Source organism: Camellia sinensis, chromosome 12 (genome assembly GCF_055761805.1).
Source record: "Camellia sinensis isolate YWXY chromosome 12, ASM5576180v1, whole genome shotgun sequence".
In the NCBI taxonomy this organism is placed as follows: domain Eukaryota; kingdom Viridiplantae; phylum Streptophyta; class Magnoliopsida; order Ericales; family Theaceae; genus Camellia; species Camellia sinensis.
The window spans coordinates 68456379-68528467 of NC_138972.1; the positions used below are offsets into that span (position 1 = coordinate 68456379).

General features: G+C 34.7%; 2 protein-coding genes across 3 annotated transcripts; one reads left to right on the forward strand and one right to left on the reverse strand.

Annotated features, from left to right (window-relative positions):
* Positions 1–1702: 1702 nt before the first annotated feature.
* On the reverse strand, positions 1703–4389 carry LOC114316576 (peroxisomal membrane protein 11C-like). Of its 2 annotated transcripts, XM_082898869.1 has the most exons (7): positions 4145–4389; positions 3762–3836; positions 3594–3668; positions 3255–3491; positions 2987–3124; positions 1929–2240; positions 1703–1831 (listed from the first exon to the last, which is right to left on the reverse strand). In XM_082898869.1, the coding sequence occupies exons 1-6, from the start codon at positions 4334–4336 to the stop codon at positions 2232–2234; spliced, it is 726 nt and encodes a 241-aa protein (XP_082754995.1). In that variant the 5' UTR covers positions 4337–4389; the 3' UTR covers positions 1703–1831; positions 1929–2231. The 2 variants fall into 2 exon arrangements, with proteins under 2 accessions (XP_082754995.1, XP_082754994.1); XM_082898868.1 differs by lacking the exons at positions 1703–1831; positions 1929–2240 and having other exon boundaries at positions 2936–3124.
* Positions 4390–29230: 24841 nt separating this feature from the next.
* On the forward strand, positions 29231–33800 carry LOC114309306 (uncharacterized). Its single transcript, XM_082898870.1, has 3 exons — positions 29231–30291; positions 30419–30892; positions 33094–33800. Exons 1-3 carry the CDS (start codon positions 29868–29870, stop codon positions 33375–33377), a joined length of 1182 nt encoding a protein of 393 aa, XP_082754996.1. The 5' UTR covers positions 29231–29867; the 3' UTR covers positions 33378–33800.
* The last annotated feature ends 38289 nt before the right edge of the window (positions 33801–72089 follow it).

Consider the following 72089-nt stretch of genomic DNA (forward strand, 5'->3'; position numbering starts at 1 on the left):
AGAGTTGTTCACATAATGTTATTATCCCCTATAAATCAATGATTGTCCAATTTTCTAAGTTCTGTATTAGACCCACATAATATACTATTTTTTAAAGTATCCATAGCATGAATATTGCTTGAAAATAAATAACAGGCATCGAATATTAGCTCACCAGCCAATCTGTTGATGCTTCATACATAAGCAGCCTCCCTAACTCAGCCATGGCATTTTCTGTAATGATTATAATCATACATTACATTAATGTATCAATAGAGAAAAAAAAAAAAATTGAAGTAATGGGAAAACAAATACAATATTTTTGAGCAACAAAAACCATAACGAACACATGAACATGAAATATTTTGGAAACTGAATCTAAAGAAGGACATAAGGTTGTACTTCTTCAAATGGTTTGTCTAAATCCTTTACTCAACTCAACTAGCTTTCGTCCCAATTACTTGAGATCGGTTACATGGATCTATTTACTCCAATTTGGTTCTTTTTAGGTCATATCATTACTTAAATTTAAGATATTCATGTCCTTTCTTATCACATCAACTCAAGTTCTTCTTAGCATTCCTCTATTTCTTACATGCATGTTAACTAGTCATGTGGATCAAATCACTTCTCCTTACATGCGCGTTATCTAGTCTATGATGCTTGTGACCAAAGTAGGATCAAATCAATCATCCTTACAGTTGTGTTAATTAGTCTATGATGCACGTGACCAAACCATCTCAAACAATTGTTCATCATCTTATCTTCAATTGGTGCCACTTTTCATCGAACTTCCAATTCAATGACATTTTCTGTTGCAAGACTATTGATGCAACTACATGTGGTCATTATTGTAACAAAGTATTAAAACCTTTTTTAAAGGTATAATTGAGAAGTAGGGATTAAAAAAAATATTACCAACAAGCACTTCATTTCCCCTCTGTTTCCGCCCAATTTTAGGGGCAAGATAAATGCTCAAAATGTGGGCCCTGTCTCCCCTCACAAGACAATCATTCTTGAATTTGACCGGCTTCTAGTAATTGATCAATAAGGGAATTTGAATTTTGCTACTTAGATGGATCGAAAAAATTTAATGTTAAATTTGATAATAGCTAAGCTGTAAAATCTATGAAGTCCAAATGTGGAACAAGTGTTAGTATAGTAAATGATGGTCATGAATCACCACAGCTGAACTCAATCTGCAAGTGGCAATTAAACAAAGACTTATAGATGCAACCAAGTTTAAAAAGCAACAAATTCAAAAGGCTTTGATTTCATGTTAGGCAAGAAGTCTGTGTTACCATTGATGGGGATAAAGGCAGCTGCACTAAAATATTGTATAGACTAACAATAGTGCCTATTGCTATCACTTTTGGAATCAAATTTTCAGTAAACATGGCCACTATTTTGGGTTTTGGGTTGGGAATTTCCAAAGTAAAACATTTTATTGTTCGCCACATCATTTTGGGTTTTGGGTTGGGGGGGGATGGGTATGGAGCATTTTTCTATTTTCAAACACATAATATCACCTGAATATGTTCTTGTGCATAGTAATTAATATTTCCAAAATAAAATAGTGCAAAATCACTTTTCTTGACACACATTTCCTATGCACTGAACATTCCCGTGTTCGTAACTGATATTTCAAAAGTAAAAGAATGCAAAAATCACATTGTTTGAACAGTATCATATTATATTTAAAGTTCCAGATTTATTTTTCTAATAAAGCTACCAAAAAATAATCCTTAAGAACCTGGAATATAAGACCATCTGCTGCATGTGAAAGTCTTGGAATAAATTCCTTTAAAAGCTTAGTAACTGTAGACAGCAAATAAAAATCCTTCCTCCTCACCTGACAAAGCAAAATAAATAATCAATAAAAGAAAAGAATGCAATGATTGAAAATAGAATTGAGGGCAGTTAATGATCTCTTGTTCCCCCTTTCATACCCTGAATGACTCCAAGTCGTATCTGTAGTATGGATTTCTGCTCTTGTACAAAAAGTCACGCTCACTGTTTCGAGGTTTGATCATGATAAGATTCCATCTGTAACTGCCTCTGTAACTGACTCTGCATTTCCACAGTTCCCTCAGTCCAAGCTTCATCAGTTCACTCAGTCCAAGCCTCATCAGTCACTGCAGTAGCTCAACTGCATCTCAATAGTTTACTCATCAGTCACAGCAGCTCCCTACTGCATCAGAATCAGCATTGATATGTTGTCTATCACAGTCCTGTATTGATAGCAGTCCTCATTATAATATCTGTAACAGTTGTAAAGTTTTTTAATTAGTTAGAAGTGTTTGTTAGTGAATTAGTTAGTTAGTGTGTGTTAGTTATAAATATCATCTCTACTGTAATGTAATCATTGAGTGCAGAAAGTAATGAAATAAATCTTCATCTTCCACAGATCACTTCATTTTCAAGTATAATCCACCGTTCACTGAATGGTCGCTGTAATGATATTCAAAGACCAAATTATTCACCACCAGACAATTTAGAACCAAATAAGAAAAGGAGGGGGAAAAAAGAAGAAAAAAGAAAACAGGAACATACAACCACACATTAACCTACTATGAGATTCTGCGGAGTTTAGAGAGAAGTTATCAGGGAAATAATACTAAAGGACCAACTGTTAAGTCTTTATAGCCTATAGACACCTGACATTGTTTAAAAACTTCAATGCGTACTTTTACATTTCAGAGAAGGCTAACTATTCTAAGATAAGCAGCAGTGAGGTGAAAACTGCTCTTACGAAAAGACTTATGGGAAAAAACAAACAAAACAAAAAAAAAAAAAGTCAAAAAGACTAACTGAACTACTCTTTGAGAAGGAATGATGGATCCACCTGTTGCAGACCACATGCCTATGTTCTAGCATGGAGTAGAACTCCACATCAACATGTAATCAACAGATACTTGCAATTTAATAATATATGGGAGTAAAACTACATTATACAAGTAGAATAGCCTTTTCAATTGGTATAGCCACCATATATGATATGTCTAACCTCCATAATAAACACTTGGTTAATTGCTATCAGATCATAAATAAGGTATCTTCTGTCCTGCTTTTGCGTCTTTGGCTCAATGTCAATTACCATCTCTCCATCAAGTAATGTATAGTGATGCGTCTTCTCAAATATACCCTGACAACAAACAACATACATGAAAAAGGCCATCTAACAATTTTTTTAATTTAATGAATTAATTGATTTATTTGGAAACCAAAAACATTCTTAGGATAGAGAATATGAATATGGCATATTGCATGATTACCTTATTTGTGCTTTTGCAAGGAAACCGCAACTCAACCTTTTGGAAACAAAAATTTCTATCAATCACGTAACACCCATCCCAAGTAATTAGCATCATATATCGTGTTCCATCAGCTTTCCATGTGGCATAGTAATATCGCTGCCTTAAAAGTTGTAAATTGTCCAAGGTAGTACAGGTTGAGGAACCCATCCAACAGTAAAGAGAGATCCTTCCAATTAGCTCTGCACGTTCTTTGTTCTAAATATAATCAACAAAGTACCCAAGCTCCATCTTGTGAGTATTCCTCTTTGAAATCAGTGAAGAAAATGAGACTGTATAAGGAGAAAGTTCATTCCATACCTTATAAATGCCTGTCCTACTGAGCCAGACAATTTGATCCAGAAACAAGAAAGTAGACAACAGTGCATTTTTGGACTGAGAAAAAAGCAAAGTGGTAAGAAAATGACAAAAAAGTAAATCATGTGTAAATTAATTAGAAAAACATTCAGTCAGCAAACCATTTTGTACCTTTCCCAGCAAAACAAGGGGAAGGGGTGTTCCAGGAGAAGTTGGACTAATGAGCGCGTGCAGATCATTGACAAACTGCATAAATAACAAACCTAAGATAAGCCCAAGAATAAAAGTGCCATACAGATATGAATTCAAATCAGAATTATTTTTTTCCCTACTGATTTTCCCAGAAAATTCTTCATCTAACCTTTTGAGGTCAGCTGTCATTTCACAGCATGAATAACAAAACAGTTACCCTTATACACCAAATAAATGGACATTAAGCAAGAATAAATATAGAAAAAAAAAATTCTCCACAATTTAAAGGTACTTAACTACGAGACCAGAGAAGATGAGTGAAAAAGACAATTTTATTACCAAAAGATGCAATTAAGCCTGACCTTGAAAAGACGGAACACTTTCCGTGCCAAGCTAGTTGATTTGCCAACATTTTGGGCTGTGCCAGGCTCTCCGTTACTCAAGTATTTTGAACCATATTGTATTGCCCTGCATATCTTGTCCCTGGCTTCGGCTTTGTTCAAATACAGAACCGCAAGGCCAAGCTCTGCTCTAGCTACGTCCAATGTACTCATTTTTTTCTTATCGTATCTGCAAAGTCAAGGTACATTCTTATTTAACTCCAGAAATCCAAAGAAGTAAACAACCAACAGACAAACCATGCAAATTTCACATTGAAACAACTAAGCAGGGAGATGCAAAAAAAAGAGACATCAATGGAATGGCCAAAAACCTAATAGCCTAAATTGAAGGATACATATGCTGAGGCAATGTGTACTTTTCAAGAGATTGATTAAGAAGGCAAATGAGAAAGAGATGATCATGATCCTATTATTACCTCTAATGAAAGATTCAGCAGTGTTAGTTAACTCTCATCAAAGACCTCGTGCAAAACGAGTGAGAAAGAAAAATCCACGAAACATCAGTCAACAAACCCTCAGCTATTATTCCATCTTCTATTGATCTATAACACACTCAAAAATCCCCAAATTTGTCAAATTAAAATCAACAGTGACTCAATGCTTAACACAAAAACACACACGCACATATATATATATATATATACACATTTCGAGAGTAGAGATTTGAAGCAAAATTGCAAACCAAAGAAATATGAGATTGTCGGAGTCGAAGAGTTCAAGATCTTGAGGACGTCTACTTCGATTCTTGCTCGGACCTCAACAGAATAAATTCAATTTCAAACATTGATATTCACAACACATACATAATATATAGAGGTACATATACATGTGTAGTAGAGGTGCTAATTTGAGAAGATCAAAGGAGAGAGAGCACGAGATTGAGAGAAAGAGAGAAAGCGAGATTGAGGGGGAGACAGAGAGGGAGAGAGAGAGAGAGAGAGAGAGAGAGAGAGAGAGAGAGAGATTCATACCAGTCGTATTACTGTGAGACCGATAGAGAGAGAGAGCGAGAGAAAGAGAACAATCGGTGTCTGTGGAGGGGCTAGGGCAAGTATAAAGAAAAGGGGAAAATAAATAGAAGAAAATAAAGGGGTAAATTGATTATTTGCGACGGCTAATCAGATGGTCGCAAATTATATAGTAGCAAAAGGTCAATTTTCTAGTAGTGTAACTAGTGTGCCAATTGATAATGCAACATAATTTAAGAGGTTTTTGGTATTTTTAATGTGACTAATGAGTGGGGTCGATAATAATATCATAACTAGTGTTAGTACACTAGTTAGTACACTAATTAATACATGTCATACCACCGTTTTAAATTTGAACTTATAGAGAGACATTAGCATATTAATTGTTATTTTAGTTTTCAAAAAGAAAATTTGTTGTTTTCAATAAAAAATGATAAATAATATTAACTTCTCTTAAGATTTAAAGAAAATATAATAAGTTCGGTGGTGCTACATGCACCAATTAGTATACTAACTAGTGTACCAACATTAATTATGACATTATTATTGACCACGCTCATTAATCACATTACAAATTTCAATAACCTCTTAAATTGTGCTAGATCATCAATTGATACACTAGTTAGTACACCAATTAGTACATAAGCTTCATAAGTTTAGAATAATTATATTGAACTTTCTTAAAATTTTAATTCATATAAAACTTAAGTCACATTTTATCAGAAATTCATTAGTCATGTAGATAAAAAAAAAAAAATACTATTATCATATTTTTTACATTGAAGTGGGTATTTTTGTATCTTTATATCCTTTACATTAGTTTTAATATCTTTAGTCTTACTAAAAAAAAAAGGTACAAAGGGTGCATGCCATGCTTATAGGGCACAACACAGTGCTGTGTGGCCCTATGAAGACTTATCCGGAGCTTATTTTGAAAATCTAAATCATTCATATTATAAGATTTGTCGAACATATTATCCATGAAAAAAAAAGTCAAGTTAATCGGTCATATATAACCCTATGATCAAGTTATAACTATTTTAAAAAATAAATGTATTCTTGTTTTGAAGTTATAAGATATTAAATTTAAATTTTTTCATAGGTGATTCACTCAACAAACTTTACAATATGAACGGTTTGAATTAACGACATTGGCCCAAGACAAGGCTCCATGTGCCTCAGAGTACCGTGCTATGCACGCACCCCTTGTCCACTAAAAGAAATGTTAGTGTAATTATATCAAAACTAAAGAATTTACTGGATTTTTTTAAACTTCAAAAGAGATTGGTGTAATTAATAAAAAAAAAAAATGAAACTTGTAAGTTTAGGGGTCAATACAATTTAAGATACATACTTTTATGGTTAAAAATTGAAATAAATATTTAGTTTATAAAGTCAGACTGAATTAAGATTTTAAATCTGTTTAAGTTTTAAAAATAAATTTGATTTGAAGAATTTTAGCCTAATCTATATATAAAATATTAATATCAATTTTTATATCATTTAATTGGCATAAGAAACTAGAAAAATAATATAAGATAAGAAAAATATATGTATGCATTTTCTTATTTAATAAAAGATTCAAATTTATTTTAGTATTATGTTTTGTTCATGACTTACATTCAAATAATTATTAAAAAATCTAATTTATATTAGTGGTCCAAGACAAAAGAAAACATCATACATACTCTGTTGAGATTAGAATTTATAAGTTTTTATATAACTGGGCTCTGAATAATTAGATTATATTTGATGTAAAGGGACTGCTTGGTGTAACTTATTTGAGCTATTTATAATTTTTTTTTTAATTTTAGGAATTTATTTTAAATTGTTTGGTACAATTCCGTTTACAACTTATTAGGTAAAAATAATTTTAAAAACCTAAAAAAATTGATAATTTTAAAGTTGAGAAAAATGTATTTTTCTTCTTTTTTTATTATCAACTTTTAACTTAACATAAATAAACCCAAAACTAATAAGCCGAATTGAAAATAATACATATGTTTCCTATTATGTATTTGATCCGATAGTGATTTTTCTTACATTTTTAGAAAGAATTTTTGAATAGGTGAGATTAATTTTATAAAAGTTGAGGTACAATTTGGATAAGAATATTTTTTAAATGATTTTTTGTATAGTGATGATAGAGAATTATTTTTAAATAATTGAAATTTAATTTTACAAAAGTTAAAGGTACTTATCATTTCCTTTTTTAAACTATTCTAATTCTATCACTCTAAAATAAATAATTAAGAAAAATCTTTTTTTGAACTGAATTAAAAAAATCTTGACACCATCTTTTTGCCAATAGCAACGAATATATTTCAGAATCTCAAAAGGTTGGATTTAGTAAAAGGAGAGGTAATTAATGGAATCATCATTTTAAAATGTCACATGTTGGAATCCCACAAATAATATTTTGAAAATCGGACCGGTGAGCGAACTAGAAAAAGGGTCGGTTGGACGGGTCACTGGTTCAACCGTCGAGTCAAAGCGATTGAACCGTGACGTCATAATTAATATTATATAATTAAAAAATATAATAAAAAATTATAAATAAATAAAAATATATATAAATACTCAAATAAAAATAACAATTGTTGTATAATATTTATTAATAATATTTAATAAAGTCATAATTGATAAAAAAAAAGTCACTTGTTTTAAAGAAATTAAATTTTTTAAACATTCCCTCCAAACAAATTGAATGAATGTTAGGTTTAATTTTGGAGGGAAATGAAATTTTCAACTCTCCCTCCAATCAATATGTTTCAAATAATTTGATTGAATCCCACATAGAATTTTGTAGGTTCTTTTTGAAAAATCTTATCCTATAAATAGGAATAGACTTTCATAATATTCTCTAACTTCCAATGAGACTCTTCCTTATGAGAGGAGACTTTTGAAGTAAGAATTTTTAGTCAAAATTTTTAAAAATATATATATATATATATATAAATATATATAAATATATAAGAAAGAAAGAAAGAAAATAAAAAAAAAGAAAAAATCACCGGTCTGACCGACCAAAACCCGGTCCGGGTCGCCAGTTATCTCGGTTAGATCGCCGGGTCTGACAGTTTTTCATTTCCAGGCCGGTTTTACTCTTAGTCCGGTTCTAGGGAGTTGACCGGACTGGAAGAATGCCTGGTTCCCGGTCCATCCGGTTCAACCGGCCGGCCCGGTCCGGGTTTCACAACATTGCTCAAAAATATCAAACGTTGTACACTTTAGGCATGGTTTGGCAAGTGGGTTTAAATAGGTTTGGGGCTATTTTAATCACAAAAGACAAAATAAGTTATTTTAGCCACAACAAACAAAACATCACATCCAACCCATAATCATTACACTCTTCTCTCACAAAAAAGTCAAAAAGCTAAAAAGTCCTTTCAAAACCTAACTTTTTAGCCCAGATTAAAATAGCCAAAAAAACCAACCTACTTTCCAAACGACACCTAAGATTATTGAAAATTTACCTAATCATTAATTTAAATTTTTTAAAATTATTTAAGATGTGCAAAACTTAATTCGAATACACAATTATTAAAATAATTAAAAGCATAAAGCAATACATTTTAACCAGTTAAATTTAAGAGCTATGTTAGAGAGATTCTAAATGATTTATTAAATTTTACACCAAACTTCTTACATGTGCGTCACACCCATGTGACTTTATGTGGATTCTACACTCAGGTAAGAGATTTGATAAAAAATTTAATAAATCATTTAAAGTCTATAGCATTTTCCTAAATTTAAATTTATTAAAGTCACATGCACTTGTTGAAAAAAAGTTTTTGATAGTGTTTGATAGAGTTTTAAAATTATAATTTGAGAATATAGTGCCATTTTGGGAACATAGCAAAAAGTCACGTTTTTGGACAAAATGTTCAAAAACGCAAGTGCCAAAAGCGCCAGAAAATTGGTTTGGCAAGTGCTAAAAACGCAGGTGTAAAATTACAAATTAGGGCCTATGAAAAAAAAATTAAAAAAAAACTTCTTATGTTGGGTGGGTATTTTGGTCATTTTAATTTAATTTGACACCATAAATAAATATTAAACTAAAAAGCAAAAAGTCAATTTTTTACCAACTTCTCAAATCACTTTTCAAAAAGCAAAAAAACTTGGTAAAAAACCAAAATTTAGTTTTTTACCAATATCCCAAAACACCCCAGAGTTGTATTTTGAGTTTGTGAGTTTTGAAATTATTATTTGAGTGAAAAATTTATTTGGTTGAGTTTTGAAAAAAGTTTTAAATTTAGTTTGATATGAGTGATGTGACATATGATATTTCATACAAAAACTTATAATTCATAACTAAATACATAACGCAAAATTCTATTCAAAACTCATAAAAAATTTTAAAAAAAATTTCACACTTTTCTTTTTGTAATATAAAAATAACAGGTGAAAAAAAAAACAAATACTGTTCCGGTCAATTGGTTGGACGATCAGTTACTTTGAAAAGAATTTTCAAAAATAAATGTAAAATTAATTTTTAAAAATGTTAAACAAATACAACACATAAAAATAAGGCTAAGTTTGGCGTTTTAAAAAAAAAGTTAAAAAGTCAAAAAGTTACTATCCTATTTAAGTCATATCATCTTATTTAAGTCACATCACCTTTCTATCACATCACTTCAAACTCATCCCATATTTAATAAAAAGTCAAAAAATATACCTAGAACATCAAAAAGTCCTTGAAACTATATTTTGGCCCTGTTTGATAGAACTTATTTTCAGCTTATAACTTAATTTAAGTTATTTTGATGTGTTTGATTCAGCTTAACAATACAATTTATAATTTTTTGTAAATCAAAAATTAACTTATTCTTTAAATAAGGGAAAAAAAACTTAATTTATAAATTATAAACGGTTACGTTATAAGTCATAATTACTTTTTCATATCTATACTAAACGGCGATTTGAAAATTCGATAGCCAAGAGTGTATTCCACCTTCCAAATTCCAATGCATTGGCTGTGAGGTGGGTCCTACAGATAGTTCAATGATTCAGACCAATTTGGTCACGTTGAGGTGTCGGTTTGAACTTAATTCGTTTCGGATAAACTATTTTAACTAAGAGCAATGGTAGAGGGTCTAAATTATGTGGCTTAAATGTGATTCAAATGGTCAAAACGACGTCGTTTTGAGTACAAAACAACATCAAAATGGCCAAAACGACGTCGTTTTGGCCATTTGAGCCACATTTGAGCGACAGAATTAGGGCCCCCAAACATTTTTCTTTAACTAAAGTAAATAGGTTAATTTAATTAATAAAATTATAATTATTTTACTTTATTTTTTAAATTATTAAATTAATTTAAAAGATTTAAAATTTATGCTAAAAATAATTTTTTTAACCAAGTTATAATAACTAAAAAATCAAATTATCCCAAATGAAAACTTAATTAATGAAACTTTTCAGCAGAATTTTTATATTATATTAAGAGATCAGTAGTTTAAATATTTTTAATCTACTATGAGGGCATGTTTGTTTAGACGGACTAGATTAACATTCCCATGACTAATAGTCCTAGGACTACAAATTTGTTGGATTATGTATCCTATCTTAACTAATAGTCAAGTTTAAAATAATTAGTCCGTACTTCAATTATTTAACCAAACAGCGGATTAATAATTTTATTGGACTATTAGTCCAATCCCAAGCTCATGTCCACCCAAACAAACATGGCCTGAGTGTTATTTAGGTCCCATCTGACGGAAGCTCATTTGGAAAATGGATATTTATCAATTAGTCATATTAATTAGACTTATTTATTTATAGGTTCTAATTGATAAATTATTACTGTAAATTTATTCATAAAAATAAGAGAGACTGATAAATTTAACATTTGATAAATTTAGTTAATAGGTAATAAGTCCAAAAAGTAAGACTTATTGGTAATTAATGACTATTTTAGTTAGGTTTTTCTTGGTATTTTATGAAAATATGTACAAAAAAATAAAGAGAGTGATGTAACAACTTATAGTAACTTTTTCACTTTTTAACTATATTAGCCAAATGTCAAACAAATAGTCAAAAAATATAAAAAATCACTATAAATTATTAAATTATTCTTTCTATTTTTTTTGGTACATATTTTATCAAAAAATTAAAAGAAAACTACAAAAAGTCAATTTTCCAATAATTTTTGAATTACATTGTCATATCGTGTATGAATAATGAAAGAATGTTTTGGGTTCAAACTGTCCAAATTCAAAACACAGAAGGTTTATTTTGGATTACACAATTAGTTATCCCAAATCAATGTATAACAAAAGATTTATTTTTGATTAACAATAAACAAATATCTAATTCCTTTTCATATCACAATCTTACACCGCAAAATGGTGATATAAAATTATTAGATCAAAAACACGAATTTCAAATTTTGTTTTGTTTTGTTTTATTTTGCTAATTTCAAATTTTGATTTGGTCATATTTAAATTTTTTAATTTGAGATATTTTTTTTATAATTTTAGATGACCATATCATCAACATATATTCATAAAATACATTCGGTGTTTGAAAAATGACTATTTTAATAAATTTATTGACTTTTTATGATAAAACATATAGAAAAGTAAAAAAAGTGACGTGATTGAGTAACACCCCACATGGGGCCTCATAGTCCATAAACTCTTCGTTTTGTATCATTTTAGTTTTCAAAATTTTCCTTACAATATTTACTGGTAAAATTGACGAGATTAAAAACTTAAGAAAACAATACATACTTTTTATATTGTTAATGATTTTGATATTGGTTTTTCTTGGAACTTCTTGATTAGCAATGTTTTGTAGATTAATTACTGAATAAAAAACATATCTTCTTGCTGCAAGCGTTTCATCGTCACAAATAATTTACATTGTCATATTGATTGCTATTTGTTTCACTTATATTTAATGGGTCATTCTTGTCTTTCAATTATTTAATAAAAGTGAATTAACAACATTGATTCAGGCGTTAAGTTTTCAGATATGTCACACGTGATAAATACAAAGTGATATCCTCTGTTATGTTTGCATTTAATTAATACAAGTAGGTGGATTGAGGATTATTATCTATATTTAAGATTTACATTAATGTAGCCATACTTTAAAGTTTTTTTTTTTTTTTTTCACAAAAAATAAAGTAATTGGTAGACCAATTAAGTATATAAAACAGGAAAAAATATCAAACAGAGAAATTAAAAGAACAAAAGTGGGCAGCTCTTTTTCAAGAGTCAAAAAAGAGAGGAAAAGATAATAATTGCAGATTTCTTTTAATTATTATAGGCCTACGTAACACGACATTATCATATAAATTACACGTAGCATGAAGAATATAAAATAAACATAAAGCCAAAAAAAAATAATAGTACTAAAATGAAAAAGACATGATGTAGAGTGAAGGTAGTTGAAAAGATGAAATAAATGTTTGATGAAATAAGATAATTTCATAATCTTATGCCATTTCTAACGGTGCATCTGATTAAGCATCAAATTCAAATTTGATGAAAAAAGTCACATTTTTTCTCTCCAATGGTTTCACCAAATTGATATTAAACTGAGAACGGAACAAAACTTTTATCAAATTGAGGACAAGCACAGATTTCACCATTTCACTGTGCTGTAATGTTGGGGGTGGACCAACCGATCAACCAGCCGAATGTCTGGTCGGTAGACCCACTGGTCGACCGGTGGTGCATGTTCAATCTGCTTCAATTTTTTGGTTGGCCTGCGATAGCCTGCGAACTGGTTGCCTTCCATCAACAATAATAACAGTGGCACATGGTGAAAATTAGTGCTTTTACAGGTCCAGAAGGCTAGAACCACCCATCTTTCTTCCATGGTTGGAATGTAGAGATGGGTTAGAGCAAGAACTGTTAAGTGTGTGAATCAAAGCTAAAAAGAACAGAGAAGAAAAGAAAAGGCTCAATGGTGAAGTGGGTTGGTGTCTTTTACAGCAAGGTGGGGAGAGATAAGCCTTACCGGTCAACCCACCGGATGTCCTTTCCTTTTGATGCACACCGTTGGAGCTATCCGTATCAGATTGAGAAAATCAACTATTTTTTACTCAAATTTGGTGAAAAAAGTAATGAATCATTGGAGATGCTCTTACCCAGCAAAATAATTTCTTTTTTCTATGAAGTATTGTTAAATATCGAAAAATTGAATCACTTAAAAAAATTATATTTGAATTTATAATAATAAGAACAATTCAAAATTTACTAGAAAACAACTACAAAAGAAAATTCTTTGTTAATCAAGCTAAAAATAAAGAAAATCAAAAAATTATCAAAAATGATAAAATTAGATACTAGAAACTTAATGAAATATGTCCCAGCAAATGACAATCAAAATAATTTTTTTTAGGCAAAGAATTGTCAAAATAAAACATCCTAAAATGGTAAAATTATAAAATCAATGGCGAAAACAATGGAATCTGCATTGGAAGCAACTTAGTCATGATTAAATAGTAAGTTTTGGCACTTAAATCATTTCTAATCGAAAATGAGGCTTTCAGAGTAAATTCGCCATCATCAAGCCAATCACTTACTCATCAACCTATAATTCAAATGAATCCAAGATGTGAAAGTCATTTTTTGTATCAGTATTTTACCCCCAAATATTTATATTGAAGAACGAACTAATTTGAATCACAAATTTGATGAAAATTTCGGTTACGAGAGAATCCTTAACCCAAAAAGCATTGATTTGGGTAACACATATGCTTTCATATTGGGTTCACTTTGACCTTAGCCAATATAGTTTGACTATAGTCTAAGGCCAAGTTTGGGAAGACTAAATAAGTGCACTTTTTGTCTTTTTGGACTAAAAAATTGAGGTTGAAAATATGGATGTTTGGGTTAACTTTTTGACTTTTTATTGAAAAATGTGTAATAAAAAATTGTAAAAATTGATTTGTAGGGAAAAATTTGAATTGGGAGTTGTGCAGCCGTAATTGTTGACTTTTGGTGAATAGTGTTAACTTTTTAACTTTTTGAGTAACTTTTTGGCTTTTTGACTTTTTGGGAACATCCCAAACTTGGCCTTAGTTAATTAATGCGATTTGAACGTAGCACTTCATATCTTCGTTAGTTGGTCCACAAAAATAACGCCATTCACGTTTGAACACCTATGGCCTTGTTTGATTGAGAACGAAGTTTTTATCGTAACATGTTGGTTCAAATGCATAATTCACTTCAATGTCTAAAGCATTGTAATTGAGGTTGGGTAAAGATATTGGAAAGCATTGCACAATCATATAGAGCACACATAATTATTGTTGGGGAGCACGCGGAAGATATCTGTATATATGAAAACTAACTGCGTGATTCGTGGTAGGCTATTGTAGAAACAAGTTACAAGTGTTCAAGGGGATTCGTGGCATGCTAATGCCAAAAATAAGTTACAATTGTTGAAGGAGATCAAACAAAGACAAAGATCAAACTATAGAATTACCGTGTAATTAAGTACATAAGATCTTGGTTTGAATCTTATACTAGTACTTGATATTTTAATTTTTTATCCAAAAAATAAATTTATTGAAGCTAGAACTTGATTTGTTTAATTCGTGGATAGTATTACATTGTGTTTTTATCTTCTAGTTGAAATGGTTTTCCAACTATAAATTATTTAGTAGTGTTTTTAATCAAAGAATTAGACTCACTTTTTAAGTTTAATAATGCGACAGTCTATTAGAATATATAAGACAATTTTTTCTCTCTCTCTCTCTCATCTAATCATCAGCCAATGATCTATTTTGCACATTACTGACTTGAAAATAGATCTAAAAGTGAACTTATATATCAGTTTCCTAATTATTTGTCTCTCTTGTGTGTGAATATTTCTCTATCTCATTGAATACTTCAATTGAATTTAAATGTAACATCTTCAATCACAAAATGGTACATCTAGCAATCCTTGAAATAAAATTGCTTTTAATTTTAAAATCCCTCACCACAAAGCAAAGAAAGAAGGTAAATTTTTTGATTTTGTTTGGTTAGCTAATAAAAATTATAGTAAACTAAGCATTACTCAACTTTATGTTTTTGGTCTAGTTAGCCATAAAAATGGAACAAATATAAGTGATTTTGTTTCTTCTTCCTTTCCATTTCCCTCGACAAATCTTGACATTTAAACATAATATTACAAAATTACAAACAAATATTAGTGTTTTTTTAGAAGTTAAAACAAATTGCAAATATATTGAGCCATGTATCATCATAGTGATAGCATTTTATTATTGAAATATTTTGATATGCAATTCCAAATATTTTGCTTATATATGATTGTTGTTGTTATTATAAAAATGTAAATATATATTGAGGGATCTTGTAACATAAAATGACAACTATATAAGAAGACTCCAAATTTTATGTGGTTCAATTAAATCAACATATGCTCATGAGATTATTTTTAATATTCATCACGTTAAATAATGATTTTACTCATCTTTCACTGTTGCAAAATTATAATAGTGAGCACACAATATTTCTAAACAAATAGTTACACATAAAATAAACTAAAGCTCAGAAATTTCAATTTTCTTTTATTTTTATTTTTATTTTAATTTTATTATTATTATTATTTTTTTAAAGATCCAAGTTTTCCGCAGCAGGAAAAAATGTGTCATCAATGCAACATATCATCTCATTTAGGCTTGTCTCCTTCAAAATATAAAGCTCAACAATACATCATGTGCTTTGAGTCAGTTTATTTGAAAAAAAAAATAAAAAAATAAAAAATGTTTTTGATCATTTTTCATGTATGTACTGCTAGAGGTTGAAAAATTGTGCAGGTATTTCTATTTGTAGGTTCTTTTGTTTTTTGACATTAATGTCCCAATTAATATTACTATAGTTTAGATTCAATGTTTGGGAAGACAAGTTAGATTCAATGATTGGGAAGATGAGTTAGATTCAATGTTAGGAATACATATAGATATTAAATGTTATATATATATATATATATATATATATATATCAATAACTAATTTTCCTATTAACTTTATATACTTTTGGCCAAATAATAGGAGAATCTATAATATCCTCACCCCCTTTTAAAATCCTTGCCTTCTATTAATTATGGTGTCTACTAATTTTATATCCCTTGAAAAAAAATGTTATGTACCTCAAAGGGGACGAGGGGATTATAATTATTAATGAATCGTGTTTCATTGATACTCTAGAAGAATGATATGATAATAATATTTTAAAAATTATCTTACTGAATACTTTATTTAAAATAATAAATTTCAATTCACTACGTCAAAATAGGGCATTAACGGCGATTTTTTTAACGGCGGCAACGAAAACCGTCGTTAAAGGTACTATTAACGGCGGTAACGAAAACCGTCGTTAAAGGTATCATTAACGGTGATTTTGTTACCGCCGTTAAAAAAACCGCCGTTAATGCCCACTTTTAGCGGCGGTAACAAAACCGCCGCTAATGCCCAATCATTACCGCCGTTAATGACGGCGGTCTTTGCCGGCGAAACTCCGACGAGCTCCGGCGAAACCATCTACAATAAAGTAAAAGTAATGTTTAAATATTTATTTAGGGAATATATTTCATGAAGAGTGGCTATGGTAGAGTGGTTAGTGTGGGTGGATGAAAGGTTGAGGGTGCAAGAAGAAAGAATTATTTTTTGAAAAATTTGAACCTATTTACGGCGGTAAAAAATCGTCGTTTTTGGTCCTATGTTACCGCCGTTTTTGGTCGACTTTTAACGACGGTAATTTACCTTTTTCCGACGGTTGTACTTTTTCCGACACGCACATAAATGGCGGTAACAAAACCGCCGTTAATACCACAATTAAAGGCTTTAACGGTGGTTTTACAGCCTTTAACGGCGGTAAAAAACCGCCGCTAAAGCCCAATTTTGGCGTAGTGATTCAATCATAACATTCTATATAGCAAAACTATGTGTGTGTACATATATGTATAACTTTGCTTTTTAAATAATTTTATAATAACTAAATTTGTATACCATTTATGCCTCGTTTGGGGAGTGGCTATTTTAGTCAAAAAATCAAAAAGTTACTGAAAGTTGTCACATCACCTCTCTACTTTTCTGCACATCTTTTCGTAAAAAGTTAAAAAGTTACTAAAATAGTCTGTTCCTAAACGAGGCCTTAATATGTAAAATAACAATTAATTAGAATTTAGGTCTTAGCTTCAGCTTCATGAGAGCTCGATCACATGTTTTGTTCCTTGCAAATTTTGATATTGTTCTTTAGCAACGGAAGAGAACGCCTGACACTTATATAATGATCTTCGATAAAATGATCGAGTACAACTGCATTCTCATTAGCTTCATACTACGTGGGTCATCTAAGCTTTTGGATGTTTAAGGGGTTGTTTGGGGATAATTTAAATAAGTGCATTTATTTGATAAGTGCAACACTTATTTGGATCACATCCTCTCTCTATTTTTCTGCACATCATTTCGTAAAAAATCAAAAATGTACTAAATAAGTAAACCCCCAACAACCCCTAGTGATATGGTTGTCATTGACCTCAATTTCTGTATGTGCAAATAGGCTAGTCAAAAAATTCTTTGATCCTATACGAAAAGTATACCTTGATGCATTGAGCCTTAACTTATAGATTATGAGGATCTTAAAGGTCTTCTTCCGATCGATTAGATGATCTTCTTTATCATTTTCCTTCAAGGCTATGTCACCTCCGCGGTCTTTCTTATCAAATCCTTAAACATTTCGGTAACTAGTCTTTGTTACGTAATTTATGCGTTAATAGGTCTAAGTGATCACTTTATAGTAATAAATCTCCCTTGTAGTTATGAAGGCAAACTTGTCGAGACTGTGCATTGCTACTTCGTGATTGATGCAGATTGAGATTTAAAAGTACTATATATTTTTAGTCCATGGCTTCTGTCTAGTCCGGGATCGGACTGGATCGTGCTGTTAGGCCCGTGGGGGCCCACCACGGGTCCCGTTTTGATAATCTGAACCGTTCAATGTGTAGAACTCATCGAGTACTATATGCCTGTAAAAAATTACGTTGATCGGATATCGATAGCTATGTGAACAAAATAATTTTTTATCAACCATTAATTTTTTCATTGTCCATTTTTTTATACAAAACTGATTTGATCACATAGCTATCGATATCCAATCAACGTGATTTTTTATAGGCATGTAGTACTCGACGATTTCTACACATTGCACGGTTCAGATTTTCAAAACGAAAACCGTGGTGGGCCCCCACGGGCCCAACAGCACGGTCCAGTCCGATCCCGGAGTGGACAGAAGCCGGACCCTATTTTTATTTTATATTTTAGAATTAACATTTAGTTAGGCATATTTAATTTAGTATAGAATGGTATTGTTTTATGATTAAAGCTTGAGAGCATTAAAAAAGGAGTACTAATTTGGTGACTCTCCATTTGAGAGGGCAAGTTATGTGCAAATTAGGCCGAGCTAAGACCATCTGTTGAATGGACCGAGCTAGGTACACTCTCTTGGTCATTAGGCCGTACTACGAACGGAAATGAGAATGGAGTAAGCTCAGTTGTGGACTGGACGGGTATTCGACCTAAGGCTTGAACCGAGGTGGTTATATTAATCCAAGCAGGACTGGGGTACGATGGTGGTGGGGTTCCGAATTGGTTATCTCGATCCAATACTATCTTGGTTCTATCCAGTGTGGGGCATGTTAGGGAAAATATGTGATTCCCCACAAGTAAATCAATCAATGGGAATAAAAACTAATGTGAAAAAATAAAATCAAAGCAACACAATAATTTTACGTGGTTCCCTCAATGTGAGAGACGTCCACGGGATCGAAATCCGATTCCACTATCAACCATAAAGTTTCCAAACGATTACAAACGAGACACGAATGGTCTCACAAAATCACCATTAGGTGAATTCCAAATAATCACAAATAAACAAGAGGAAAGGCCTCACCAAATAGATGAACAAAAGTCTTCAAACCAGAATTGTAGAAGACCCAAAATAATTAACCCAAATCATCTGAATCCAAAGAAGCCAACCGAACCAAAGCGGCAACAAGGTATTGAATTTGACCAAGTCAAATACTCTACTACAATCAACACCAATTGAAAAACCCACCAAAGTGAATTATACACAAGCATTCTCACTGAATAGAATCTGCTACCTCCTCCACTCCGATTTTTTCCTTCAGAAGAACAAAACAATACCAATCTTTATATATTGTTGAATCTTGGACTTGTTTTATCAAAATCCTAGTTGTAACCAAACTGAATTAGGTCTCCACAAATTAGATATAATGTATTAAAATATATTATACCTAAACCAAACCAAATTAAAATTCTTTTTCCAAAACTAATTGGGTCCTACACTCCAATAAGGAGGTATATCCCAACAGGGCAAGGCCATGCTAGCTCAGTTGAGTTGCTACCGAGCCGAGGTAAGGAGGTTTGAGTCATCTTACTTGGTTGGTAGTGAGTAGGGTGTCATCAGGATAGGTATTATCCTTGGGAGTATGATTCTTAGGAGGGCTTTGCATTGGAAAGTTAGAGTCCTATTAGGATTGTATCACCCGGAATCTACAAAAGCTCATGACAGGACTTATGTACAGGTATCACAATTTTTACTCTCGAATACACAGAGCTTTTGTCTATTATCTATTTGCCGACTTAGGCATCCACTACAAGAAAATGCAGAAATGGCGACTAAAAAAATTATTTTCGTCCCTGAAAGTGCCATTTTCGGCGATTAAATTGGAATTAGTAGCCAAAAGTGAAGACTTTTGGTGACTAAAACAATTTAGTAGCCAAATGTATAGTTATTGGCGACTAAAAATCAATTTAGTCGCCGATTATATGGGTTTTACCGACTAAAGGCTTTTTAGTAGCCAAAAGTGACGGTTTTTGGCGACTAAAATAATTTAGTAACCAAAAGTATAGGTTTTGGCGACTAAAAAACAGTTTGGTCGCCGATTATACGTGTTTTGGCGACTAAAAACAGTTTGGTCGCTGAAAGTGAAGCTTTTTGGCTACTAAAAAAAATTTAGTAGCTAAAAACAGGCAATTAGCGACTAAAATTCAGTTTAGTAGCCAAAAGGGGACGTTTTTGGCAACTAAAAACAGGTTTAGTCGCTAAAATTGTTTATTTTTAGGTGGAACTTATTTTTTTAGCGACTAAAAAATAATTAGAAGCCCAAAATTACATAATTGGCGACTAAATAACGGATTTAGTCGCCAAAAGTGGCCTCAATTTTTTTTTAGTAAATAATTTATTTTTTACATAAATTATATTGAATAAAAATAATTATATTTATATATATAGTTTTATATTAATACGGGTCAATATACTATATAAATAATATATATTGCATATATATTCATGTGGTGTTGTAGTGGCATAGTGGAGGGAGTGTGTTGCTAAATGTTTAGAATGTGGGATAGGTTGGTGGATCGAATCTTAGAAAAAGCTAAAACGTTGGTATTTTTTTTTTCACGGAAGCACCTTTCGCGACTAAAATTATTAGTCACTAAAAGTCTTTATTTTGGCGACTAAATAGTTTAGTCGGCGATTCAGTGAGTATTGGCGACTAAAGGATTAGTTGCTAAATGTATGATTTTCAAAAGTGTAAATCACTATTGGCGACTAAAACTTTGGTCGCTAAAGACCTGTTTTTTGCCGACTAAAAAAGTTTTAGTCGCCAATACCTCCGGCGACCATGTATTCGCGACAAAAGCGGCGATTAAAAATTTTAGTCGGGGAAACTAAAAGGTCGACTTTTGGCGACTAAAAATTTAGTCGCCAAAGGTGATTTTTCTTGTAGTGATCGGAGAGATTTCTAACACACACCCGCCAGCTAACTCACGTTTGTGTTTTCAGGTGACAAAGTAACGATGTTTGGAGGAGTGCAAACTTGATCAACAAGATTATACGATAAGCTTATTTCGTGCTCGTACAGTTGGCGTTGTTTGTGGAAAGCAATCACAAAGAACAAACCTCTTGATTAAGTTTTTTTTCAACTGATTTCAATGGCACACAATGAAGACTTGCCGCACTCTGCTACTGATAGGCAAACGCTGGAGGGAGGCGGGAGGCATGAATGCTTATCTTTAATTCTGCCCATGGCAGAGTTAGATCTCCAGCAATGGAACCCCCGGAGGGATACACATGAGAGATGGGGCTTCAGTCCTTGACGCTTCCAAAGCCTTGAAAGGCAGAGGCAGAGGTTGGATCATTAGGTTCTAGAAGATCGGGTAAGGGAGCAAGACGAATTGATATGGAGGATGGCGGCAGACATGGAGACAATGAAGCGCCAGACAAAGGGGTGGCAACAGAAGAGGAACGCAAAGGCAACACACGCTCTTACCACTCAGAAGATCGTGACAGACAAGTCACACCATTACAATTTCTACTCTCGAATACACAGAGCTTTTGTTTATTGTCTATTTGCTGACTTAGGCATTGGAGAGGTTTCCGGCACACACCTGCCGGCTAGCTCACGTTTGTGTTTTTAGGTGACAGAGCGACGACATTTGGAGGAGTGCAAACTTGATCAACATGATTATACAAGAAGATTATTTCGTGCTCGTACACCCTTGATGTGATGGTTGTCTCTTCTATTTTTATTTTTTTTAAGCTCATTAGAGCTATTAGTGATGTGTTTTTTGGTGGTCTCAATCACTTCTGTAGTTTTATTTAGTTTCTTAATTTAATTTGATGCAACTTTCCTATTCTATTTGCTTTTATTTTTATTTCTTATTTTATTAGTTTACTAGCGTTTGCCCGTGCTTGAAGGCACGATGTAAATAATGTTAAGATTAGAATATAATTGTAATCCCAACACTATTTAAATTTATTTTTTAATTTGATAAATTTACAAATTTATTATAAAATTCCATGACCAAACCTTTGGATCATATAGGAAAGTAAAATTTTCTATAAACTACATACTACCTCAAGATGTATTATGGTCCAAAATGAATTAAAATCAATCAAATTTTTTTTGTTCTTTTTTACTTTTCAAAGAGTAGGAAGTGAATTCACAGGAAGAAAAAAAAAATCCTAAATGAAGACAAGAAACTCAAATGAATACAATATACCAATTTATTAGTAACCCAAATAAACTCCAAATTCAGAAAATTTATTAACCAATAAAAAAAAGTCGTTATAGAAACAAAGCATTGATTTCCCAAGGAAACACCAGCTTTACTAGCACTTCAACTAAACCCTCAATTTTGCAAACAACCTCACTCAAAAACTTCATAGTAAAACAATCCAATTCCAACTCCAAAATAGAACATTTCATAGCACTAACACTTCAAACATTCCCCCCCTCAAAAAAAAAAAAAAAAGAAGAAAAAATCATGAAATTGAACAAAGAAAATCATACAAATACAAATAAAATATACCTAAAAGAAGTCAGTAAACCCTATACCAAACTCGATGATTGAACAAAATCATCAAAGAAAGTAGAAAAGAGTGACCCCAAAACAGAACATTTCACAGCACCAACACAAAACATTCCTAAAAAAATAAAAATAAAATAAAAAATAAAAAATCTCATGAAATTGAACAAAGAAAATAAGCGAACTTTATATCAAACTCGACGATTGAACATTAACATGCAAACATTTTTCTAAACATAGCTATCGCAGAAAATGTCAATTACTCAATTACTCTACTTTTTTTACTTTCTTTCTCTCTCCAAAAAAGCTATTACAGAAATGTAAACACATAAAGAAAGAGAGAAAGGGAAAGGAGAGCCAAAAACAAATAGAGATAGAGAGAAAGGGAGAGAAAGAGAAATCAAATTACCTGGTTAACAAGGGTTAGTGGTAGTGAAATGGTCGAGTTCGAAGGGAGCTGAGTTCGATAGCAGCGTTGGAAGGAATGGTGGATGTCGGTGGTGTATATGAATTGGGTTTTTGTTGTTTGCTGAATTCGATCCACCATAGAGAATGTGTAGAGAGGAAGTTGATGAGAACGTGTAGACGTGTTTGGGTAGATGTGAGGGAGAGAGGGAGAGAGAGAGAGAAACGAGTGCTTGGGCAGGAATGAAAGCATCATCTGAACCATTGATGTTTATTAGAATTGATCTGAGCTTTTAAAATCAAATGTATCTCTGATACATTTTATACATTTTCAAAAACCTTTATGTCTTATTATATAGATTGTTCTCCAAAAAGTAGGTTAACTGTAAATAAAGTTGTAAGCCTCAGGGTTATGAGAGTTTAAGTTGATCTTTGATTAATAAAAATAGAGAGTTTTCTTAATATTATTCGTTCGTAGAGAGAATATCTCTAGTTTGGATTTGTTCGTAGTTTGATCTTATTGTTTGCTTTTCTTTTCGACACGCTTCCCTGCATCAGATGGTATCAAAGCATATACTTGATTCTGACCATTTTTCAAATAGTCATTTTTTAAAACATTTTATTTTATTTTATTTTTTAAGAGGGGATTGGGAAAAGATTGGAATAAAATGTAGTGATATAAAAGAAAAAACAAAAAAAAGAAGGGAAATTTATTTTTAAGATAACTAATATTAAGATTTTATAAGATAAATGGCCTATAATATTTTCATAGTTATTAAGGTCCCTCAACATTTTTATAGAGAAAATTCGATTCAGAGAAATTTCATCTTATCTCAACAAAATTTCAATTTTTACAAAGAAATTTTGAAATTTTGCTGTGATCATACCAGAGAAATTTCAATTTTTTTTTGAGTTTGGGTTGAAATTTCTTTGAGTTGGGTAAAAAAATTTTGAGTCAAATTTTTTCTGTAAAAATATTAACGGATGTTAGTTAATAAAAAAAATATTCTAAACCTCACTTATTACATAAAGTTAGAAGGAGATATTTTATTAATTTTTTCACAAAAAATTGGGAATAATTAATAAGAAGTAAGTGTCATACATGTGACAAATGCCTGTCCTTAGCTGGAATCTCCACAACAGACTAACAAACCCTAATACATAAAGTGAAAAGAAATAAAATAAAAAACAAAACTTGAATGCACAAAGATAAATGTAACAGATATATTTTAGACTGCGGGTTGGTTCTTAGCACTTGGGTTTTGTTTTACGACTCTCTCATCCTCTGTTTTAAATGCAGCTTCCCTGTTTTTCCCTTTGAAAAGAAATGAAAAGAAAAATAAAAAAATTCACAAACAGACAAATTGATTCTGATTTTCTTAGGGGGTTTGGCTTATCGCCGGAAGATCCATGTAGATTATTTATAAAAAAAATATTAAATTAATTTCATAATTCTAGTCAAATAATTGTACTGTATTAGATTTATCTTAAAACAAAAAGTAGATGGTACATTTTAAAATCATGTTTGTCTTTTGTGTTTTAGATAAATTTGATAAAATTACATAGATCATCAAATGGGAAAGATTATACTATTCGATGGGTTGGTTTGGAAAGGGTATTAACTTTTTAGCTTTTTAATTATTTTAGTATAGGATTAAACAATCTCGTTTGGAAAAAAAATTTTGGTATTTTTTTTAATAAGAGAAAAAAAGTAATGATTATAAATTGGATATAATATTTTATCTTATTAAATTTAAAAGCTTATTTTGTCTTTTTTGATTAAAATAGCCCCAAGCTCAACCCAACCCTTCTTCCCACATGAAGCTGATATGCATTTTATAATTAAAGAAAAAAATAATATAATTTTATAATTTTTGAATTATAACTAAAAAAATAAAAATTCTTAATCAAATATTACACAAGACATAACAAAAATTGAAAAATAATAACATAATTAAAGAAAACAATTGATCATAACTGAAAAAGAATGTAGCGTAACGGTGATTATTCAGTACTCCCGGAATATGGACATGTGGTGCTCCATAATGTTTTGATTGGTGGAGAGATACAAGGGCCCACGATTTATGTTGGAGATGGGGGACAACATGGGGCTAACTGATTGGTGATTGGTTTGGAGCATGGACACGTGGTGCTCCGGGAGTATTGAATAATTTCCCGTAGGGTAACTAAAAGTGCTTTTGGTAAGTGATACGCATGGTAAAATTCTCCATATTTTTATGATAAATTTGATATAATCATGTAAATTATAATTATTAGATTAATTTGTTATATTTAATCAATTATTTACAGGTAGGGGTCACAAATCAACGGTTCAAATGTTACGTTTGGAGAAACTTTTTAAACACATTGTCACTCATTGATTTGAGTGGGGGGTTTTTGTTTTGAATTTTTAAATTATAATTTCACATTTATTTTTGAAAACTCATTTTCAGACGAGAAAATTTGATTAATTTGGTCATCCTTCCGGATGTTCCCTGATTGACTGGAATAGTATTCGTTTTTTTTACATGTTATTTTTATATTTTAAATAAAAAATATTTTCAGACATGTTTTAAAATTTTTTATGAGGTTTGAATAGGATTTTGGATTGTGTGTTTAGTTATGAGTTGTAAGTTTTTGAATTAAATATCATAAGTCACATCATTCATTTCAAACTCAATTCAAAACTCTTTTCAAAACTCATAATCAAACAAATTTTTCATACTCAAATCATAATTCCAAAACTCACAAATTTAAAATACAACTCCATTATCAAATCATATTTAAAAAAGTCTACCAAACGTTACTTAATTTTTTTTTATTTATTATAAAAAGATGTGTAAAAATAAATAAATAAATAATGTGATAGAAATCTATATAATAAAGTAGGATAGTTTTTGAATTTGTTCTCCACACATTTGTCCTACTAGGACATTTAGACGGCTCAGATCTATTCAAATTATAAATCAACGGCTGAGATATATTTTTAAAAAATATCTTACATGTACATTTTCTATTTTTCCGCTTCTCTCTCTTACTTTTTCTTTTTCTAACCCATCCTCTTATGATCCCATGATCCCACCTTTCTCTCTTTTTTTTCTTTTTATTTTTTTTATTTTTTCCTTTTTGTTCACTTATTTTTTATTCATATTATATGGAAAAGTCTGCGTTCCAGAATTAAGAGTCAGATTTTACCGTGTGTAGTGGAAATTAAATTAATGAATTTTATAGTCCACAAATTAAATGAATTTGAACAATTAATTATTATTTTTAAATATATTAAATACATGATAGATTTCATAAATTTAGATCTCATATGAATCTTCAACATATTTTAATAAAGAATGACGGTTTTTGAATCTTCAACATATTTTTGTCCTACTAGGACATTTGAATGGCTCAGATCTGTTTAAATTATAAAATAATGAATGAGATATATTTTTCAAAAAATGTCCTACATGTATATTTTCTACTTTTTCGCTTCTCTCTCTTACTTTTTTCTTTTTTCATCCATCCATCCATGATCCTATAATCCCACATCCCTCCCTTTTTTATTTTTAGTTTTTTATTTTCTCCCATTCTTATTTTTCTCTCTATTTGTTTATTTTTTTTATTTTCTCTTTTTTGTTCAATATATTTTACACATATTTTCATACAATGTATGTATGCCCGTAATACACTAGACATTACGGGCATACATACAATTTTCATATAATTATATAAGCAAAAACATTATTATATGTATGCCAGACACATCTATCTATCTAGCTATATATTGTATAAACAAAAACGAGTTTTCGTGAGTAATTTTATGAGAATTTCAAAATTTTATAATAAATTTGTGAATTTATCAAATTAAAATAATATTGAGATTGCAATTATATTTTAATCCTCACATTGTTTATAGTGTACCTACGCTAATAAATTAATAAACTAATAGTTTATTTGATGTGTCCCCAAAAGAGATTATAGGAAACGCAGGAACCCAGCTGGATATTGTGCCTGTTTGGTGCAGCTTAAAAATTGCTTATTTCTGCTTTCAGCTTAATTTAAGCTATTTTGATGTGTTTGGTTTAGCTTAACAATGCAGCTTATAGCTTTTTGTAAGTCAGAAATCAGCTTATTCTTTGAGTGGGGCAGAAGATGCTTAATTTATAAGTCAGAAATTAGTTTATATTCATAGTTATAAGCTATAAGCTGTTAAGACATAAGGTATAAGTACTTTCCCACAACTCTACCAAACAGGGCCATTACTACGCTTCTCTACTGAGAAAAAAACCTAGTCCAAATTACAAATATACTATCTAAGATTTACTTAAAACACAAATTATTTTTGTGACTTGAAAAATTATAAAATTTCCTTTTATCAAAATTTTTTATTTAACAAAACTAACTAAAAAAATAAAATTTCTATCTGCTCTCTTATAGATTAATAAAATTATCTAAATTAAAAATTAAAATAAATTTACGACATCATTAAAAATTGTTAATGGACTTAATGATTTATTAATAAAATGGACCATTTATTATAAAATTATAAACTTTAAGGGAGCGTGATGTAATTTTTAGAATCACAGGAAATAATTCATATTTTAAGTAAATTTAAAGAAGTTTATTTATAAATTAGCCTTATTTTTGAAGCAATTTCTGCCAGTTTTTTTAAAAGACAAAATTTAATTAAATTATGTATCTATTTGTTATAAAATTATAAATTTTAAAGAATGTGATGTAATTTTTAGAACCACAAGAAACAATTCATATTTTCAGCAAATCTAATAAAGTTTATTAATTTTCATAATGCCTATTTTGGTGATTGGGTTAAAAATTAGTTTTTTTTTTTTTTTTTTTTTTTTTTGAAATCACATGGTTGTATTTTTGTTTTGTGTTTTGAGATAAATGTTGAGATAAATGCTCAAAAAAAAAAATAAAAAAATTAGAGAAGAGTTTAGAATTTTTTTTTGATTTGTTTGGTTGTATATTTTGAAAATAGTTTTAGAGTTTGGGAGTTTGAAATGATTTGATATTTTGTTGTAGTTGAGTAGATGTGTGTGAGAGAAAAAGTGATTGAGAAGGAAAGAGGAGAGAGGAGAGAGAAAAAGTGATTGATTGATGTGTAGGAGAAAAAAAATGATTTTGAATTTTTTTTTTTTAAATTTGAACCAAACAAAATTATACATTTTTTTTTTCAAAAATTATATCTTGAGATATAAACCAAACAAGCCCATAACCTCTCTACTTTTTTAGCACGTGTTTTTAAAAATAAAAAAATTTAAAAAATTGCTTTTAACTTACTTCCCCAAATAAAATATGGTACTGTTTGGTGCAATTTATTGTAAATTAAAAATTGATAATCAGAAAACAGAAACCAAAAGCACTTCTTCTCCAACTTATAAATAATCAATTTTTCTCAGTTTATTTAAACTATTTCTACCTAAAAAACTGTAAGTAAAAACTGCACAAAATTGTTTGACACAGATTCCTAAATTAAAATAAGCTATAATTACTCCCATAATCTATACCAAACATCCCCTATATCTATATATCAAAAAGTAATTTAAATTATCAAAATAAAATCCATAATGAAATTTACAAACTTTTTTTTGTTATAAGATATTCTAAGACCTCGTTTGGGAACAGATTATTTTAGTAATTTTTTGACTTTTTACGGAAAGATGTAAAAAAAATAGAGAGGTGATGTGACAATTTTTAGTAATTTTTTGACTTTTTAACTAAAATAGCCGCTCTCCAAACGAGGCATAAGTTTCATGCATCAAAATAACTTTTTACGGTATGAACAAATCTTTCCAAACAAGTTTTCATATAATTTGTGACCTGAAGAACTTTTATATTAGGCTAAGTTTGGCTATCCTAAATAAGTACACACTTTTCATCTTTTTATTTTTTTCTATCACATCATCTCTCTATTTTTTTATATATTTTTTTATAAAAAAATAAAAAAAATACTTATTTAAATCATAGGAAGAATCGAACCTCAAATTTAAAGGGTCGACCACTAAGCTTCGGGCCTTGAAAATTTACGGACGTAACTCTAGACACAATGGCACTTGTCACTAATGCTGTGTTTAATTAGGAAATTCAAGAAGAAATTAAAATAAAAAATATATATATATATATATATATATATATATATAAAATTAAGTAAAATATAAATATATGTTATTCATATTTTACATTTCACTTTTTTTTTTATTTCTCTTTTTTAATTTCTCTCTAAATTTCTAACCAAATACAACGTAACAGCAGAGAAAGACAGTTCCATTAAAAAAAAAGCTTACAAACAGACAAATAGATGCTCAAAGAACTAGAAGAGGAGAGGGAAGAGAGGATAGAGAGAGAACTCCCAAAACCCAAACAGATGCTCAGAGGGACTCCCACAACCCACACGAGCGGGTCTCGAGTTGCATGCCCACACTCTATTCTAGAGATAAAAAAAAACAGTATATACAAAAATAATATATATATATATATATTATATATGAGTCTCAAACTAAGGACCTGACATCAGAGGGAGAGTATTATATATACATATAGAGAGAGAGGAAGTGGAAAGAGAGAGTGTGAGAGAATCGTGTGGGTTCATCACTTCTTTTTGTTTTTTTCTCTCTTCCTTTCTCTCTCTCTCTCTCCCTTTTTCCACAGTAAAAACCCATTCTCTTTCCTGTTCTCTTGTCCTTTAAACGTTTATTGAGAGATCGTTTCTTTTGTTTCTCTCTCTCTTTGCCAGAGAGAAATCGAAGGAAAATCAAGTGAAATCCCAGCTTCACTACTCTTTTCCGATTTTCTCAGCTGCCAAACACACCCTGTTTCTGTAAAAAGCTCCCTCTTTTCACTTCTTGCAAGCATTTTATCACTGATCAGAGGTTTTCTTCTACTTTCCTTCATTTTCTCCCCTTTTCTCTCTTGTTTCCATCTGGGTTTTCTGTTACAAATGAATCTCCAACACATGAACAGTAATGGCGCTCATGATATCAATGGATTCCGGGATATCAACTTCCTGATTCCACCTCCCCCCGGTCAACTTTCTCTCTCCATGAAACACCTTGGAGAGAGAAATGGGTATCATCAGATTCTGAATCCTCCATTTCAGAACAAACCTTGGTGTTTTGCTCCAATGGAGGAAGGAAGCGAAACAGATGATGGGACTGATATGGGTTCTGGTGGGATTGATAGAAATGGGCTTGATTTAGACCAAGGTGATGATGAAGATAGTATTGAGAAGAAATTTGGGCGCACAAAGCTTTGTGCCAGAGGACATTGGAGACCTCATGAAGATTCCAAGCTGAAAGAACTTGTTACTCAATATGGTCCTCAAAATTGGAACTTGATTGCTGAGAAACTTCAAGGAAGATCAGGTAATTAATCCATCTCTTCCTATTATTTATGTCCACAAATTCATATTTTTTTCCTTGTTGGGGTCCTAAGAAAAAAACCCGTTAATTTTTTATTTTGTTTTATTTATTTATTTTTTTGTGGTTGTAGGGAAGAGTTGCAGATTGAGGTGGTTTAACCAGTTAGATCCAAGGATAAACAAGAGGGCTTTCAGTGAGGAAGAAGAGGAAAGATTGTTGGCTGCACATAGAATGTATGGGAACAAGTGGGCTATGATAGCAAGGCTATTCCCAGGGAGGACTGACAATGCAGTGAAGAACCATTGGCATGTGATAATGGCAAGGAGGCACAGAGAGCAAAACACCGTGTATAGGAGGAGGAAGCCCTCTTCTTGTTCACCCAAGGGATTTGATGGTATGATAATGATTAATGGTTACAACAACCATCTCAACAATGCATGCAGTGAATCAACTATCTCAAGTGCCAACATTGATGAATCTGGATCAACTTGCACTGATCTCTCTCTCACTCCCTCCTCAACCATAGTGCGTCCTGGTTTTGGTTTTGTCTCTAGGCTTGTCAGTCCAGTTCTCCAGCACCACCAGCCCTATGGCCTCCAGATGGGTATGATTACTTTTTATTATTTAAAATTTTACGTACACAAAATCTTATCACAGAATTAAATATAACTCTCTATCGGCTATCGGATGAAGTCTACACATTTGATGAACGAGGAGCGTTGTATTTGGTAATGTGACGTGATTCTGAATTCTTAGATTTTTTTTTTCTTGGATTAATTACTCAAACATCTCTTTAATAATTGCGAATTATTATTTTACTCATAAATTTTAAAATTTTAAATTTAAATCTCAATTATAGAAGAATGGGCAAATGTCTTTTTTTAAAGAGAAATATTAGGGATGATGAATTTTTTTTTTTATGAAAATGATTATGAAAGATTTATGATCTTTAGATTATCTTAATTAGTGTGGTATTTTATTTTAAGTGTAATTCAAAGGTTACAAATCTTTCACGATCATTTTTATAAAAGATTTTTTATGATACGTAACATTGTCCTTGTCCTTTTCTAAAAAGGCGTGAAATATGAAGAAATTATTAAAGGCTCTTGGAATATTACTTCATTTTATTTACGGGTGTGGCCTATTATTTAGGGGCATTTTGGAAAGATATTTAAAAGTTAGTCTGTTTTGGCTTTGTTTTCATTTCTTTTGAAAAAATATATAAAAAATATAAAAGATAATTAAGTGTCTTTAGTTTTAGTTTTCTAGATTAAATTTTTTAAAAATTGAGTTTTTTGATTTTTGTATTCTTTTATTTTTAGTGAATATTTTTTAAATTTTAAATATATATATTTTTTATTTTTTTAAATGCGCTTTAGTTAGATATATCTAAAAAGTAAAAAATTTGTAAAAAAATATTTTAAAAAATTAATAAATACATAAAAATACAAAAAATATACTAAATTTTTGTATTTTTTTTTTATATTTTTGGTATTTGGTGAATTTTTAAAAGATTTTTTTTACTTTGTAGGTATATTTATGTTAGGTGTGTCTAAAAAGTAAAAAAATTGTTTAAAATATTAAAAAATTCAATAAAAGCAAAAAAATACGGAAAATAAGAATGTAAAATTTTTTGAAAAGTGTTTTCTGAAAAATAAAAACAAACAAATGTGATCTAAAATGAATTAAATGAGAAGGAATTTTTAACTCATTTTTAATCCACTTCCCAAAATTTCTTGTAAAACTCAACCCAAAAGTAATGAGTTTTTGATTTAGTACTCGTTTAGCAAGTGTTTCTTTTAGTTAAAAAGTTAAAAAAATATTAAATAATTAAAAAGTCAATAACTTATATTAAAAAATTAAAGATTTTATTCTTTCTATTTTTTGCACATCTTTTCGTAAAAAGTCAAATTTTTTTTCAAACATACAAATTTTTTTTACATTATATTTGAGTAAAAAAGTCAAAAAATTACTTAAAAAGTCTGTTCCCAAGCGACGCGTTAGACCAATAATTTATTACTTTGGAGTATCATCTCAACTTGGTCTAAGAGCATTGAGGGCCATTTTGGCAACTAAAAAAAAAAAAAAAAAAAAAAAAAGTTAGCCACTTCTTTTTTTGAATTTAGTGAATTTTTTCAAAAATTATGTTAAAATTTTTAACTTTTTTGATCCGTCTTGTCGAGATAAATTAAAAAAAAATATATATTTTTTGAAAAATTCTAAAATACAAATTACTAAAGATGAAAATAAGTTAAAAAAGATTACTTATTTTGTTTTATTTTTGGATTTTTTTTAAATTTTTTAAAAATAATTATAATTTTTTGGTTCTGTCTTGTGAGCTGAATATAGAAATTTGAAATTTTTTTGAATATCTTTAAAAAAAATTCACTAAAACGCAAATAAGTTAAATTCTTTTTTTTAAAAAAAAAAAAAAATCCATTTCCAAAACATCCCTCAGAATAATTTCTCGTGAATATGGTTTGAAGATTTTAAATGTATATGATTTGAAGATTTTAAATGTATATGATTTTTAAACTAGTGTGATAAAATGTACTTAATGGTTCTTGAGAAGTGTGGATGTAATTAGCCCCCTCTCTTCCTTCTATCTCTAATAATTTTAATTGAAAATAATGCACAAACATAATTTTTTTACAAAATTTCATGAAAATTTTAAATTGAAATAAGTGGATTATAATCTTTTGATTTGTCTTTAATGGGTCTTTGCTTATTCTTGGTGGGGTCGCATATAAAATAATAATTGTTCACTGATTAGTTACTATATTGTTTGTTGTGTGGTTTTTGTAGGTTCAGCAGGAGAGAGAAAAGTATTAACAGTGGGAAATGTGGGACTTGACCAGTTTTGTAGTGGTGGCAATGTGGTCTATCATGGTGGGCCAATGACAAATGTTGTGGTGGATGTGTACCAACCTGGTAACTCGGACTCAAACTCAGAAGTCTCTGCCTCTGAGTCAGTTGCAAACAACAACAACCAGGCCATTAATAATCCCTATAGAGAAAATGAGATTGGTGGGAATGAAGAGAAGAACAGAATGGCCTTCATTGATTTCCTTGGAGTAGGAGCCACTTGAAAAATAGTGGGTTTTTGGGGGTTCTAATCAGAGAATAACAGATAATTATGGGAAAGAAAAGAAAAGAAAAGAAAAGATAGCCATTAGTGCATGCAGCTGAAAAAAGTTGGTTTTTGCAGAGGAGGGTCTTATTCTACAGTTTCATCATGTACAGTTTAGTTCCATAAAAGGAAAAAGAGAGCAGTGCAAATGGTAAAAAGAATATGAGAGAGAGAGAGAGAAGAGAGAGAGAGAGCTAGTTGAGGCAAAGGAGTAAATGAGGTTTCAAAATAATTTGTGAAAGTCACTAGTTTTGGACCTTTTTCATCAAATATGAGTCTTTGTTATTCTCAGTGATGTTATTGTTTGCAGATCAGACAAAACCAAAGTTCTCTCTTTGGACGGACTAATCAATGAATCTGCCCATCTTTTATGACTTTTCAACTCGTGTCATTGTTGTTGTTTGGTATGCTTTGTTGACCAGATTTTAAAGTGGAGAAGTTTTGCATTTATTTTATATTTTTGTGAAAAATATGTTATTTATAATTTCTTCACTTTTGCAATAATTTATAATTTTCACTCGATTTTTTTTTATCACTGATTTTTTAATTAAAATAATTACTTCATCCAATTTTAACAAGTGTTTTAATGTGATTTTTCTATCATTTACTGTTTAAAATTCAGGCAGAAAGTGTTCATGCAAACATATTTTAGGAGCAGTACAGAGGACGGAAAAAAAAGGATTAATTTTATTCTTTTTTTTTTTTTAATAAGAAAGACATGATACATAGCCTTTGTTTGGCACGTCGAATTTTTTGGCTTTTGGATTATTTTAGATACAAAAAGATAAAATAGATTTTTTATCTTAATAAGACAATATTACATTCAAATCATAATTATTTTATTTTCTCTTTTAAAAGTTAAAAAAGTTAAAAAGTTAAAAAGCTTATCTTAAATGAGATTTTTTAGTCCTAGATTAAAAAACTCCTTCCGTCCCAAAATAATGGTCTCTTTTGAGAAATTCAACTTTTTTTTGTAGTACAATTATTGTACTTTAAAAAAATTGATTTTTCAAAATTACCCTTTGATAGTACATTTTTTGAGAAATATCAATGTCATAATTGTACTTTTTATATTGTTAATGAATTTAAAAGAAGGATAAAATAGAAAATTTATATTATTTTTGTACTTGATTTTTGAAAAGGGACTAATATTTTGAAACAATAAAAAATAAAATAATGGATTAATATTTTAGGATAGAGAGAGTAGTTAAAAAATCAAAAAATCAACTTACATTCCAAACAAACCCATAAGGGTTGGCATTGGATTGGATAGGATAGGCTGCAAATCAAAATTGAGTAATGATTGAGACATTCACTCCCATAAGATCCTTACAAATCTAAATCATTTATGATGTAGACTCTACATATATATAAGTGAACTCCACACATACATAGAGGGCCATAATCACTTTGAAGGTGGGAAAGTCATCCCCAAAAAGTATCCAAACATTTTCCATCAAAATTATAGACCCAAGTTCTACCATTGGGTTTTGTAAAAACCGAGTTACTATGAGGCCAATGGGCGAGGCTAAGGCTAAGCCTTATATTTTTTATTTTTTAAAATTCCTATGGTGTTGACGACGACCTGACTAGTAACTCGGGCTTCAAACCCTAGTCGCAGCCCTAACCCAAGCATTATTTGAGTCGGCCTATTCCGCTCGATATATGGGTTTGGATTGATCTGGGGTGCAAATTTGGGTTGAGTAAAAGCTTCCTAGGTTCAGGTTGCAGGCCATGGGGCCGAACTATGGCCTTTAGGTCATAACAACATTTTCGTAAATATTTCTACAAGTTTTTTAGAAGAGTAATATAAACTTGATTTTTTTTTTGGTAATTGAAAGGCATTTAATTAAAATGAATTAAATATTAAATTAAAAGACATTTAATTTTATGTGTTGTAATCAAACGACATTTAATTAAATATTTCCATAATTTTTTACAAGAATAATATAACAATGATCTTTTTAGTAATTAAAAGAGATTTTCAAAAATTATTTTAAAAAAGAAAGTGAATAGGCATACTATATAAATTTTGTGTGAATCAATGCTAGGCATATAGGGAAATTTTTTTAAATGGTGTTCAAAATTTGAAATGTGTAAATTAAATTCACTGTAGATGTATTTTACAAACACATAAAATTTAAATTTTGAATTTTGTTGATACATAACATTTTTTTAAGAGAAATTTATTAAGAAATACTCCTTCAAGTATTTGTGTTCTAATTAGCCCATAATATATTGTTGTATTTTAATAAATCTTATTATTTAGACATTTGATTTACCAAATTCTAATTTTTATATTCAAGGTATTTTTGGACAATTTTACATATTTTTGAACCTTTAGCAATTAGATAATTTGAACATTCATATTCGATAGTATTAATATTTACATTGACGTGTGGATATAATTGGGTGAAGTGTGTATTATTAATGCGCATTTCACTCAATTATTATTAGGGGTATTTTTATAATTATATCACTTATAAGATTTATTGTAATATAAGAAAATAATTTGAATTAAATAAAATATAAATAAGTGAATAGAGATTTATGAATAAATATCTTTTTTATTATTATTTTATTGATATATTATTTATTTATCTATTTATTTATTTATGGATAAATTAGACTGGCACCCATTGAGGTTTATGTTTATTACAGTTCTCCCCTCACCTTTTGGAAATTACATCCCTCCCTTGAGGTTTAAAGTTTCATTACAGATTCCCCCTGAGCAATTTAATTTTTTTAAATACCAATTTTGCCTTCACTAGGTAAATTACATTGACACCCCTCACATTTTAGAAATTACAATCTCTCTAAGGTTTAAAGTAGCATTACCAATTGTCTTCTTGATTAGTATTAGTTGGAAAAAAAATTAATTGGAAAAAAAATTATATGAAAAAAAATTTTGTTAATAAAATTTTTAAATTTTTGTTTAAAAACCAACGTAAACTCATTTTTTGAATTTATTTTTTTCCCTCAAATTTATAAATTGAGACAACCATTTATAAACAAAAAAAAAAAAAAATTATCAAACAAGTTTTTATGACAGTTTTTAAAATTTTTGTAAATATAAATTGAAAACTGAAAACGAAATGGTTACCAAACAGGTCTCAGATGGTAAAAATGTCGTAAAATTAACAAATAATTAAATAAGTTACTAACGTAAGAAATGACTTATCAAAAGATTCTTAGGTTATGTATGGTTTGATTTTTAGAATTTTTTTTTTAAAAAATTAAAAATTAATTTGGTTAAGAAATAAAAAATAATTATCATTTAAGGGTAAAAAATAATTATCATTTTAATTTTTGGACATGTTATATATATACGTATGGCTGTTTAATTTAATTTGTAAAAAATTATTTCAAACCATTCGAAAGATAAAAATTATATAAAAATGATAATTATTTTTTATTTTTTATTTCTTAACCGAATTAATTTTTAATTTTTAATTTTTTTTTTAAAAAATCAAACCATACATAGGTTAAGAATTTTTTGATAAGCCATTTCTTACGTTAGTAACTTATTTAATTATTTGTTAATTTTACGACGCTTTTACCATCTGAAGCCTGTTTGCTAACCATTTCATTTTTAGTTCTCAATTTATATTTACAAAAATTTTAAAAATTGTCATAAAAACTTGTTTGATAATTTTTTTGGTTTATAAATAGTTGTCTCAGTTTGTAAATTTGAGGAAAAAAACGTAAATTCAAAAAATGAGCTTATGTTGATTTTTAAATAGAAATTTAAAAATTTTACTAACAAATTTTTTTTTCAATTAATTTTTTTTTCAAATAATTTTTTTTCCAATTAATTTTTTTTTTCATTGAATTTTTTTCCAACTAATACTAACCGAGTGGCGATTGGTAATGCTATTTTAAACCTTGAGGAATGGATTGTTATTTCTAAAATGTGAGAGGTGTCAATGTAATTTACTCAGTGAGGACAAAATTTGTATTTAAAAAAATTAAATTGTTGAGAAAAAAATTTATAATGAAACTTTAAATCTCAGGATAGAGATGTAATTTTTAAAAAGTGAAAAAAAAATTATAATAAATAAAAACATTAAGGGGTGTCAGTGTAATTTACCCTTTATTTATATAGTGTTATTCTATTTCTAGCGTGTTTTGTTAGTTACAATGCACCACTAGTAGTAGAGTGGCACCTGATACATAAATGAACATTTGTTGATTTTATTGCTCAGTAGCTAGATTTCATCTACCTTTCCAAAAGTGTTTTGAACTGTTTTTATTACTGAAAATTGAAACAGTATTACAAAATATAATTTTCGTGTAATATCTTTTTAAAATGACGTCATTATCACATTTTTAAAATTTTGAAACTTAATTATATGTGTTTTAGTTTGAAATGAGAAGATTATAATGAGTCACACTCAAAATAAAATTTGTATTCAAATATTATTCATATGTTCTTTTTATAATTATTCCTTTGAAGAACTTGTGTCATTTTACTCAAAAAAATTTGTAATTTTATTATCCTTTTAACTTATTTTTATGTGTGGATGATATACACAAAACATCCGACAAAATAAATTATTGAGATTTTTGAAACGGGGCTTATGTTAAGCTGCATGTACCTAAATAACAACCTTCATTTTTTTTTAATAGCACTGATGAACAACACCCTCAAATTTAGATTGTGGGGGTATTTGGTGTGGCTTTTTTGAGTCAACTTATAGATTCTAACATTGAAATAGCGATTTTGGACAGTTTGATTAAACTTATTTCAAACAGTTTTTAATTCTAACAATTTTTTTAACTAAAAAAAGTTGATTTTGAGAAACTTCTTATCCCTCACTTCTGATTATCATCTCCTGATTATAAAAACTTATTTACGATTATACCCTTAGAATTTTTTTAAAAAAATTTATTATGGGAAATTTGGACTAGTAATTAATAATAACAAATAAAAACTAATTCAATTTATAATTAACAAGTATAAAAAGGACATTTACACATCAAGAAGCTATTTTCACGGTTTATTTATCAATCATTACTGTCAGTAACTTAAATTTACAATCCAGCAACTATACAATAAATTAACAACTTTTAATTAAAGTCATAATTTATAATTTATTAAATTATAATCGATAATTTGTTTAACTAAACACCAAACACTCGTGTATAAGAGGTAATCCACTTCCAATAGAATAAAATTGTCTATTCATATAAATGATTATGCAAGATTGTGGCAAATATATATATATATATATATATTTCAAAAATTTTAAGAATTTAGATGTTATTAGATGAAACCGGTTCCAACTGAAATTGAAACTAATGCATAAATTTTGCACTTTTGAAATTCCTTACTCTGCCACCAAAACCATGAGACGTTTTTCCTATCCAAAATTTTGGGTTCAGTGGTAGAATTATTAAACAAACAAAGTTATTTAAGTATGTTTGTATTTAGCTCTGAAGTAAATAAGTCAAATTTAAACATATTTTAAGGCTTCATAAATTTGTAAACGAAGTTTGAACAACTTACTATTTCACTTATGTTGTGTTTAGTTGGGGGATTTAGAAAGAGAAAGGAAAAGGTTTGTGAAACTAGGTGAAATATAAGTATATTTTATTTACATTTCACTAACTTTTCTCTTTCCCTTTCCAAATCCCTCTTTAAATCCTCCAACCAAACACAACGTTAATAAAGTTATATGCATTATAAAAAAAATTGAGATACTCGTATTCAACATGTATTCAGTTAATTAAAAACTTGTTTGAGATCAATTCCTTAAGCAACAATCACAACCCACAAAAGTGGCTTTCTTAAGCGGACCTTGGGCCATGGTTTGATGGCTGGTTGGACTGTAGAGCCTAACATATGCACAAAAAGAAAAGCGTTTTCATTCCATGTTTTGCTCTTCATGTGAGAGTGCTATGAACTCATAGCTAAATCCGTCAAACCTACTTTTGCTTTTTCTTTTGTTTTTGTTGTTTTTAATTGTAAAAAATCCGTCAACCCGCACCAACCCAAGTCAATCCATGCTGTTTGAGAACTTAACTGCAAAAATAATTTTGTTTCTACATTGAATTTGAACATTGGGCTTATCATGAATTTGAAGGGTTCTAAGCCTTTGGATGTTATTGGGTCAATATACTTCCACCAGTTTGGGTTGATACATTGCAAAAGCCCATAACAGAAATCTGCCTGCCTACACATGCATGGTGCATCTATTAATTAAGCATATTGATTTTATAAAATCATTTTCAAGTTAATTATTTCTAAAAAAAAAAAAATGAACCTAAGAACATGACATTATGATAATATAGATATTTGTAATATGGCTCTCCTAAATTTCCAGAATTTCTTATCTTCTATAACAAATATGCCTTCTATAACAAAAAAGGTTCAACGGAGTTATTAATATTATTATGATTAATGTTATATCACCTTTATTTATTTATTTATTTTTCTCGGTGGAATGAAAGAAAAAACTTCAGCACGTATCGCTTGTACTAAATTCATTGTAATACCATGTATGAATTAAAAAAAAAAAAAAAAAAATCATTTTTGACACAATCCAACATAATTTGTTGGACCATTATACAGATTTTAATCCTTATTCAAGAGAGAATTACCTACAACATATTGAAAAATGACTTTGGTTTACCTACTAAAGAGTGCTCTTCGATATTGCTTAGTGTGGGGAACAGTTTGGTAATACTCGTTTAATTTAGACAAGCCTTTGAAAGGTTCTTGAGATGTCACCTGGAACAGAAGAACAACTCTGATTAGTGGTATCAGAATTAGCACTCCGACAAATAAGTTAGTTTTTTTTTTTTTTTTTATGAAGAACAGTCTTTTGTTTCTTTAAGTGCAAGTTTTGTGGAACATCCTCTCTCTCCAACCTCTTCCTCTTTTTATAGAGTCCTCCTTTTTGATATTTTCTCATGTAGCTTAGGCCCTCCTCATCTCTTTGTCAGGGCCCATTTCCCTACCATATTATCTAGAAAGGGACAACCTAGGTTCATCTAATGTGGTCTTGTTGACTTATTCGATGTACTCAGCTCAGATGTGCGGCCCAGGTACCCTCAACTCGGCACGCTCTTTATCTTGTTTTTTGTATATACTCGGCAATGACTTTGAGTCCAATGGGCTTTGGCTGAATTTGGCCCATCAAAGATAGGCTTGGATGCACTTCGTTTGTTGATTTAAGTTTATTTGTACACGGCTTCCACAATTTCCCTTGAGCACCTAGTTAACTACCTTGAGTGGCCTGCGTGCTCGCATTTTATGGGAGCAACCTCATTCGGCTTAATTCTCACATGGGTTACACCAAATATGCCTTGAAATTTGGGCGCGTGATAGACACACTATTATATTTCTGACATAATAGGTGTGACCTGATGGAGAATATGTGATTAAGGCTAAATTGTGGAAAACTTAGGCCAATAATTAGGATCTCTTAACCTTACTTGCTAGTCAAATTGTATATTTTATGTCTGTTTAATGCCAAGTAGGTTGGATGTGGTTGGAGCACAAAATGAGCAAAAACATAGCATTTTAGCCAGAAAAGGGCTCCCTGCAGGTGCGGAGGACTATTCCCGCTCGTGTGGCCCAACCAAATAAGCCAAATAGCAATTGTAAAAATTGCACTTGCGGAGGCCCATTCCGGTATGTGCTCGTCTCTTCGAACTCACTCATTAAATGCAATTTCAAAAAGTCATTTCTACCATCGCTTTATTTTTGAAAAGACGTCGTTCACAATCCTCAACGCTCGATCAACCTTCATTCTCCTTTGTAAGTCTTCTTCTCTCTTTTGCTTTGCTTTCGTTAATTCACCATCCTTAACCTCCCCTTATGTAGTTCATATATCTGCCACACCACTGCCTTCTTTTCACCTATGGCGAGCCATCTGAAAGCCCTACTTTTTGAGAGTAGAGTCGTCTCGTTCTGTCATGATTTCTCGATTCCAAACGACGTCTAACTAGATCTAGTTAGTGATACAGTGGTGGACTTAGAAATGGTTGATGCCAACACCATCATTTTCTTATTGTTGGTGATCATCGATGGTGGAGTTCGCTTCTATCAAATTATTATGGGAATCGTGAATCTCAACTGCCGATTGGATGTAAACCTAGGCATCTTCATTATTTGGCTTCTGGTTGCCTGGGATGGTTTTTCTTGAAGGCCAAAGATGTTAACTATCAACTGGTGACCATGCTTGCTAGTTCAAGAAAGAGGGTAGACAATGTCATGGTCCTCGTCCATGGTAATTGGGAGTTCGACGCGGGAGATGACCCCTCGGACCCTATTCCTATGTAGAACGGTGAACCAAGTGGCCGAGTGGATGCTCTAATCAGCTTCTGTATTGTTCGACTTTGTGTCTCTAAGTGCTAACCATTTGCTTTTGCTTTGTTTTTGCAAGTAGCGATCTTAAAAGGACAATTACTTCAATGGATGAGATTATTCTCACCCAATTTAAAATCGTCCTCAAATACACATGCCAAGAGAAATGTCAAGGACTAGGCTATGCCACCTATATTCTCCTTAGTTACGATCTGTCCTATGCTTCCTTCAAGGAAAACGACAGCTCATTGCTTTAGTTTTTGAAAGCTATGTCAACTTGAGGGACGTAGAAGTAGTTGAAGTAGCGGATAGTGGGAGTGGCAAAGAGAACACCGAAGAAACAAATCAGGGTGCTAAGCAAGTACAGTACGGCGATGATTCCGTTATTGAGATTGCCGGAAGTGAAGAAACTAACGCTCGAGATCTGGAACTAGTGTCATCTCCCGCTCGAGTTGATTACAGAGGTGCTCAGGAAGGGGTCGATATCTTTTTTAACTTGGATGATATGTCATGATCCAAATTCGAAGACATGGAAGGTGAGTCCCTTTCACTCGCCCAATTCGCCAAGAAGAAAAACACCGAAAGAGTGGCGGTGAAGGGAAAAAAGGCACCGCTAGTGATAGCCAGGTTTCCCCGTCGGTGGTGACCCAGTCAGAAGAGGTCACCATTCACCCTGTCCCTACCGAAATGGCATAACCAACTCTCGTGCCTGTGACCGAAGAAACGGTGTCCAAGCAGAAGAGCGAGAAGCACCCCGCCGAGTCCACTTAGTTAATCGAGCAGCCGATTGAAAAAAGACCAAGAGCTTTACCTGCATTGGATCTAGCGGTTTCATTTTCCATCTAGCCAAAGATAAAGGGTTCGCTCATCCCAACGGGTGTGTCAGCAGTGAAGGAGCTTGGGGTTACTCTGAGTGTGGCTATTATCATTACTCTTTCTTCAAATAAGGCAATGTTTTGCATCGATTCGGACGTTGTTTCGATTGCTATAGCTGCACAATCGGCTATTTTGGTGAGTTGATTTCGATAAATGTGTAATTTAGTAAAACCTCAAATTGTTTGCTCAATCTTTTATTTTTGCGGGTTGTTGAGCAAATTGCCAAGATCGGTTGCCATTATGATGTTTTGGAGTTAATCAATTAGCTCAAAATACAAGTGACATCTGAATAAGGTAAGGCCAAGTCGGTTACTACTGAATGAGCCATAGCAATGCAAAGAGGTAAAGCTGAAGCCGAAGCCGAAGTGAAGAGGACCAACGAGGAACATCAAAGGGCTGCCGCCGAAGAAGAAAAGACAAAACACGTCGACTTGCTTTGTCGCACTGTCGAAGAAAGGGTAAATCTTTCCAATGTAGCTTTAAAAATGGAAAATGAAGACTTGAAGAAGCTTAAGGCCCAGTTTTTAGAGACAAAGAAGGCAATAGAAGAGGCGCAATTGGCAACGTCTAAGGACTTTGATGAGAGGGAGAGATCGGCAATGGAAAAGTATGCTGACGAGGCCTTGAAGTTTGAGAATTGGGGCTTCAAACACAGTTGGATCAAGGCACTGGCAACCGTACAAGTGGTGCTTGATGTGTTGATTCCATTTGAGTAGGAAGACTTAGAGCTACTAGAGTTGGATCCTGAATAATTCGAAGACCAACTAATTAGGTTTAGTCCTTTAGTTGTAATGTAGTCTAGTTTTTTGTTGTTGTTGTTGTTGTTGTTTAAAATCGATGTGCTAGGGTCGTTTTCATATGTAAAGTGAACAACTCATGTAAAAGTCAGTTTATAAATGAAAACATTCTATTCTACATCAAAATTGTCTCAATGAATGAATGTAAATGAAGTGCAATTAACATGTTGGCCGAACTTGATGTTTGAGCAGTCGGAAAAATGCAAATATTAAGGAACGTTAAAAAACATATGTAATACTGACTTAGCACCTCACTGGGATTTTATGAACGAGATGGATTGAAACGCCGAATAGAGTCAAATGGTTGCTCTTGCCCTAAGTAGGAAATAAAGAGTGAAAGCAGGGGCCGACTTAACCGTGCCCCAACAACGAATCAATCTAAAGCCAAATTGGAAATTGATTAATTGTGTTACTATTTCTGAGATGGGGTATATCACATGCCAGATAGATTTATATATCTATCCCTACCCCGGTTGGGAATGAATGCATTCAGATCGACAAAAATAAATGCTGTCGAGTTACAGACGAGCAATGTGTCTGCCATGTAGATTCATATATCTACCACTGCCTCGATTGGGAATGAATACATTGAGATTGGCAAAATTAATGTTGTCAAGTTATAGTTGGGGCAATATGTACACCGAGTAGATTCATATTTCTACCCCTGTATCGGTTGGAATGAAGGCATGGAGATTTGGCAAACATGAGTTGAGTACATAAAATATAAGCGGTGGCGTGATCTTTGCATTGATGGGATAATAGACACGTAGAATCGTTAGGTGGCATTGAAAGTGACGCTTCCATAGTACTTAAAGCTGTTTGCATGGTCCACTTACAAATATCGCAATTGCTCCAAGTAGATCACCACTGCGAAGATAAATCTTGTTCGTCAACGGTCTATCGCGCCTTAAATCCTATCACTGTGACACATAAAAAATCGTGTATGTCAGGTAAACGGTTCTTCAACAAGAGAGTAATGATGAAGAGTTTAGCGAAACTGGACACAAAAATGAATCAACAAGCGCCAAACGATTTTGTGTGAAAAAACACAGTGGAATCGGACGAGTAGAATAGGCATTGATCGCCCAAGTAACATGGGATGGAAATGAGGGACGAGAGAAGTAGATTTTCCAGAAGTGGGATTCAAAAGAAAGAAAGCACAAGAGCAGCTGGTGCTTAGGCCCCAGTTTGAGGCGAGCCGAGTAGATTGCCATATTCGTTGAGCATATTCGTTTTCATTGGGAACAAACCTATGACTGAAGCTGATTCAATTGTCCACGACCTGAATGTGGCTGTTGAATTTATATGACAAATCTTCCTCCCTGAAGTGTAGCAATCTCTGACCAATCAGGGCAACTATGAGGTTTTCAAAAAAGGAGTTCACGGGGTTATCAAAGGTCTGTATAGTTCATATAAGGTTGGCACGCGCCTTCACGCTGCCAAAAAGGAAATCGATTACAAAGATTGGCAGACTTGGAATTTGGAACGCTGAGTGGCTAAGTTTAAGGCAGTGGGGTAGTGGATTCGGCAATATCGAAAGACAAAATAACGCAACGCCTGATGCATCTGACGATAACTGATCGAGACACTACCAGCATTTTTGCGTGAGAAGCCATAGAGAGCCGAGTCTACAACAAAGGTTTCTTCAAACGAAGAAAGATTGGTATAAACAACACGAGGGAGAAGTTGGCAGATGACGTATGCCAAGGTGAAAATCGTGGCTTCAAGCACGGATGGACAGAGGCACTTCAAGCGGCAGGTGTTGATTTGACTTCATCGTTGTACCAGAGCTACATAATGCCATTCGATGCCTGCGATGCCAAGAAAACAGACGATGATGAAGAGGCCACGAATCCCGAGAAAAGTTAATTAGCCGAGTAAACTCCAGGTTGATTCTTGGGTTCAACTCTTGCAACTAGGAAGCCGATAAGCCTTAGGATCAATGTACCTGTAATGAAATTGGAATTTGTCATGATGTTTTCTAAAAAAAAAAATTCAGTTACGTTTGTGTGCATTCGTCAAACTAATTATGCCTCTACATTTCATATTTTTAATTAAAAATGATGCGTTATAGAATGTTCCAAATTCGGAGGCTTGTATTGATAGCATTTTGTGCCGAGCACGAAGAGTATTCTGAAATTGAAGGCTTTTATTGATGGCGCTTTGTGCTGAGCATGAAGAGTACTCCGAATTCGAAGGCTTATTGATGGCGTTTTGCACCGAGCATGAAGAGTGCTCCGAATTTGAAGGCTTATTGATGGCGCTTCGTGCTGAGCACAAAGAGTGCTCCGAATTCAGAGACTTTTATTGGTGGCGCTTCGTGCCGAGCTCGAAGAGTGCTCTGAATTCAAAGGCTTATTGATGACGCTTCGTGCCGAGCACGAAGAATGCTCCGAATTTAGAGACTTTTATTGATGGCGCTTTGTGCTTAGCACGAAGAGTGCTCCAAATTTGGAGACTTTTATTGCTAATTTGAATTGAAGCAAAACAATCAATATAAAACAAATAAGGAATAGAGGTAACATATTGTTCATTGATTGTACATATGCAAAGTAATATACATCTAAGATTAAAAAAGAAAAGAATCGACACTAATGATAAAATTTACGAAGATGGGTTAAATTCCAGGGCTAGGGTGACCGTTTGCCATTCATATCTAAAAGGCGGTATGCCTCTGCCCCTACCCTGGTGATGGAATCAATCTGATAGGGGCCGTCCCAATTGGGGTTGAGCTTTCCTTCTGCCAGATTTTTGCTGGCAGGAAGTACTTTTTAGAAGACCAACTCGCTGGGGGTATATCGGCGAAGGTCCACCCGTTGGTTATAGGACTTCGCCAATTGCTACTGGTATCGTGTCATTTTTACAAGGACCTAATCTGAACGTTCCTCGATTAAATCCATATCAAGGTCAAACATCATGTTATTTCGGCCAGTGTCGAATGCCCTTGATCGAAAAGTTGGCAAACAAATTTCTAGTGGTATGATTGCGTCATTGCCGAAGCATAAGGCAAATGGAGTTTCCCTGGTGGATTGTCTTGGCGTAGTTCGATGTGCTCATAACACACTTGGTAGCTCTTCAACCCATTTGCCCTTTGTTTTCTTGAGCCGTTTCTTAGTGCCATCTAGGACCACTTTATTAGAAGTCTCTTTCTATCCGTTGCTCTGTGGGTAAGCTGGAGAGGAAACGTAGGGTCGAATTCTGTACATGTCACACAATTCTTGATAAAGACCACAATCAAACTGAGTGTCGTTGTTCGAAATGAGTGCTCTGGGAATTATGAATCGAGTTATGATGTTTTGCCAGACAAAACATTTGATATCAGCGTCCCATATACGCGTCAAAGGTTTTGCTTCAACCCACTTGGTGAAATAGTCCGTGGCGACAACTAAAAAGCGCTTATTATTTGGGGCTCTCGGCAGTGGTCCAACAATATCCAGACCTCACTGCGCAAAAGACTAGGGACTAGTCAAGGAGTTCAGTTCTTCGGCTGGCATATGTGTTAATGGTGAGAATCTTTGGCATCATTCACACTTCTTAACATAGTTTTCAGTATCTATGCACATAGGTGGCTACCAGTAGCCTTGAACGATGGCTCGGTGAGCCAGTGGTCGTTCTCCTGAATGAACGCCACAACTTCTGTCATGTATTTCGGCTAGGAAGTCTTCAATCTTGTCAGGATGGACACACTCTAAGTATGGCCTGGACAGAGACTTTTTGTAAAGTTTTCCCCCAGGGGCCAAATAATACCTCAAGGCTTTGTTTCAAAGCTTATGAGCTTCCTTCTTACTTTCTGGTAAGTGTTCTAAACCCAAGAATGCAACGATGGGGTCCATCCAACTCAGTTCTCTATGAATAATATGCACGATGAGAGTAGTTTCAAGGATACTGATGTTTAACTTAGGGATAAAACTCATTTCGATGGTTTGTTTGAATTCTGAATTATTGACTGGGGCTAAACAAGCTAGGGCATCTGATGGGTCATTGAACACACCAAAATTAAACACAAAACTACACCAAATTCTTTTAGAATAATGACAAGTCCAGGTATCGATCCATAGGGACAGATGTGAAATTAATCTAATTTAATTGTTAAATTCCTAAATTAATTTTGATGAAAAGATTGATTGTTCATAACCTAATTTGATAACAAATAAATTAAACTATGTACTTAAATTATCAATTATAAATACAATTGGATTTACTGATTTGGGAAAAAACCTAGGGCAAAGAGTCCACCGTTAGTCACGTAAATAGGGTTTCCAATTGAAATCAATTGTGTTATGGTTCGAACGGGATAATACTTTGCAACTACAAGTTCAAAGCATTTAACAAGAAAATCATCACGTTTAATGTACGAGCACGAACCATCTCAAGTAGTACAAATCGTTCACTCTAAACTAGGGTAGTGACATAACTTGTCCCTCGTAGTATGGTTCGTCTCATACCTTGAATGTGAAAGAATAGAAAATTTTTGTATGGAAAACATTCAACAATCACAGAAAGCCGAATATTTGAAGGAGTAATAGAAAATATATATATGAAACTTCTAAAACACCATACAATTGTTCAAACCTTTATATAATTGAAAATCAAAACGAAAAACCTAATTACATGGCTAGGGTTTCATCAAAACCCTAGAAAAGAAGACTAGCCACTCATGGAGGAGTGGGAAGAGGAAGAAGATCCCATAGAAGTATCTTTCAAGCTTTTTGGAGAAAATCCCTCTTGAAACCCTACCCTCCCTTTTCTTGCCAAAACAATTTCAGAACCCTAATCCGGCCTTTTTCTTGCCTATTTATACTTTTTATGTCTTCCAAACATGTTTAAAACATCGGGCCCGTCTTCCTAGAAAAGTCAACGCACGTGCGGGAATCTATTTTCTCTCCAAATTCTGTCTTTTTGTCCATTTTATGCTCCAAACATATACAACTTGATTAACATTAAACACACATAAAATATACAGTTTGACAAGCAAGTAAAGTTAAGAGATCCTAATAAACGGCCTTAATGTTGCACAATTCAGCCTTAATCACATCCCTCAACTTACAACTTGCTAGTTCTCAAGCAAGTAATAAAAATAAAATAAAATTAAACAAAATCTAGCTATTTTCTCATTCGTGGGAAAACGGTTGCATTTAGCATATGCAACAAGCCTTTAAACCACAAAGTTACCCCAAGTGGACGAGTAAAGTCTTGTGAAGGTTTCCAGAAATGATACCTACAAACATTAACATATTTATATATACTGAACAACAATTGACCACACTACTCCACCTAACAATCAACTTATGTGCCATTACAGTGTGATATTGAGACATAATGTGTCATTAAAGGCATAGTGGACAAGCATGAAGGAAACTATTAAGTTAAAACCACAATTCAGTTTATACAAAAGTAAAATCCCCTGTACTTGTCCATGCTAGTAGATAAATCATCAGTACCCTCAGTGTAAAGTGCAATCTCCATATTAGTTAATTGTCCACTATAATAGCCCAGTGTAACTCATAATAACACCCAACATATACAAAAAAACTAACCTGTTGCAGCCAAGATTCTCAAAAGTTTTTTTGTTTTTAAATGACTGTGCAATGTCTTGATCTATTAAGCTTTCTAATAAACCCATGTAGCAAGTATTGGGCCAATGACTCCCAAACCAGACGATTTTAGGGCACTAAGTGTAGAGACACCCCTACGGGCTTAATAACTCGAGTTGAAAAGGCTACAAATCTAAACAAGTCATTCTCCTTATTGTTCCTTAACTGTGCAATGTCTAAGTCGCTTAAGCTTTCTAATTAACCCATGTAGTAAGTATTGGGCCAATGACTCCCAAACCAGACAGTTTTAGGGCACTAGGTGTAGAGACACCCCTACGGGCTTAATAACTCGAGTTAAAAAGGCTACAAACCCAAACAAGTTAAGTGTTTTTTTTTTTTTAAAGAATCTTGGCTCCTCATTTATTCTTTTCTGCAATCCTAGTCATTATCAATGATGTACACTAGGGATTATAATAAACAGGTCACTGCTATGATAGTGTGTTCATGTGAATTAAGGCATACTCATGACAAGTGTACTAATACCACAAACACAAACAACTCTCCTAGTGCAAACATCACATGCAAGTATCTACTCAATAAACCCTTTTCATACAAGTCTACTATGCTCCCCAATTAACATATACAAATATCATCACCCTACTAGCAACAAGTCACATCAAGTGAAGTAATGCAATCAAGTGAAACATGTATAAGCATGAATTATGATCCAAATAGAAATGCACAAAAAAAAATATAACCCTCATCCCCTAACTTGAATATAACATTGTCCTCAATGAAAAAGTAAAGAGAAATGAGAGAATCTTACCAAAAATTCTAGGTGCACATCCAAGTAGGCAAGAGTAACAGATACATACTTCACACACCTTTTTTTTTTTTGAAAAGAAGAAATAACTAAAAAGAAAAAAAAATAAAAATAAAAGAAAAAAATATAGGCCGGGACTAGGGAGAATTCGGTGGCGGTGGTGGCGGGAAATGCTGGGCAAATAAGGTATTCATCAAAGAGCACGTCTCAAAGGCTTCATCCTGAACCCGTTGGCCGAGCTGATCAACACATTGCTGGCTTGACTCCCGATATGTATAAAAGTCAGTTTGTAGTGATGCAACTGACTGCTGAATGTCGAGTTGGCGAGCGTGTAGCTGGTCGAAGGCCACTTGAGAATAGTCTCGATACGCTTGAAAATCCGTGTGCAACCCCATGAGACTCTGGTGGTGATCATGAAGAGTGCTGTGGACCTGATCCACCGAGTGCTGAAGCTGTAGGTACTCCTCGCGAGTCATGTAGAATGAGTGCCCTTTGGGAGGCACAAGGGAAACAGGATGAGGTGGTTGGTCGTAGACAGGGTCTTGGGCCTCATCAACCGGGGCACCAACTTGCTGCGGGATGCGAGATATGCTATGCTGCCATTCCCGCTGGCTGAAAGTCAGATAAACTCTATCAATCTCCTCATTCGAATCCATGGAAAGGCCATTCAGCTCGAAGACAAGTGTCATCAAGTTGGGAAATGGTAGCGGCCAAGTCAGGCTCTGCATAGGTTGAGGTCGAACTGCCTCTCGTAGAAATTTTCGCATATGGTTCAAGATAATGTGCGCAAGCGGAACCTGATAGCCATGCTGATAACCGTGTAAAACCCGAACAAACTCCAAGCGGTGCTCAGCTTTATGCCCAAGTTGAAGGGCATTCTTATGGACCACAGAATCAATTAATAGCAAACGGCCAGGCAGCTTGCTCCGCCGCAAGCATGTGAAACTGGTGTCACTATGGGCCCCTGTGAAGTATTGCTGGATAAGGCTATGTATGGGTTGTTAATCCTAAACTTCCGAGAAGGGCTGGTATTCCGGCTTGGAGAAGAACCCTAACGCGTCAGCAATCATGGATTCGGTGATGCTGACGAAATGACCATCAATGGTGGACAGCAGTCCGGGCTCGGTAAGTGACTCATACAGGTTCTGGTAGAAGAGCTGTACTAGACGAGGATAAGTTGGCGCTGTCATAGTGCAAAACTGTTGCCGGAGTTCGAGCTATTCAACGGCCCAAGAAGTGGCCGGGTCACGCTGAAAATATGAAATGTTGAACTACGTGAGCTTGTGAAGCAGGCGTGAAGCCCACTCCGGCTGTGGCAAGTCACCTGATGGTAGTGGTGAGGATGGTGGTGACGGTGGCGACGGTGGCGACGGTGGAACCGATGAGGTGAAACCTTTGGCCTTTTTGGAGGCCCGGGTGGATAGCCGTCTACTCATATCCTGCACACACCAACAGCAAATAGACACAGACCCGTGGAACCAATCATGAGAATAAAGCAAAATATGAAAGCACAAGTCTGCCTACCAATATACCACATGCAATTCTCAGTGTTTTTTTTTTTTTTTTGAATTAACCTAAAATAATAGAATATATCTAAACAACTAAATAGATGGAAAATACAATGAATTAGAAAAACTAGGTATTAGATTTTCTTTAATTAAAACGAAAAGAAATAAATAAATGAATAAAAATGATATTAAATTAAATTAACTACTGAACAACAGTACAATTTTATTGAAGTAACTAATGACTAAATCATTAAACTAACAAAACTAAACCATTTAAATAACCTAAACTATCAAGTAAAAAATAGAGTAATACAATAAAATAACAGAAAAATAAGATAAACTAAACTATAAAACAAAATAAACTTAAACTATAAAATAAAATACACTAAACTAAACTATAAAATAAAATAAACTAAACTAAACTAAACTAAACACACCCCCTATTTGTTTTGTTTTGTTTTGTTTTGTTTTTTTGAAGGATGAACAAACTAAATAAACATGGCTAAATTAGTATACTACAACTGAATAAGCACCAATAAAATAAATAAAATAAAATAACAGAAAGAATAAACAACTAAATAAATAAGTAAATCACCTATGAACAAACATGGCTAAGTAGTATAAGAACCCCTTTTTTTATATTTATTTTAATTTTTTTTAAGGATGAACCATAGATGAACAACAAACAAAAACAAAAACTCTACATATTTAGTCCTACACTCACAAATCTACACAAAAAAAGAAAAGTTACTTTAAAATAGTGGGAAAAAAAAAGAGGGAGAAAGAAGGATGATTCGCCGGAAAAGTTGGTGATCGCCGGAGATTCGACGGACGGAGAGAAAATAGTGATGCCGACGGTGAGATGGTGGTGAGGAAGAAGGAAGGAGGGTTGAGAGTTGAAGGTTGGTGATGGTGGAGTGTGATGAATTGGTGGGTTGTGGGGTTGTGAGAGAGAGAAAGATAGATATAGATAAGAGGTAGGGAGAGGTCAAGAGAAAATCGAAGAGTGATTGTGAGAGAAGTGGGTTAGGTGTTGATAAGGTCAATTATTCTATATTTTTTTTAATTTTTAAACGAAAATAAAAAAATAAATCAAAATTTTGTTTTATTTTATTTATTATTATTATTTTTTTATATGTAAATAAATAAAGAAATAAAATTTGTACATTTATTTTATTTTTATTTTTTTAAATAAAATAAAGAATAAAATTTGTAAATAAATAAATAAAATAAAATAATTTTTTTTTTAAAAATAAGTAAGTAAGTAAATAATAATAATAATAATAACAAAACAAAACAAAATCTGCAATTTTTTTTTTTTTTCAAGAGAATCGCCGCATGTGCGGGAGTGTACGCCACACGTGCGGACATGCACCCCGCACGTCCTCCTTCGCACCTGCTTTTAAAGCAGTGTGCTCTTTGGTGAAGTCAAACATTTGCCGCACGTGTGGTGGGTATTTCCGCACGTGCAGAATTTTTTTTTTTTTTTGAAGAACGACGTTTCGCACGTGCGGGGCCCAGGCCGCACATGCGGTGTGCAAGCCGCACTCCTCCTCCGCACTTGCTTTTAAAGTAGTGTGCTCTTTGGTGAAGTCAAACATTTGCCACACGTGCGGTGGGTGTTTCCGCATATGTGGAATTTTTTTTTTTTAACCCAACTTAAACCAAATGCAACATTTTTTAGTATAACTGTATATAAATGTATATAAATATATTTTTAAAAGATTAAGAAAAATAAATAAAAACCAAGTACAACCCAAAGCATACTTGACCATTTCTACCTTCATTTGACATCCGAAATAAATATAGTACTTTAGAAAATATCGGAATGCCTAACAAGGGTATAATCTTCACGCGAAAAACACGGGTACTACTTTTCTCCCTAACAGTGTGTGTAACTTCCCTATTCTCCAATAGGGTGATAGACTAGGTTGATTCGGTATTCAGAATCATGGCACATAAAGCTAACTCGACCTATGGGGCTGCCATACAGAGTTTAAGACGGGGTGGTTTCGAAGCAATCTCCACACTTCTGACTCTAGTCTCGGAAATTCCAAACCTTTGTGTTCTAGGCTTTGCCATTCGAACTCTAGTTTCCACCGTCTCAGTTGGTTTCCTAGGAACTCACTATAAACACAGTTAGGTGGCTATACCAGACCATTGGATGCCGTTCGGGCACGGCTAACACCAAAGGAATTACACCTTTAGAGGATTTAAAGTCTCCTAGACGCAAATAAAACACAACAAGAACAAAGAAAAACATAATAAAATACAAGGGAAAGAAAAAAAGAAAAAAAGAAATCAATCTATCAATCATAGTAAAAAGGGTCCATCAAAGCAATAGACACAATCATTTCCCCATTCCCAATCCCTTCTATTAATGGCTTCAGTCTTTGGTCATTCATTTTGAAAGTGTGGCCAGTCTTTAGATCTTGCACCTCAACGGCGCCATGAATAAATGCCTCAACAACCAGAAAGGGTCCATCCCATCTTGATCTAAGCTTACCCGGAAAGAGTCTCAATTTTGAGTTAAAAAGCCACACTTTTTGGCCGGGTTCAAAAGATTTTCTATTAATGTGCTTGTCATGGAATTCTGTAGTCCAAGCTTTAAAAATTCTCGAACTCTCATCTGCATCATTATGGATTTCCTCTAACTCATTGAGTTGTAATTTCCGATTGAGCCCAGCCGCGGCCATATTGAAGTTAAACTTCTTTATGGCCCACAATGCTCAGTGCTCAAGTTCAATCGGGAGATGGCAAGCTTTGCCAAACATCGCCCTATATGGTGACATCCCAATGGGTATCTTATAAGCAGTGCGGTAGGCCCATAATGCATCAATCAACCGTTGTGACCAATCTTCCCTATCTGGCCTCACCGTTTTCTCTATTATGTGCTTTACCTCCCGATTTGAGATTTCCACTTGGCCACTAGTTTGAGGGTGGTATGGAGTGCCAACTTTATGAGTGATAGAGTATTTCTTGACTACCGACTCAAAGAACCGGTTACAAAAATGCGTACCCTGATCACTTATTATGGCTCTAGGAAACCCAAAACGACTAAAGATGTTTTCATGCAAAATTTTGATTACCACTCTACGATCGTTTGTTCGGGTAGCTATTGCCTTCACCCACTTAAACACATAATCTATTGCTAAGAGAATATACTCAAACCCGAATGACGACGAGAAGGTCCCATGAAATCAATCCCCCAAACATCAAATATCTCTACCACAAGAATAGGGGACATTGGCATCATGTCACGCCGAGATATCGAACCCATTTGCTGACAGCACAAACAAGTTCTACAAAATTGATGGGTATCTTTAAAAATTGTGGGCCAATAAAACCCGCTCTGTAAAATCTTGGCAGCCGTTTTATGCCCACTAAAATGACCGCCACATGCAGAAGAATGATAAAATGTAAGAATGCTATGCACCTCACTCTCCGGCACACACCGTCGAATCACTTGGTCAGAGCAATATTTAAACAACTCTAAATCTTCCCAAAAATAATACCTGACCTGCGAAAAGAAACGGTCTTTGTCTTGTTTAGACCAATTTTGCAGAATTTGCCCAATGGCCAAGTAATTCACAATATGTGCAAACCACGGGGGGCTCGCTTGTGACAACTCAAGGAGTTGTTCGTCCGAAAATGAATCATACAAAATAAGAGGGTCACTAGTATACTCAACGAGGATTCGGGAGAGGTGATCCGCCACCGCATTCTCAGATCCTTTCTTATCTCGGATCTCTAGGTCAAATTCCTGAAGCAACAAAATCCATCTAATTAACCAAGGTTTGGTCTCTTTCATTGATAGTAAATACCGCAAAGCGACATGATCAGTGAAGACTATGACCTTGGAACCTAGGAGATAGGACCAGAATTTATCTAAGGCAAAGACCACAGCTAGCAACTCTTTTTCGGTGGTAGTATAGTTCAATTGTGTATCTGAGAGAGTGCGACTAGCATAGTATATAGCAAATGGTGCCTTATGTACCCTTTGGCGCAACACAGCCCCGACAGCATAATCGGAGGCATCACACATGATTTCAAAGGGAAGCGACCAATCTGGTGATTTCATGATTGGGGCGGTGGTCAGGGTCATTCTCAGTGTTTCAAATGCTTTCAAGCATGCCTCATCAAAGATAAAAGGCGCGTCCTTAACCAGTAAACTACACAAAGGATAAGATATTTTACTAAAGTCTTTGATGAACCTATGGTAAAAACCTGCATGCCCTAGGAAAAACCTAATTTGACACACGGAATTGGGTGGAGGAAGGCCTGTAATGAGGTCAACCTTAGCCTTGTCTATCTCTATACGTCGAGGAGACACGGTGTGTCCCAACACTATACCCTCATGAACCATAAAATGGCTCTTTTCCCTACTCAAGATTAGGTTTGCCTCAGTACATCGTTCCAATACTCTAGTCAAGTTCCTAAGGCATTCCTCAAAAGACGGTCCCAACACCAAAAAATCATCCATAAAAACCTCTAAGAATTTCTCCACCATATCGGAAAAAATGGCCATCATACACCGTTGAAAAGTCGCCGGTGCATTACATAGCCCAAAGGGCATGCGCCTGTAAGCAAAAGTGCCAAAAGGGCATGTGAATGTAGTCTTTTCGTGGTTAGCGAGGTACATTGGGACTTGATTATACCCCAAATAGCCATCAAGAAAACATTAGAAACCCTGCCCCGCTAGCCGCTCTAGGATTTGGTCAATGAAAGGTAAGGGAAAATGATCCTTCCTAGTTGAGGAATTCAGTCTCCTATAATCAATGCACACTCGCCACCTAGTAGTGGTTCGTGTGGGGACTAACTCTCCTCTCTTATTCTCAACAACAGTGATGCTCGATTTCTTAGGCACCACTTGTGTGGGACTCACCCACTTGCTATCCGAGATGGGGTATATAATACATGCATCCAACAATTTTAATACTTCATTTTTCACCACCTCTTTCATATTAGGATTAAGTCTCCGTTGCTTTTCACGAGAAGGTTTGGTGTCCTCCTCTAGGTGTATATAATGCATGCACATGGAGGGATCTATCCCTTTCAAATCAACCACTGACCACCCTATAGCACTCCGATGTGCCACGAGAACACTTATTAATTAACTCTCCTGCTCTGCAGTCAAGTCAGATGTAATGATGATTGGTAAAGTATCCTAGGGCCCTAAAAATGCATACTTGAGTGTGGCCGGGAGTGGCTTCAACTCAAGTGTAGGTGGTGTGGCCAAAGATGGTATGGCGGGCTCTCTCGACAGAGGAGGAAGTGTCTTAAGCCGGGCTTTCCACGGAGGAAAATTCGGTGTAGAAGAAGCATTAAGCAAGACATTCACCTCCTCAACCGACCCGTCAATATCAAAATTTTCAAATCCAAAATAAGCTAGACAAGCCTCTAAAGGGTCCTCTACAAGAATAGAGGGCAAAACTTCCTCTACAACCTCATCCACAACATCCACAAATAAGCACTCCTCTCTCTCATGGGGTTGTTGGGATGCTTGGAAAACATTAAGTTTCACTTGCATGTTACCAAATGAAACTTCTATCACTCCGGTACGACAATTAATGCATGCATTGGCCGTAGCCAAGAAAGGTCGACTTAAGATCACCAGGATTTGTTTCCTAGAACTGGCTACTGGTTCCATATCTAACACCAAAAAGTCAATAGGGAAGTAAAACCTATCAACCTTTACTAGCACATCCTCAATCATGCCACGTGGTACTTTGAGGGACCGGTCAGCCAACTGGAGAGTAATAGTAGTGGGCTTCAACTTGCCAAGCCCAAATTCCCCGTACACAGAGTACGGCAACAAATTGACACTAGCCCCTAAATCTAATAAGGCCCTATCAATGAAATGGTCCCCTATAATGCATGCAATGGTTGGGGCACTCGGGTCCTTAAGCTTAGGAGGTGTGTCATTCAAAAAGATGGAGCTTACTTGCTCCGTAAGGATGACCATTTGGGATACGTGTGTCCTAGATTTACGCTTTTGCGTACAAAGGTCCTTCAGAAATTTAGCATAGAAAGGTACTTTCTTAATCGCCTCTAACGGGAGGAGGTTGATTTTTACCTATTTAAAGACCTCCATCATTGTTTCCATAGATGCCGCATTCTTATTAAAAGGGGATGGTGTATCAAGGCATTGGGGAAAGGGTGCCTTAGGCACATATGGTGCCTTGGGCTCATGTGAAGTGCTAGGGACTAAGTCATCCCTCTGTTTCCCCCTCACCCTTGCTCTCATTGGGTGTACCACCGTGGTCACCCTTCTTAGCTCTAGTTGCATCAGACGCAACTAATTGAAGCTCTAACTCCCTCCCACTTCTCAAAGTAATCACCGCTTGCACCTGCTCATGTGCTTTCTATTCCCATCCGAACTCTTTGCCCCCTATTGTCCCTTAGGGTTGGTCACAGTTTGACTTGGTAATTTTCCCTCCTCTCTCCGATTCATGTTGTTAGCCATTTGACCCAATTGGGCCTCTAGCTTGGCAATAGAGTGAGTATGTGAGTGAACTATTGGTGCTAACCCCTTAAGTTCTGAGAGAACTTCCAACACCTAACTCTCAAAGGCAGAGTTGCCCTAATGAATAGGCGGGGGTTGTGGTTGTCGGTACGGTTGTGGGGGTCGATAAGGTTGCGGTGGTCGGTAGGATGATTGGTTTGGCAAAATTATTAAAATTCTGCCTTGGTGGTGGATGATTGTAAGAAATGCCTTGTGAAGGAGGTCTCCATGAAAAATTGGGGTGATTTCTCCATCCGGGGTTATAGGTATTAGAATATAGGTCATTATCCGGGTTAGAGAATCCTTGAGCCGCATTCATATGCTCTTGGACTAACTCCGAAAATTATGATGCCGAAGGGCACTCACTCAAGTCATGAGCAGGGCTCGCACATATAGCACATGCCTCGTGAAATTGAGGTTGATCTTGCTGTGTAGGGGCATGTCCCGCAGCTAATAATTGGTCCATTTTATGGGACAGTGTCTCTGCTTGTTAGGCTAACTCTAGGTTTTGCTCGACCTCATAAATGCCCCCTCTTTTCAAGGCTCTAACTACTAGTTGCCGGACTTGCTGGGCTGCGGAGGCATGGTGAAGGGAATTATCACTTAGGTTCTCAAACAATTGCCATGCCTCGGCATCATTTTTGGACATGAATGTCCCACCACAGGATGAATCCACTATTTGGCGGTGTGGGTCAGTCAAGCCATAATAAAAGGTCTGCACAAGTAGCTAATCAGGCACTTGGTGGTGGGGACACTGCCGGAGAAGGTCACGAAGTCTTTCCCACGTCTCATGGAATTGATTGCCATCAATTTGAGCAAAATTAGTGATGGCTCACCTAAGTTGGTTGGTTTTTCCTATGGGAAAGTACTTCTCAAAAAATCGCTGCTGTAATTGGTCCCAAGTTGTGATTGAACTAGAAAGTAAGGAGTTTAGCCAGTGTTTGGCATTGTCCTTTAATGAGAATGGGAATAATTGCAACATTAAGGCCACATTTGTGAAATTCTGAATCCTCACTATAGAGCAAATTTCCAGAAACTCATTCAAATGTTTATAAGGATCATCATGAGCTAGTCCATGGAATGATGGAAGCATTTGTATGGTGCTGGACTTAATCTCGTAATGAGCAGTAGTGGCGTTGGGTAATTGGATGCATGATGGTGATGTGTATGCAGTGGGTGTGAAGTAATCCTTAAGGATCCAATTGGGCCCATTCGGGACATTTGGATTTTCCATCTCTAATGGCTCAATGTATGAATATGAATATTCAAGCCTAGGAACACGGGCAGAGGCTCTAAGTCTCCTAAGAGTCCTTTCTAGTTCAAGGTCCAAACTCCATAATTCAATGCGACAAGAGTGGCGCCTGTGCATACACTACTTACACACACACAAAAAGTTCCGACTCTGTGCACTAAGTTACAAAAGCAAAATACCACAGGGAGAAATACTCACAGCGGTTTAACGATAACACTTTACTCGTCTTGCGGGTGCTTGACGTGCAGACATTGTCTGCAACCTCTAATTGAGCTTTGTCTTTCTTTTTAGCACTTTGGTGCTTTGCTTGCGAGTGTTTACTTCTGTTTAAGCACTTTAGTGCTGTAATTTTTTTTTAAAGCTCGGTTGCGCTCCGCTTGCACTTTAGTGATAATTTCATTTTCAAACGCTCTGCACACTTAGCAACACAAAAGCATAAAATCCTAAACTAAAAATTAAAATAAGAATGTAACTTTAAATTACTAATTTCGCCAGAAGGTCCCCGGCAACGGTGCCAAAATTTGATGGGTCGTTGAACACACCAAAATTAAACACAAAACTACACCAAATTCTATTAGAATAATGGCAAGTCCAGGTATCGATCCACAGGGACATATGTGAAATTAAACTAATTTAATTGTTAAATTCCTAAATTAATTTTGATGAAAAGATTGATTGTTCATAACCTAATTTAATAACAAATAAATTAAACTAAGTAATTAAATTATCAATTATAAATAAAATTGGATTTACTGATTTGGGGAAAAACCTAGGGCAAAGAGTCCACCACTAGTCACTTAAATAGGGTTTCCAATTGAAATCAATTATGTTATGGTTCGAACGGGATAATGCTTTGCAACTACAAGTTCAAAGCATTTAACAAGAAAATCATCACGTTTAATGTACGAGCACGAACCATCTCAAGTAGTACGAATCGTTCACTCTAAACTAGTGTAGTGACACGACTCGTCCCTCGTAGTATGGTTCGTCTCATACCTTGAATGTGAAAGAATAGAAAACTCTTGTATGGAAAATATTCAACAATCACAGAAAGCCGAATATTTGAAGGACTAATGGAAAATATATATATGAAACTTCTAAAACACCATACAATTGTTCAAACCTTTACATAATTGAAAATCAAAAAGAAAAATCTAATTACATGGCTAGGGTCATCAAAACCCTAGAAAAGAAGATTAGCCACTCATGGAGGAGTGAGAAGAGGAAGAAGATGAGGAAGAAGACCCCATGGAAGTATCCTTCAAGCTGTTTGGAGAAAATCCCTCTTGAAACCCTACCCTCCCTTTCCTTGCCAAAACAATTTCAGAACCCTAATCCAACCTTTTTCTTGCCTATTTATACTTCTGATGTCTTCCAAACAGGTTTAAAACATCGGGCCCATTTTCCCAGAAAAGTCAACGCACGTGCAGGAATCTATTTTCTCTCTAAATTCTGTCTTTTTGCCTATTTTATGCTCCAACTATATACAACCTGATTGACATTAAACACACATAAAATATACAGTTTGACAAACAAGTAAAGTTAAGAGATCCTAATTAATGATTTCAATGTTGCACAATTCAACCTTAATCAGCATTGATGTGAGTGTTTTGATTGCGATCGATTTGATTAAACTCATGGTTATGAAATTTTTCCAACAGAGACTTGGTTACTTTCACATAAGTTGCCATGCGATCGTTCTTAGTTGCGTATTCTCCCTTTAACTGGTTAATCACCAACATTGAGTCACAAAAGACATGCAACTATTTGGCTCCCATCTGAAGCGAGTTGTGTAAGCCAACTAGAAGCGCTTCATACTCGGTATCGTTTTTAGATGCATCGAAGCCAAGTTTGACAGATTGTTCGACTACAACTCCCTCGGGAGTCATGATGACAACTCCTGCCCCACTACTTCGTTGATAGTTTCCAGATGTCTCCTACATACATTCGCTACTTTGGGTGATGTTAGAGGGCTGATTGGTCTGGCGAGATGATCTTAGTATTGCCCACTAGCTTTGTGAATTTGGCAATGAAGTCAGCTAGAACTTGTTCTTTGATGGCCGTTAGTGGTGTGAATTGGAGATCATATTGCCCAAGTTCAAGTGGCCACTTGGAGACACCGTCGGTAGATTCTACTTGGCGCACTACCGTCCGAAAGAGGTGATCTGTTAACACCATAGGATTGAAAATAGTGCATTCGTTTTCTAGTGTCCACCATAAGGGCCAGAATTAATTTCTCCAAGGGTAATATTGAGTCTCTTCGTCGAACATGGATTTGCTTACATAAAAAATGGGCAACTGCTTGTAGAGTTCATCACGAAGAAACACGACACTCTAAGCATGGATACGGCCAGATACAAGATGAGAACGTCGCCTGACATGGGAGTAGACAAGATAGGGACAGTGCTGAGGTATGTTTTCAAAACTTCCAAGGCCAGCTGACATTCCGGAGTCCATTTGAATGACTTGCCCTACCGAAGTGTTTGAAAAGATGGCCTACATTGGTCAGAAGATCGGTTGATGAATCTGTTAAGTGCCATAGCCATACCCATTAACTTTTGAACCTCTTTGACAGAACCAGGAGAGTCGAGTTTTATAATAGCCTTGATTTGTTTGGGATTAGCTTCTACTCGCGATGGTTGACCATGTAGCCGAGGAATTTGCTTGATCCAATGTCGAAGACACACTTCAATGCGTTGATCTTCATTTTTTACTTCTGAAGGACATCGAAGGTTGCGGTGAGGTCAACCAAATGGGCTTGTTTTTCTTTGGATTTTTCTACCATGTTGTCAATGTAGACTTCCATGGTCTTGCCGATCTGATCTTTAAACATGGTTGTGACCAATCTCTAATAAGTTATCGCGACATTCCTCAGTCCAAAGGGCATAAACCTTGTAGCAAAAGGTTCCTCTTGGAGTGAGAAATGCCGTTTTGTCCTGATCGGCAGGATCCATGACAATTTGATGGTAGCCCCGATATATATCGAGGAAACTCATGCATTGATAATGAGTTATGGCATCTACCAGTTGATTAATTCGGGGTAAGAGAAAACAGTCTTTGGGGCAGGCCTTGTTCAAATATGTGAAGTCAACACACACACGCCATGTTCCCCTCTTCTTCTTTACCACAATAGTATTGGACAACCAACTAGGGTAGGTAACTTTTCAAATTGTCCTAGCCTCTAATATTTTGTCTACCTCTTCAATTACGGCCAAGACATGTTCGGCGGCCGAACAGCGGCTCCTCTACACAACTGGTTTGGCCTTGAGATTGACATTCAGGTGGTGCACAACTACTTTTGGATCTACCCCGGGTATATCATACGGTGTTCATACAAAGGCGTCAATGTTACCCAGTAAGAATGTCACCAGCTTCTGTTGTTTGGCTATATTAAGACTAGCGTCGATCAGAAAAAAATTCTAAGGATTACTGGGTACAACAACCCGATCCAGTTCTTCCGTCACCTTTTCAAATGAAACTTTCCCCACGTCATCCAGTCCTTCTTGGTCTGGAACTTCGATTCAATTGACCTCAAGATCTTTTGGTCATTTTCTCGAGGGCGTCATATAATAACTCTTTGTTGACGTTTGGGATCCTCAAATTTGTTTGATGCCATACTGAGTCAGAAAACAACAAAGATGATGGTAGGTGCTTGGGATGGCTTTTATGGCATGAAGTTATGTTCGACCCATAATTAGGTTGTAGGAGGAGGGAAGCCTGACCATTAAGAATTCTACCAGCTCGCACTGGTAGTACGATCTGTCCCAAGGGGTACTCCGAGTTAGCGTTAAAGCCAAAAAAAAAGGGTATTTGGTTGTCGTAAGATCTTCATCTTTAAGCCCGAGCTTAAAAAAATGTCTTATACTACATAAATGTAAATGTACTGCCCTGGTTGACAAAGATACATTCAATGGGGAACTTATTCACCCTCAGCTCAATAACCAGAGCTTAGTCATGGGGTAGGGCCAAACCCTCTAGATCGACATCAGAAAAATTGATCTCATTGATTGGCACTAGCCATTGTCGCTTCGGCTGCCTAATGGATTCTAAGCTGGACTGGGATAATTCTAGAGCCAATTGCAGTTGAATCGTATTTACCCTATTCAGAGGTAGGAGGCTGTAAATCATGTGGATTAAGTTGAGTAGAAGAGACTCGGGCCATATGGTTATTACATTAGTCAGGGCAGCCTTCTTTGGGAGGTAATCGTTTAGGTGTCCTTCCCGTACCAATTCTTCCAAATGATCCCTTAATGCGTAGCACTTGTCAATTGAATGGCTATGGTCTTTATGGTATTCACATCTCTGGTCCTTTTCTCCTTATTTCTGATGGTCCAGACATTTTATTCGACCATTTAAAGAATGTCCGGTGCTGAACTTTTAACAAGATCTGGCCAATCAGCTTACTTAGCTCTGTATATTTCTTGTTTGACCTCCGTGGACGTTTATTGTCCACTTGGTACTGCTGTACGTGGCTCTGGGTTTCTTCTTGACTTTGTTGTTCCACGTGAAGGCACATCAACCAGTGGTTGTGCCAAAACTGGCATTGTGGAGTCAGTGATTTAAAGCCCTCCTTGAACTTGGAGTGCATCATCTTCCACCTTGCAATATTCTTCCATTTTCTTCATCAAAGCTTAGACCGTTTTTGGTGGTTTACGAGTCAAAGTGCTTCGAAGTGGGTTGTCCTCGGTTTTAATCCCATTTTGAAAGCTGTGACTGCCATTGAATCGTGACAATCATCATCTACCAAGTTGAAACATTCCTAGTACCTCGCCAAATACTCGAGCAAAGTCTCATTGGGTCCAATCTTCATTGACCATAAATCATCGGCCTGTTTGGGCTGTACCATATTGGTGATGAATCTGGCCCGGAAAGACTTTTGGAGTTAATGGGTTTGCCATGGATGAGTTTGAGTATTTCCACAGATGGCGCCAATTGTGGGAAATGATTTTGGAATAGTCCTTTAATCTAGACAAGCCCGTGAAAAGGTCCTTGAGATGTCACCTGAAACAGAAGAACAACTCTGGTCGGTGGTGTTGGAATTAGCACTTCGATGAGCAAGTCAGTTTTTTTTATGAAGAAGAGTCTTTTGTTTTTTTAAGTGCAAGTTTTGTGGAACATCTGTAGACGTCCCCGAACGCCCTGGAAGGACGAGGTCCCCCGTTCCGTTCGATATTGGGCTCACTACAGTTCGGACTCTCAAATTGTCACGGTTCTAAGTCGGAACCAAAGAGTCCAAATCCGGCAAATCGTTTTGAGAAAACAGATTTTTGAAAGAAGGGCCAAACATGGACTGCTTTGCCAGATACAAAGTCGCCACTTAAATATTTTATTTTGGGGAAATTTAGGAAACCTTGACTCGTTTGCCTAAGGCCACGTGTCCGTCATTACCAAAGTTGCCTCGGCTCGGGAACTTGGGTACGATTGGGGAAGGTCACTTCGTGAGCACCCCCGCTCGCCCGATCAAAGATCGGCCTCTACTAACCATGATATCTAGTTTTGAAAACTTTATGCGTTCTTATTCCGGTTATTAGCCTAGATTTACTATGTGATGCGCACAGCATACAAGTATAGACTCGATCGTCTGAATTGGAACAAAACATTTCATGTTTGTTTATTTTGAAAATGGTTTGATGGAGCTACCCGCAAGTAGGCTAAGACATAGATTTTCCACCCTCGGGTGGGCTTAGAAAATACGATTTTGCCAGTATCTAGTGGGCTTAAAACACACATTTGATGAATTGTTCCAATCCAAATAACCCAACCTTCACCCACAGGCATTCAGGCAGTTATATCACATAAGCAATTAGCCTCATGGTAAGCATGCTGTCATGGCAGTCACTCACACGCATGCAAGGATGCTAAAGCATAAAACTTACCGAGTACTCCAAGCCAAAACAGAAGCTGATTAGAAATCCATGCATGATCCTAACTATACAGAAGTGCCTAATGCAACACATGCAAGAATGCAACTATAGCAGGCTCGGCTATTCTAAACATGGCATATGAAATGCTACAGCTAACATGTATTCAACTTGGAATTGAAAATACAATGCAGTTAGTATGATGCGCCGAGCCCGGTGCATGCAAAACAGATGAATGAATGCAAACATGCTATCATACTGTATGTAAATTAAAATATGCCCTAATCTAACCATCATAAGCTGGTAAATAAAAGGGAGAAAGACGTGGGGTTGGAAGACATACATCACACACACGCACACTTATTACAATATTGCCCTCGCGCGGAGGGTCTGAATAAATAATATACAGTCCCGAATGAATAATATAGTCCGAATAAGTACAAAACCCTAATTAATTAACAAATTAAATTAGGAAAGCAATAAATTGGCATGCAAGCCAGGGACTGTCTCAACTCTGCTTCCGGATGATGGATGATGCATGCTTGAGTTGCCTTGTGCGAAAATCCACTGCGATGCCCCAATTAGCCTCTGTTTATAATTATTCTCGGGATGCGTGCCAAGCTTCAGAAGGCTGCTGATTCTTGATTTGCTGTAACAGAGAGCAAGAAAGGGCCATGGCAAAGTATTTTCACATATGTATGCATGACTACTCTTCAGGGAGTGTAGTCCTCGGTCCTCGTGCCACCAATCACGCATATCGATGCATGATGGCCGAGGAGTCGAATTGCACGATTCAATATGAAATGAATGCACATATAAACACAACAAAACCTAAACTCCATCATGGATAATCCGGAGTGTCGGTGACTGGAAATTGAGACACGTTCCGTCATTCGAAGTACGAAACGTCCCTCGTTTCCCGTGCTCGGGCTAACTCCTATCCCCAACACGATGCAATATGCATGACATGCATGAAATGCAACTAAGATACAACCTATCATGCACAATGCTAGGAAATGGCATACACGATGCACGAGATAACATGGCATACACAATGCGTTAACATACGGCCTAGCATACGCAATGTTATGAAATGAAATGGCATACACAATGCAATATGGGCTTACACCAACGTGAGTGGACCTCAGCCGCACTCACATAGGAGGCCATACGATGAAAATGAGACAACTCGAAATGCGTGCCCACGTGCACGCGAACCGAGGATCAACCCTAAGGCACCAAATGCCACTATAACAAGACATGGCAAGGCATGGAATATGGCATACTAGCATGCAAATTTCAGTAGCAAAATATGATGCAAAACGGCCCCAGAACATGGAAACATGGCACCCGATACATGGAATGAGACCCGAAACAAGAAATTAGGTACATGGAATGACCTATGGCTATGCAAAGCATGCATTATTCAAACATGAAGTGTGAATATAGAATCAAGACAGTCCTAAAACAAGCATATTTACAGTTTTAAGCAAGGCCAAAAAGTGAACACAAATAGGGCTAAGTTAACATGCAAAAATGGCCCCAATAGAGAGATAATGAAGCAAGTAGCAGCTGTTGGCCCTAAATGGCTAAGAGCCTTTCAACAAAGTTGAAGAGGGGCTCAAAATATGGTATTTTACAATTAGTGACCAAACCCAAAACAGTGCACATGCAAGCTTACAATACTATGCAAAATAAGGCCTAAAGAGAGGTTTAAACACAAAGAGTAAAAAGGGAGCTCCAAACAGAAAAAGTCCCTTGATCAAACATGAAGAGGGGGTCAAAATAAGGCTATTTTCAGTTCGGATCAGAGCCCAAAAACACAAGCACAAGGGGCTAACAAAACATGCAAAAGTAAGGCCAAAAGAGGAATGAAGAGGCAAGTGACAAAAGGAAGCCTCAAACAGTAAAGAGCCCTTCAATAATGTTGAATAAGGTGTTAAAATAAGCCACTTTTCAGTTTATGACCAAGCTCAAAACAGTTTACAAATGAGCCTAAAATACTATGCAAGAAAGAGGCATACAAGAGAGGTAAAGAAGCAAGTGGTAGCTAGAGACCTTAAACATGGAAGGATCCTTAATAAATCATGAAAAAGACATCAAAACATGACTATTTTCAGTTAGGGTTGGAGCCCAAAAATGTAAGCAAGTATGGCTTAGATATAGAACAAAATAAAGCACAAAAGAGGGAGAATGAAGACTCACCCTTGTAGACCAAGCTTCAGCAGCTCTTGGCTTGAGAAAAGATGCTCCTAAGCTCTAGAAAACCAGCTCCAAGTGTTGGAAAGGATGGTGATGGTGTGGTGCTATGTGGTGGTGTAGAAAGGGGTGTGGGATTTGAGGGGTTTTGAGGGTTGGAGTGTAGAGAGAGAGAGATACAATGTAGGAAGCTTAGACAAGATTTTATAACCCTTAAAACTAAAGGGGAGGGGCTGGTTTTATAGGCAAAGGAGTGGAGAAAAGGGGGGAAATTTCAACTTCAAGTTTCCCCCCCAAAAGGCCAAACCCTCGGACATGGGTGAAGTGCAAAACAAAATACATGGCTGGAATGCACTTGGGACAAGGCTCATGGCCGGCCAGCTCAAAAGGGCAAAAAAGGCCATTCACCAAATAGGTGGCCGGCCTGCTACTTGTCAGAACAAAAAATGGTTCTGCCGGAAAGAAAGGTGGCCGGCCGGTGATTGGGAAATCCAATGGTGGCCATTCAAGTGTCCAAATTGAAGCCCCGGAAGTTAGATTTCCAATGGCGCAAACCTTGCATTAAAATTCCTCTTGTGGAAAAAGTTATGCCAGTTTCCGTGAAGCCGCGCAGATTCGGTCCTACTCGGATCCATGCCGAACTTCTCCCAACCTTGTTTTCTTCTCTCCTCTCCTCTTTTCTTCAACTCCAAACCCCTAAAAAAGGTGTTTTGAAAGATTTTTCAAAAGAGTTCATCTCTCCTTCATTCATTTTCACTTTGTCCTCGCTCGGTTTACCGAAAAGCGCGACATTTAACAAAATGTGAGCGTCGGGACATCGTAGAAACTTTATTTCAAAAACGTTATTGAAAGAGAGGGTTTCAAGGTCTAAAATCTTTTGATCAAGATTGTTTTGGTCCAAAAAGGGGTATGAAGTTGAGATTTGACTCTCTCTCATTGTCGAAGAAATTGAAGCTTTGCCCTGCGCATCTTTCAAAACCATCAGTCGCGTCTAAGTCTTAAAGGCGGTCAAAAATAGGGTGTCTACAGTTGCCCCTCTTTGACAGAACTCGGAAGTCAAGAAGTGACGGGAGTGAATGTCAAAGCCTAGAGACGACCCATTTTTGACAAGGCCGTAGACTTTGGACAAACAAACAAAGTATAGATAAATAAATGGTTGTGCCCGCAGGCTGCCTACGTATCCTTTTGCAAGGAATCAAACCAGCGTAGTTCAGGGGCAGGATAAAATGATATGCAGAAATATTTTGATAATTGGACTTATACGCCACGCGAAGCCGGTTTGAAGATTGGACTTATACGCTACGCGAAGCCGGACATCACTCATGATCATGCAAAGAGAGCTGTAATGAAGCAATTATGCGAAATAGATGCAACATTTTAAGCGAATGCTAGGTAGGCAAGTAAACTCGAGCCAAACTACACCTCGTGCAGAAAGGATGTAAGAAAATTATGGAATTCTCACTGTGAATACAGTGTGCATGTGTGATAGATACACAGAGTGAACATGTGATTGATACACAAAAAGGTGAGCACAAAGTGTGATAGATGCACTAAGTGAACAAGTATGATAGATACACAAAGCGAGAGTGTGTGATTGATACACAGTGCGAACGCGTGTGATTGATACACAAAAAGGTGAGCACAAAGTGTGATAGATGCACTAAGTGAACAAGTATGATAGATACACTAAGCGGGAGTGTATGATTGATACACAGTGCGAACGCGTGTGATTGATACACAAAAAGGTGAGCACAAAGTGTGATAGATGCACTAAGTGAACAAGTATGATAGATACACAAAGCGGGAGTGTGTGATTGATACACAGAGCGAACGCGTGTGATTGATACACAAAGTAGGCATAGTGTGAGCGTGTGTGATTGATGCACAAAGTGGGCAAAGCGAGTGTGTGATAGATACACTATTTGAGCAAAGTGTAATTGATATACAAAGGGTGAAGTGAGCAAAGTGTGATGGATACACTAAAGGTGAACACAAAGTGTGACAGATGCACTTAGTGAACAAAGTATGATTGATATACTAAATGTGAACACGAAGTGTGATAGATGCACTTAGTGAACAAGTATGATGGATACACTAAAAGGGAACACAAAGTGTGATAGATGCACTTGGTGAACAAGTATGATGGATATACTAAAAGCGAACACAAAGTGTGATAGATGCACTATGTGAACAGAGTGTGATTGATACACTAAAAGCGAACACAAAGTGTGATAGATGCACTATGTGAACAGAGTGTGATTGATACACTAAATGTGAACACGAAGTGTGATAGATGCACTATGTGAACAAGTATGATGGATACACTAAAAGGGAACACAAAGTGTGATAGATGCACTTAGTGAATAAGTATGATGGATATACTAAAAGCGAACACAAAGTGTGATAGATGCACTATGTGAACAGAGTGTGATTGATACACTAAAAGCGAACACAAAGTGTGATAGATGCACTATGTGAACAGAGTGTGATTGATACACTAAATGTGAACACGAAGTGTGATAGATGCACTATGTGAACAGAGTATGATTGATATACTAAATGTGAACACAAAGTGTGATAGATGCACTGTGTGAACAGAGTATGATTGATATACTAAATGTGAACACGAAGTGTGATAGATGCACTTAGTGAACGAGTGCGATGGATACACTAAATGAACACGAAGTGTGATAGATGCACTTAGTGAACGAGTGTGATGGATACACTAAATGAACACGAAGTGTGATAGATGCACTTAGTGAACAGAGTATGATTGATATACTGAATGTGAACACAAAGTGTGATAGATGCACTATGTGAACAGAGTATGATTGATACACTAAAGGATGAACACAAAGTGTGATAGATGCACTAAGTGAACAGGTGTGGTGGATACACTAAAAGCGAACACAAAGTGTGATAGATGCACTATGTGAACAGAGTATGATTGATATACTAAATGTGAACACAAAGTGTGATAGATGCACTGTGTGAACAGAGTATGATTGATATACTAAATGTGAACACGAAGTGTGATAGATGCACTTAGTGAAGAGAGTGTGATTGATACACTAAATAAATGACGTGTGATTGATACACTAAGCGAACGAAGAAAGTGTGATAGATACACTAAGGGTGAATGAGGTGTGATTGATACACTAAAGAAATAAAGTGTGATTGATACACTAACTGAATGAAGTGTGATTGATACACTAAATGAGTGAAGTATGATTGATACACTAAATGAATGATCTTAAACGGAACTTCTTTGAATGAACCGTACATACAATATCGTGCATGAATGAGAAAGAAACTTGATAGGTACAATGCATTACAATGCATGATGCTTAAGGAAAGCAATAAATGGACAAAACAGCGCTTTAGAAAGCACCTCATGAGGTGAGTGGCGGTGAACCGCTCTGCTCCGATGGGGATCTTCCCCTGTGCTCTTCAAACACTTACCTTCAACTTACAGTACAAAGGCTCTGAAATACTGACAAGGGTTCTTCATGTAGAACACTTTGGACGCTGCCTTTCTTCCTGATCATATTCACAGCTTTCCCTATTCTCCAACGGGGTGACAGACTAGGTTGGTTCAGTATCCAGAATTGAGGTGCATACACGCTATCTCAACCTATGGGGCTTCCATACAGATTTCAAGCCGAGGACACGCCTCTGGGTATTTAAACCAGACTTTAGTCCTGGAAATCCCGAACCTTTACGTTCTAGGCATCAGCCATTCGAACTCTAGTTTCCACCTTCGTAGTTGGTCTCTTAGGAACTCATTGCGAACACAGCCAAGATGCCTCTGGCTGGGAATGGTACTCAGGGAGAGCACTTTTGATCGCCATTCTGGCTTGAAGCAGATTTGATCTTGAGCTTGAGGTAGAGGCACACTCGTACTTCAGAGCAATGGCAAAACCTGGAGAGGTACACACGGAATGTAGTCTCGGAACTTACTGAAGTTGAAACAGACTCAGATGCTTGACATTTCCTCTTTTCTTTTGCTTTGCAGTCTGGAACCCATATAGCTTCAGATAGGTCCTGGTTTTATTGTTCCCACATGACCTGGATTGAACCCTGCGGTTTTTATGAAAGAACAAATCTTGTTTTGCACAGATGTGGAGAACGGCACGGCATTCTGAGCACAAAACGATTCATTTTTGAAATTGAGAATGAGTTCTCGACCGGGTATTGAGGCCACAACTGACCACAACCAAAACGACTCAAAAAAAGAAAGCAAAGGTAAAATGACCTAAACACAACGAGACACGCTCGGAACGACTCAAAACAAGATTTGAGACAAACAAAACAAAAGACATGACATACAAACGTACACAGGGAGCCTGTTTCTCTGGGTATTGTTTCCCACTCTTTCTCATTTGTGATTCTCACATCACTCGGCCTTCAAGCTCAGTTTTTCTCACAAAACCCTTTTCTCATTTTTCTCTCATCGTACATCTCTCTATTCTTTATTCTCTCATTTTTATCCCTCCCCAGGGTGGTTGATGGATAAACAAAAAGTTGTGGGCTCTTGCCCCTAGCACTCAGCTAGATTCTTCTTTTTCTGCGCGCAGCTAGTGAGTTCCTCCCTCAGAGGGGTTGTGCTACAACAGGATGTATAGCAAATCTGCAGCTAACATTGGTTGATGATGCTCTGTCGGGGAGTTTGGACGTGGTTAGACCTGTCCAGATGAGGGAGTGGGATATCTTGATCCATTCCAGTTCGTATTTCGCACTTGGCTTGATACCTCGTTGCTTGGAGGATGTGAGAGCTTTCTGTCCTTTTGTGGTCAGCTTCAGTGGTGCCCTTTCTGGCAGGGAGAGTGCCCTTCTTGGCAAGTATGGTGCCCTTTCTGGAAAAGGCATTGGCAACGGGAAAAAGACAGGAAGCCTGACTCAACTGTGCCCCTAGTTCATCATTTTGACCATTTTTTTTGTTTTGGTTTTCGACTAAAACAATTTTGACCGACATGAGAGTTAGATTAACATGCTTGTTCGA

What these genes read in the sequence shown, in the direction of transcription:
- LOC114316576 (XM_082898868.1), bottom strand. Translation starts at nt 4,336, where the DNA reads ATGAGTACATTGGACGTAGCTAGAGCAGAGCTTGGCCTTGCGGTTCTG. An exon ending in CCCTTGTTTTGCTGGGAAAG is followed by an intron (nt 3,669 to 3,761) that starts GTACAAAATGGT and finishes CTTTTTTCTCAG; the next exon opens with TCCAAAAATGCACTGTTGTC. An exon ending in CTTGCAAAAGCACAAATAAG is followed by an intron (nt 3,125 to 3,254) that starts GTAATCATGCAA and finishes GTTTGTTGTCAG; the next exon opens with GGTATATTTGAGAAGACGCA.
- LOC114309306 (XM_082898870.1), top strand. Translation starts at nt 29,868, where the DNA reads ATGAATCTCCAACACATGAACAGTAATGGCGCTCATGATATCAATGGA. An exon ending in GAAACTTCAAGGAAGATCAG is followed by an intron (nt 30,292 to 30,418) that starts GTAATTAATCCA and finishes TTGTGGTTGTAG; the next exon opens with GGAAGAGTTGCAGATTGAGG. An exon ending in GCCCTATGGCCTCCAGATGG is followed by an intron (nt 30,893 to 33,093) that starts GTATGATTACTT and finishes TGGTTTTTGTAG; the next exon opens with GTTCAGCAGGAGAGAGAAAA.